Source organism: Bufo bufo, chromosome 11, assembly GCF_905171765.1.
Source record: "Bufo bufo chromosome 11, aBufBuf1.1, whole genome shotgun sequence".
Classification (NCBI taxonomy): Eukaryota; Metazoa; Chordata; class Amphibia; order Anura; family Bufonidae; genus Bufo; species Bufo bufo.
Window position 1 is genome coordinate 92,344,729 of NC_053399.1, and position 72,089 is coordinate 92,416,817.

The 72,089-nt window shown below is 44.6% G+C and overlaps 2 protein-coding genes across 2 annotated transcripts in view; one reads left to right on the forward strand and one right to left on the reverse strand.

Annotated features, from left to right (window-relative positions):
- Window positions 1–44,733: 44,733 nt before the first annotated feature.
- LOC120982114 (fibrinogen-like protein 1) lies at window positions 44,734–52,969 on the forward strand. Its single transcript, XM_040412063.1, has 7 exons — window positions 44,734–44,740; window positions 48,023–48,093; window positions 49,518–49,542; window positions 51,192–51,283; window positions 51,387–51,507; window positions 52,330–52,515; window positions 52,625–52,969. The coding sequence occupies exons 2-7, from the start codon at window positions 48,028–48,030 to the stop codon at window positions 52,924–52,926; spliced, it is 792 nt and encodes a 263-aa protein (XP_040267997.1). The 5' UTR covers window positions 44,734–44,740; window positions 48,023–48,027; the 3' UTR covers window positions 52,927–52,969.
- Window positions 52,970–61,672: 8,703 nt separating this feature from the next.
- LOC120982115 (DNA damage-regulated autophagy modulator protein 1-like) overlaps window positions 61,673–72,089 on the reverse strand; it is an 11,529-nt gene continuing 1,112 nt past the window's right edge. The window contains exons 2-7 of the mRNA XM_040412064.1: window positions 71,731–71,798; window positions 71,519–71,661; window positions 70,921–71,092; window positions 68,029–68,087; window positions 67,492–67,578; window positions 61,673–61,883 (exon numbers count right to left, since the gene is read on the reverse strand). Coding sequence (XP_040267998.1) covers window positions 61,785–61,883; window positions 67,492–67,578; window positions 68,029–68,087; window positions 70,921–71,092; window positions 71,519–71,661; window positions 71,731–71,798 — 628 coding nt within the window. The 3' untranslated portion in view covers window positions 61,673–61,784. The remainder of the gene's footprint in view (window positions 61,884–67,491; window positions 67,579–68,028; window positions 68,088–70,920; window positions 71,093–71,518; window positions 71,662–71,730; window positions 71,799–72,089) is intronic.

Here is a 72,089-nt window from a genome sequence, read left to right on the forward strand (position 1 = left end):
GTCTCAAGGCCAATTTAAAGGGTCGAACATTGACTTATAGGATAGCTGCCTTACATCTGGTGGCAAAGGAAGAGCTTGTTAACAGCTCATTTGCATCCCTTTCTTCCCAGAATTCCAGATGAGCATGTACGGCCTATAAGTCTCCTGAAGCAGATTAAGGAGCTCTCTCCCCAAGGAGACATAATAATTCTGGAAGAAATAATAGAAATTACAGCTGGAGCTGTCCATGTCTTACCTGCACAAATACTTAACTATCTTTTTTTTTCCTGTGCATGAGCCAGTTTTTTTCCCCAACAACTTGCTACAAAGCTTATATTGGTGCTTATTCCCCCCACCCTAAAAAAATGTTTTACATTTTGCTAGAAAATTGCGCAATTCAAGGAATTTCAGTGTGTTCATACCAGTGTGCTGCTGTTTTGAAGTGTACACATAAGAATATTTTCCAGCATCATATATTGTTTGGCTGAAGACTGTGTCCAAGTGCACCTTTTATTACCCAAAAAATGTATTTAGCACAGACTAATGTGCCTAACCTGTTGTATTATATGAGGTCTTTTATGACCTTATAGGGAACATAATTATTTTTAAAAAATATGGAAATGATAAAGATTGTAGGGCCCCTGAGAATTCCTCCTCCTCCTACTCATAAATTCAGTGTACCCTAATCATGTACTTTTGGATTCCAGTGAAAGATAGAGGTCGGAGATAAACTTTTGGTTAGATTTCCACTGTAGGTTCTAAAGGTGGCCATACACATTATTCTTAAGTTGATCAAAACAGTTTTAACTAAAATGATTGTTCATTGGGTCAAGTTTAACAACGAATAAGTGTTTTAGCCGACCGATGACCGACCATCATCGTCTGGAAACAAGTCGTCTGTGTTTGAAATTTTTGTTCAATAGAACGATTGTTCGGGGGATGAAAGATCTCAGTTTTATTGAATGTGTGTGGCCTGTTTGACCAACTGTTAATGACCAAAATATGGATTTTATCTCAAGACACGGAGGCTCATATTGCTTAACCCTTTCTTTACTACACACAACAGCAGCAAAGATTTCAACAACAAAATCAACCAATGGGCACACAGCCCTCCCCCTTAGTCACAGTATAAAGGGAGCACCCCTCAAGTCCTTCCTCCTCTTTCTTTGCTGCTGCACAAGTTAAGTATTCCACCCTCCTGCTTGCAGGGGTTGGTGGTCTTTGTATTTATACAGATATTGTTCCCCCTTTTTTCGCCTTGTGTTAAGGTTATAGGTTTTTATTTCCCCCTTTGCTATTCGACCTTTATGCGGTCTTATCTTTAGTTTTTACCGAACTTTAGTTTGTATCTTATGCCATATCTTCCCCCTGGTTGCTCCGATTTACCCTCCATTAGTATGTTCGGGGGTGGGCGATATTGTTTATTTGTTCCGCGCTGCGCTTACCCTCTGGGTCCCGTTTTCACTGCTGTCCCGTACGGCCGAGATCTCGCGATTTTTCGCGGGATCTCGGGCCTCTTCACTTCCTGGTTTCTGCCGCTGGTTCCTGCCGCTTCTGCTGTTGCGCCCGAGATCTCGCGAGATTTCAGGCGCCATCTCAGTAACTCCGCACCGTTGTGCTCATTCGGTGGCGGTCTTCTCCAGCGGCAGCATCATCGGAACGGCGGCTCCTATACTGTAGGGTGACTAACCGTGCATAGTAATTTGCTACCTTAGGGACAGTTTATTTCTTGGGGTCTCTAGCTGTCGCCTCAGGCTCTACCTGCCCTATTAATCACCACTATGTCCTCCCAGGAGGCTCCACCTTCAGTCCTGGGGACCCCTTCTCCTGGGGACTCCCCCTTCCCCCCTCCGAATATGGGGATTATACCAGCTACAGGAGGGTCTATTCCTGTATCTACTGACACTCAGGCCCTGACCCTTCAGAGATCTATCTCTGAGGCCATTATTTCAGCCATGGGTTCAATGTCCTCAGTTTTGACGCACTCTATTTCCCAGGTGCTCATAGCTAATACTTCATCATCTGTGGCTCCTAACCCCACTCCTATACCAGCCCCTAATGCCTCCAGAAATGATATAAATGATGGCCTTGTCCCATCCAATGACGGCGCGCTTCGGCCGCGCAAAAGAGCCTGTCCGCGCCAGGCAGAAAAAGCACGGCATTGGAAATCTGCCCGGTCCCAACCCGAGCTAGATTCTGATTCTAATGGAGAATCTGAGGAGGAGGCTTTGATGGAATCTTATAATGATTCTGAGGATTTAGACGATGATGCGTCACCTGTCCAGGGGACATCTGTCTCCTTTTCATCGTTGCCCCGGCGACCATTGGAGGTCGACCCGGCGGACCCGGGCCAATCCGTTTCCCTTATGGATCCGGCAGGGGACTCGGTTTTTGACCCGGACTCCCTACATCACCCCAGGTCGGCAGAATGGCTTCCGGCACCCCACGTTGCCAATTATCTGGAGTCCATGGTCCGTAAGCCCCTTAGCAAAGAGGCACGAAACAAACTCCGGGTGGAATGCCCTCGCCCGGCGATACCTAATAAGGTATGCGAGACGCCGGTCGTAGACCCAAAGATGGTCCAATTCCTGTCCAAAACAGGATTTAGCCCAAAAAGAGGCCTAGACTCGGCCCTTAAAGCTTGTCAGGACAAGCTATTAGATATTATGGGGCCCCTGACAAAAATCTTTGATTTGTAGGAATCCGCCAAGGCTGAAGGCCAAATGGTCGACCCGGAGGAACTCCGCGGTTGGGCCCAAAGAGCCATTTGCATGGCAGGTAATGCAAACACCTCCCTGAGTATCGAACGGCGCAAAGCCATTCTGTTAAAAATCTAGCCTAAACTGACTAATATGGCTCTGTCAGAATCAGGTAAGGATGCCCAAGGCTTCCTCTTTGGGGATCCCTTCATTAAAGAACTGGGGAAGTTTGTAGGGACCTTTACCGCTTTGGATAAAGCCCAAACGTCAATGCGTAGGGTATTCCGTGGTAGGGTTTCCACTAGGGCCGGCAGTACCAGGGGCCGTCTGTCCGGCCGTTCCTCTTTCCAGACCCGAGGTTCGGGTCGAGGCTCCTTCTCGTCCTACCGCCCACCTACCCACGATCAGAGACACCAACCGTCTTTCTTCCCTTCCTGTGGTGCTTCCGGACGTGGAAGACCATACATAGGAAACCCAAGCTTCAGACGCCCATTTGGTAAGTCTACCTCCTCTTCTCCCTTTTTCGGAAAGTTATGTAGGGGGCAGACTCCAACATTTTATTCATGCTTGGACGTTCATTACCAACAACCCTTGGGTATTGTCCACAGTTCGGGGTTTCCACATAGAGCTAGTCGCTCCTCCCGTGTTTCCATCTCCGTTTCTCCCGACGTTCCGCTCTCAGGAATTTCAGAGCCTCATAGACGTGGAATTACGGGCTTTGTATCTCAAGGGAGCAGTAGAACCGGCCCCTCTCAGTCACGACGGGGTGATCAGCAGTATTTTCCTGGTGGAGAAGAAGGGAGGCCAATTCCGTCCCGTCATCATTCTCAAGGCTCTCAATGCATTCGTCAAGTACAGGCATTTCAAGATGGAGGGTATCCATCTCCTAAGGGACATGCTGCTACCCGGGGACTGGATGGCCAAGCTAGACCTCAAGGATGCATACTTGACGGTTCCGATAGCACCTCCCTCCAGGGATCTTCTGCGTTTCCACTGGCAGGGGACGCTATGGCGCTTCACGTGCCTTCCCTTCGGTCTCTCGTCCGCCCCCTGGTGTTTTACCAAACTGATGCGTCCGGTGGTGGCATGGCTCCGCTATCGGGGGGTGAGACTCATAATCTATCTGGACGATATTCTGATTATGGCTGCGGACCGTGTCTCTCTACTGTCCTACCTTCAGATTTTGATTCAGCTGCTTTCCGCTCTAGGCTTCATTATCAACCACGAGAAGTCTTGTCTAATTCCTTCTCAGTCCATGGAGTTTCTCGGATTCCAGTTGGACTCTCTGTCATTGACTCTCAGTCTTCCCCCTATGAAGGTGCGTTCGATCCGCAAGGAGTTACGTCGCACTCTATCCCTGCCACAGATTTCCCTGCGCCATTTGGCCAGAGTGATAGGTCTCTTGTCATCTTCCATTCAGGCTATCTTTCCGGCTCCCCTACATTATCGGGCCCTTCAGCGCCTCAAAATCGCACATCTACATGCCGGTGCTTCTTATGCGGATCTGATCTCCTTGGATCCAGAAACAAGGGACGAGTTGGAATGGTGGATTGCCAACCTCTCTGCCTGGAATGGCAGGGCTCTGTTTGGCCCACGCCCGGATGTAGTGATAGAGTCGGACGCCAGTCTTCACGGTTGGGGCGCCCATTGCGAGGGTGTTTCCACGGGGGGTCCTTGGTCCACAGCAGAGTCCCACTTACACATCAACGCTCTGGAGCTTCTGGCGGGTTCCTTTGCGATTCGCAGTTTCACCAGTGGGAGGGCCAAGGCATGTATTCGCCTTCGGATGGACAATGTCTCGGCCGTCCGTTACATCAACTCCATGGGAGGTACCCGTTCGACGATGTTGACACACCTGGCCAAGGATTTCTGGGATTATTGCCTCTCCAACGGCGTATCGGTGGTGGCGGAATACCTTCCAGGATTACACAACACGTTGGCCGATTGGAACTCACGCTACATCTCAGACGCCAGCGACTGGAAGTTAGATGTGGAGATCTTTTCTACCATCGAATCTCGTTGGGGCCCGTTTTCGATCGACCTTTTCGCATCACGCTGGAACGCCCAACTTCCCAGGTACTTCAGTTGGAGACCGGACCCGGCCGCGGAGGCGGTGGATGCGTTTCTTCAGCAATGGTCGGAGGACTTGATGTATGCATTCCCACCGTTTTCGTTGATTCCTCGGATTTTGGCCAAGATACGCCTGCAAGCTTCGGAACTGGTTCTGATACTTCCCTTTTGGAGCACTCAATCGTGGTTCCCTCAGCTTTTGGAACTTCTGGTGGAGATTCCCCTGTTACTTCCTCTCCGAACATCGCTGCTTCTGGACCCGCTGAATCAACCTCATCCACTGGTGCTGGAGGAGTCCCTACGTCTTCTGGCCTGCAGAGTGTCGGGTTGTCCTGGCAGACCGAGGGACTTTCGGAGACGGCTATCTTCCTGTTGGAGAGTGCGTGGGCCCCGGGAACCAGAAGAGCCTATAGGACAGCTTGGCGAGCTTGGGCTGGTTGGTGCCTCCTTCGGAACCTGGATCCCACTACGGCCGCTGTAGGCCATGTGGTTCAGTTTCTCAGTTCCCTTTACGAAGAAGGTAAAGCATATCGCACGATAGATGTGTTTCGATCGGCCATTTCCTCCGGACATAGGGGATTTGACGGTTATTCCGCTGGTCGTCATCCTCTAGTGTGCCGATTGCTTAAGGGCTCTCGTTTTGCACGGCCCCCCAGACCTCGGTTTTCTAGTTCTTGGGACGTTTCATCCGTTCTATCTTTCCTTTCGGCCTGGCACGCCAATGAGGAATTGTCCCTTCGCCAGTTGTCGGCCAAATTGGTTACTCTATTTTGCCTGATTTCTTGTAAAAGGGTTTCTGATGTCCGGGCATTAGATCATGACGCCCGGTCTTTCACTCCGGAGGGTGTAACTTTTAATATTTCCCGGCGTACCAAAACTAATATCACGTCAGTGTCTTATCCCACTTTTCCTTCTTCAGTGGCGCTCTGTCCGGTCGCATGTCTGAGGGAATACGAGTCCAGAACTCGGTCCGTAAGATCCTCTTCTGCTTCTCAGCTGTTTATTTCTTTCCGTAGGCCTTTTGCCCCGGTGGCCGCGGTTACTCTGTCGCGTTGGGTGAAGTGGATTTTGTCTCTCTCTGGTATTGACACTTCCATTTTTAAGGCGCATTCTGTTCGTGGCGCTTCTGCGACTTCTTTGACTCTGTCTGGTGCGCGCCTGGAGGACGTCATGAAATTGGCTGACTGGTCGCGTGTCTCCACGTTTAGGGAATTTTACTTTAGACCGGATCCGCATGTTTTCGCTTCTATTGTGAATCGACTTTAAACTAGCAATATGAGCCTCCGTGTCTTGAGATAAAATTTAATGATTTTCCTAAAATATGACGTAAAGTCATGATTTTATGAAAGTCACGGAGGCGAGTATTGCCCCGCCCATGTGTTTATCCCTCCCAGGGGTTATGTGATATGTTTTTGGTGTTATTAATTTATTTGTTTGTCATGATTGTTATTTATGCTTATCGTGAATATTGTTAACTTATTAATGTTTTCTTGTCATGTCTGGCACTACCTGACGTTAATAGAACTTACGCTTTGCGTTTCTTGCTATTATCTGTTTTGTTTCTTTTAAGGTTGACCTCATCGAGTCAGTGAAGAGTTGAGAAGGTTTTCTGCAGTTTCTGTTTGACGCCATTCCTTCAAGGCGTTTGTTCAAGATGTGTTGGACCGGTCGTTGGAGTTTTTCCTGGTTCCGGTTGTTCCAGTTTATTCCGTTGGTGGAGTTGTAAAGACAAAGAAAGAGGAGGAAGGACTTGAGGGGTGCTCCCTTTATACTGTGTCTAAGGGGGAGGGCTGTGTGCCCATTGGTTGATTTTGTTGTTGAAATCTTTGCTGCTGTTGTGTGTAGTAAAGAAAGGGTTAAGCAATACTCGCCTCCGTGTCTTTCATAAAATCATGACTTTACATCATATTTTAGGAAAATCATTCAAATAAACAGCACATGGCCGTGTCTGCGAAATGACTGTTTATAAGATGATCATTTGTTCAGTGCTGTTCGACCATCAACCATGGGTATGGTCAGCTTTAGAGACCTGCTGTGAGCAGCCTACCCCAAGCATCCGTATCACTGACCGCAATAACTGTGCATATTTCCTGCTTCAATTCTATTTCCTTCACGAGGTAGATGTCTGAATAGATAAAGTCTGTCCTCCTCTACATCAATACAGCAAGTCTTCCTAGTATGACCTTCTACTGACCTAAACTCTAGAAGATGGCTTTTCTACTCCATGGACGATGCTCCTTAGCCCCTCTGATTATCTTTCTCTGTAAGTACTGATATTTATTTTTTCTTGCAAAACTCTTTTTATTGTTTTTTTTTTTTTTTTTAAACAAAACAAATTTTCCATGTTGGAATAAGTAAGTACATAAAGAGTAAGGAGTAACATTCTTTCTTATTATCAAGTATACATTATATATGTCTAAGCATATAGTATATGTAACATTATTTCTTGCATATTTTCAAGCATTAGAAGTGTAGTTTCTCATATTTGGTATATCTTACCACTGTTTATTATCTTTTATTAGCATGGTATTGTGTATTAGCTATTCTCACTAGTTGTTATAATATATTCGCATCTATACTTGTCATCATATGTAGTTTTCTATATATTGTAAATTTTGAGTATTGTCTCAACATAGGAATAAGAGAGAGTAAAAGAAAAGTAAATTAACAACAAAACATAACAATGCAGGTTATTCCTCTAGATTTGAGAGCGGTAATAAGTGCTATCTAACCATTTATCCCATCTGTAATGGAAGGTAGGGGTCTTGTCTTGGACTCTGGCAATTGTTTTCTCAAAAGAGCATGTAGTGATATTTATTTTTGGTTCACGCGTTTCAGTCATCAGGTTGAACCATTTCTACTCAATTATACTCCTATGTGTAAGGTTTGCAGTGGGCCCTTTATGGCTTTCATTTATGAAACCTTCTTTGCTATAATTTTTTTTATTGAGCTTATTTAGTTAAGGTTTTCCACCCCCAAAAATGACCAAATATTAAATAATGTAAGACTGATCAGAAACATTCAGTCTAACTCCAAAAAAAATGGCAACTGGTAAGGGAATGGATCCAGCTGTATCTTTAAGGAAACTCTAGCTGCCATGGGGCGACTGGATCTCATTTACTTGTAACACTGTGTAAGACAAAGTACTGGAGTGTGTGTATATCTCACCCAGAATGCTCAGGTGAATGAGGTCAAAGAATCCAGGAAAGCTGGGTGGTTTTAGCAAAGTGTAGTTTGCTAAGGCACATTTTATGGACCTGGATTTTTATGGAATGGTGGGTAGATTGTTAAAGGGACTTGCCATTCCCTCCCACTCCAGTACATTTTCCTCTAGCCTGAAGTAATCCCGGGTGTAGAGGCTGGGCTCATTACTGTAGGGAGAAATACAGGACTGCAATGCTTATTCAGTGTCGGAGCCTGGAAGCTGCATGACTTGTTAGCTGTGCACAGCCTGATCCCCCTGCGTTAGATTAGAAGTATTTAGGTGAGGTAACCTAATGTATAGTTAGCGCCCAGATGTGCAAGAAAATGTACTTTATTTCCCATACATATGGATACTTAAAAGTGACTAATGACCTTGGATGTCCTATGTTGACCCCCGAAAACTTTGAATTTGTCATTCCCGACTCGACCCCAATTTTTTATTATTATTATTATTATTATTATGATGATTAGGAATATTAGCATTATTGTATTTCCAGTATTATTGTATCTTTGTTTATTGTATTATCACTATGATTTTCCTCATTTCCTCTATTAAGTGAGGTTATATCATTAAGGAGCTCCTATCAGCAGGATCAACAGAAGTAACCTAGCCCTCTGCCTAGTAGGGTTGATCGTTTTGATTAAAATGACACCTGTCTTGGAAAAATTGGTTGTGGTGTATTCTTTATGCAAATAAGGGCTTCTGTTCACCAAGGGGCGTGGCCAGTACCGGAAAACTGAGGAGCTAATGTGCACCAAGGGGCTAAAGCGCGCCTCTTCGTGTACTAAAGCCCTAATTTGCAAAAATAATAATGTTAATTTTTTTTCTCAGGAACACTGCTACCGATATTTATAAAACAAGTATCATTGTAACCAGCAGGACCAACCCCATCAGGCAATATACCTCTCTTAATAGGGTTGATCGTGCTGATCTGTGCTCTTCAAGTCCATTTTTACATAAACGGATACAGAAATTAAAGGGAACCTGTCAAATGGAACAGTGTTTGAGGTCCATGCAGTATGTTACAGAGCAGGAGGAGCTGAGCAGATTAAAATACAGTTTTATGGGAAAAGCTTGTGTAAAACTTGTAATTTATCCATTTATATTCCGGCTCATTCTGGGCTTTGAAGTAGAGGAGGCGGTCCTATCAGTGATTGACAGCTATCTGTGTATACACAGTCATAGAGGGAAGGCTGTCAGCCACTGATAGGACCTCCTCCTCATAGAGGGAAGGCTGTCAGTCACTGATAGGACCTCCTCCTCATAGAGGGAAGGCTGTCAGTCACTGATAGGACCTCCTCCTCATAGAGGGAAGGCTGTCAGTCCCTGATAGGACCTCCTCCTCATAGAGGGAAGGCTGTCAGTCACTGATAGGACCTCCTCCTCATAGAGGGAAGGCTGTCAGTCACTGATAAAACCTCCTCCTCATAGAGGGAAGGCTGTCAGTCACTGATAGAACCTCCTCCTTATAGAGGGAAGGCTGTCAGTCACTGATAGGACCTTCTCCTCATAGAGGGAAGGCAGTCAGTCACTGATAGGACCGTCTTCTTATAGAGGGAAGGCTGTCACTCATGGATAGGACCTCCTCATAGAGGGAAGGCTGTCAGTCACTGATAGGACCTTCTCCTCATACAGGGAATGCTGTCAGTCACTGATAGAACCTTCTCCTCATAGAGGGAAGGCTGTCAGTCACTGATAGGACCTCCTTATAGAGGGAAGGCTGTCAGTCACTGATAGGACCTTCTCCTCATAGAGGGAAGGATGTCAGTCACTGATAGGACCTTCTCCTCATAGAGGGAAGGCTGTCAGTCACTGATAGGACCTCCTCCTCATAGAGGGAAGGCTGTCAGTCACTGATAGGACCTCCTCCTCATAGAGGGAAGGCTGTCAGTCACTGATAGGACCTCCTCCTCATAGAGGGAAGGCTGTCAGTCACTGATAGGACCTCCTCCTCATAGAGGGAAGGCTGTCAGTCACTGATAGGACCTCCTCCTCATAGAGGGAAGGCTGTCAGTCACTGATAGGACCTCCTCCTCATAGAGGGAAGGCTGTCAGTCCCTGATAGGACCTCCTCCTCATAGAGGGAAGGCTGTCAGTCACTGATAGGACCTCCTCCTCATAGAGGGAAGGCTGTCAGTCACTGATAAAACCTCCTCCTCATAGAGGGAAGGCTGTCAGTCACTGATAGAACCTCCTCCTTATAGAGGGAAGGCTGTCAGTCACTGATAGGACCTTCTCCTCATAGAGGGAAGGCTGTCACTCATGGATAGGACCTCCTCATAGAGGGAAGGCTGTCAGTCACTGATAGGACCTTCTCCTCATACAGGGAATGCTGTCAGTCACTGATAGAACCTTCTCCTCATAGAGGGAAGGCTGTCAGTCACTGATATGACCTCCTTATAGAAGGAAGGCTGTTAGTCACCGATTGGACCTTCTCCTCATAGAGGGAAGGATGTCAGTCACTGATAGGACCTCCTCCTCATAGAGGGAAGGCTGTCAGTCACTGATAGGACCTCCTCCTCATAGAGGGAAGGCTGTCAGTCACTGATAGGACCTCCTCCTCATAGAGGGAAGGCTGTCAGTCACTGATAGGACCTCCTCCTCATAGAGGGAAGGCTGTCAGTCACTGATAGGACCTCCTCCTCATAGAGGGAAGGCTGTCAGTCACTGATAGGACCTTCTCCTCATAGAGGGAAGGCTGTCAGTCACTGATAGGACCTTCTCCTCATAGAGGGAAGGCTGTCAGTCACTGATAGGACCTTCCCCTCATAGAGGGAAGGCTGTCAGTCACTGATAGGACCTTCTCCTCATAGAGCAAAGGCAGTCAGTCACTGATAGGACCGTCTTCTTATAGAGGGAAGGCTGTCAGTCACTGATAGGACCTCCTCCTCAAAGAGGGAATGCTGTCAGTCCCTGATAGAACCTCCTCCTTATAGAGGGAAGGCTGTCACTCATGGATAGGACCTCCTCCTCATAGAGGGAAGGCTGTCAGTCACTGATAGGACCTTATCCTCATAGAGGGAAGGCTGTCAGTCACTGATAGGACCTTATCCTCATAGAGGGAAAGCTGTCAGTCACTGATAGGACCTTATCCTCATAGAGGGAAGGCTGTCAGTCACTGATAGGACCTTCTCCTCATAGAGGGAAGGCAGTCAGTCACTGATAGGACCGTCTTCTTATAGAGGGAAGGCTGTCAGTCACTGATAGGACCTCCTCCTCAAAGAGGGAATGCTGTCAGTCCCTGATAGAACCTCCTCCTTATAGAGGGAAGGCTGTCACTCATGGATAGGACCTCCTCCTCATAGAGGGAAGGCTGTCAGTCACTGATAGGACCTTATCCTCATAGAGGGAAGGCTGTCAGTCACTGATAGGACCTTCTCCTCATAGAGGGAAGGCTGTCAGTCACTGATAGGACCTCCTCCTCATAGAGGGAAGGCTGCCAGTCACTGATAGGACTTCCTCCTCATAGAGGGAAGGCTGTCAGTCACTGATAGGACCTCCTCCTCATAGAGGGAAGGCTGTCAGTCACTGATAGGACCTCCTCCTCATAGAGGGAAGTCTGTCAGTCCCCGATAGGACCTCCTCCTCATGGAGGGAAGGCTGTCAGTCCCTGATAGGACCTCCTCCTCATAGAGGGAAGGCTGTCAGTCACTGATAGGACCTCCTCCTCATAGAGGGAAGGCTGCCAGTCACTGATAGGACCTCCTCCTCATAGAGGGAAGGCTGTCAGTCACTGATAGAACCTCCTCCTTATAGAGGGAAGGCTGTCACTCATGGATAGGACCTCCTCATAGAGGGAAGGCTGTCAGTCACTGATAGGACCTTCTCCTCATACAGGGAATGCTGTCAGTCACTGATAGAACCTTCTCCTCATAGAGGGAAGGCTGTCACTCATGGATAGGACCTCCTCCTCATAGAGGGAAGGCTGTCAGTCACTGATAGGACCACCTCCTCATAGAGGGAAGGCTGTCAGTCACTGATAGGACCTTCTCCTCATAGAGGGAAGGCTGTCACTCATGGATAGGACCTCCTCATAGAGGGAAGGCTGTCAGTCACTGATAGGACCTCCTCCTCATAGAGGGAATGCTGTCAGTCCCTGATAGAACCTCCTCCTCATAGAAGGAAGGCTGTCAGTCACTGATAGGACCACCTCCTCATAGAGGGAAGGCTGTCAGTCACTGATAGGACCTTATCCTCATAGAGGGAAGGCTGTCAGTCACTGATAGGACCTTATCAGTGATTGACAGCCATCTGTGTATACACAGTCATAGAGGGAAGGCTGTCAGTCACTGATAGGACCTCCTCCTCATAGAGGGAAGGCTGTCAGTCACTGATAGGACCTCCTCCTCATAGAGGGAAGGCTGTCAGTCACTGATAGGACCTCCTCCTCATAGAGGGAAGGCTGTCAGTCACTGATAGGACCTCCTCCTCATAGAGGGAAGGCTGTCAGTCACTGATAGGACCTCCTCCTCATAGAGGGAAGGCTGTCAGTCACTGATAGGACCTTCTCCTCATAGAGGGAAGGCTGTCAGTCACTGATAGGACCTTCTCCTCATAGAGGGAAGGCAGTCAGTCACTGATAGGACCGTCTTCTTATAGAGGGAATGCTGTCAGTCCCTGATAGAACCTCCTCCTTATAGAGGGAAGGCTGTCACTCATGGATAGGACCTCCTCCTCATAGAGGGAAGGCTGTCAGTCACTGATAGGACCTCCTCCTCATAGAGGAAAAGGCTGTCAGTCACCGATAGGACCTCCTCCTCATAGAGGGAAGGCTGGCAGTCACTGATAGGACCTTCTCCTCATAGAGGGAAGGCTGTCAGTCACTGATAGGACCTCCTCCTGGACTGCAAAGCCCAGAATAAGCAGAAATGTTCATGTAATTCTTTAAAGGGGTTGTCCAGGATGAGAAAAACAAGGTTGGTTTATTCCAAAAACAGCGCCACCCCTGTCCATGGGTTGTACCTTGCAGCTCAGCTCCACTGAAGTGAATGGGGCTGAGCTGTAATACCACACACAACCTGTGGACAGGAGTGGTGCTGTTTTTGGGAAAACCATTATTTTTAAGTCCTGGACAACAATGATTTTCCATAAAATACATTGTAATGTAGAGATTGTAATCTGTAATTCTAAATGTTATCTCTATTCCTTTAACCTATTATCATGTTCTACATTACAGCTGTCATTGTAGGACTGTCAGGTAAGAGCCCCTGTGGGCACCAGATGGGGCGGGGTACCACTTTCTGGACATATATGTAGGTCCTATTGGGAGGATTCGGATCTACCACATATTTATGGCTTATCCTGTGGGTATGGCATTAAATCCTCCTCACCACCGGCTAATCATAAGTGGTTAACCAAATCTATATAAAAATGTATGTAGTTGGACAGATGACTGGATTATTGTCTAGTTTGAGGAGGGAACTGGACAACCCTCCGGAACAACCTGCAATAACAAAGTGATCATTACTCACCCTGCACCACTGAGGCCAGTGATCAGCTGCAGCAGTCACGTGTTTGTCGCGGTGAAATCACCAGATAAGTAGAACCCGGCCAGGAGAACAAGAGCTGAGGCGCTGGGTTCTTTAGGTAGGTACTTAAATCCACTGTGGCTTAAGAAAGGCACTTACCCACTCACTTGCACTCTTTCAGCCCTGAGGATCATGTTCCGTCCATTGTCACATGGGTCCCAGCAGCCATTCTCTGACCACGGTGGTCATGTGCCGCCTGAGAACATGTCACTGCTGAGGACAGTGAATGGCTGCAGAGGTGCACATGAAGACGGATGGGAGATCACGATTCAGGTGCACAGGGGACCGGACTCGGTGTTGGCTGCAGTGTCGGTGACTAGTTTTTAGCCTGGGTAAATTTGAGCACTTAATTAGAACTGCAGTGGAACTCTTTAATAATTCCTATGGAAAATGTACCTGTGTAATGTAATGTGATGTGTTGTAGGAGCTGCTGTCAGACCTGTGTAATGTGATGTATTCTAGGAGCTGCTGTCAGACCTGTGTAATGTGATGTATTGTAGGAGCTGCTGTCAGACCTGTGTAATGTGATGTGTTGTAGGAGCTGCTGTCAGACCTCTGTAATGTGATGTATTGTAGGAGCTGCTGTCAGACCTGTGTAATGTGATGTGTTGTAGGAGCTGCTGTCAGACCTGTGTAATGTGATGTATTCTAGGAGCTGCTGTCAGACCTGTGTAATGTGATGTATTCTAGGAGCTGCTGTCAGACCTGTGTAATGTGATGTATTCTAGGAGCTGCTGTCAGACCTGTGTAATGTGATGTGTTGTAGGAGCTGCTGTCAGACCTGTGTAATGTGATGTGTTGTAGGAGCTGCTGTCAGACCTGTGTAATGTGATGTGTTGTAGGAGCTTCTGTCAGACCTCTGTAATGTGATGTGTTGTAGGAGCTGCTGTCAGTCCTGTGTAATGTGATGTGTTGTAGGAGCTGCTGTCAGACCTGTGTAATGTGATGTGTTGTAGGAGCTGCTGTTAGACCTGTGTAATGTGATGTGTTGTAGGAGCTGCTGTCAGACCTGTGTAATGTGATGTATTCTAGGAGCTGCTGTCAGACCTGTGTAATGTGATGTATTCTAGGAGCTGCTGTCAGACCTGTGTAATGTGATGTGTTGTAGGAGCTGCTGTCAGACCTGTGTAATGTGATGTGTTGTAGGAGCTGCTGTCAGACCTGTGTAATGTGATGTGTTGTAGGAGCTGCTGTCAGACCTGTGTAATGTGATGTGTTGTAGGAGCTGCTGTCAGACCTGTGTAATGTGATGTATTCTAGGAGCTGCTGTCAGACCTGTGTAATGTGATGTATTCTAGGAGCTGCTGTCAGACCTGTGTAATGTGATGTGTTGTAGGAGCTGCTGTCAGACCTGTGTAATGTGATGTGTTGTAGGAGCTGCTGTCAGACCTGTGTAATGTGATGTGTTGTAGGAGCTTCTGTCAGACCTCTGTAATGTGATGTGTTGTAGGAGCTGCTGTCAGTCCTGTGTAATGTGATGTGTTGTAGGAGCTGCTGTCAGACCTGTGTAATGTGATGTGTTGTAGGAGCTGCTGTTAGACCTGTGTAATGTGATGTATTCTAGGAGCTGCTGTCAGACCTGTGTAATGTGATGTGTTGTAGGAGCTGCTGTCAGACCTGTGTAATGTGATGTATTCTAGGAGCTGCTGTCAGACCTGTGTAATGTGATGTATTCTAGGAGCTGCTGTCAGACCTGTGTAATGTGATGTGTTGTAGGAGCTGCTGTCAGACCTGTGTAATGTGATGTATTCTAGGAGCTGCTGTCAGACCTGTGTAATGTGATGTGTTGTAGGAGCTGCTGTCAGACCTGTGTAATGTGATGTATTCTAGGAGCTGCTGTCAGACCTGTGTAATGTGATGTATTGTAGGAGCTGCTGTCAGACCTGTGTAATGTGATGTATTGTAGGAGCTGCTGTCAGACCTGTGTAATGTGATGTATTGTAGGAGCTGCTGTCAGACCTGTGTAATGTGATGTGTTGTAGGAGCTGCTGTCAGACCTGTGTAATGTGATGTGTTGTAGGAGCTGCTGTCAGACCTGTGTAATGTGATGTATTCTAGGAGCTGCTGTCAGACCTGTGTAATGTGATGTATTCTAGGAGCTGCTGTCAGACCTGTGTAATGTGATGTATTTTAGGAGCTGCTGTCAGACCTGTGGTGACCTTCACTCCACCCTGGAACAAGATCTTACCTGGAGACGCTGTAAGAATGACCTGTGATGTGGACGCCACCGAGCAGGGAGACGTCACATACACCTGGTACAGGAACAATAAATGGACGAATACAGGAAAGAGTTTAATCATTTTACCCACCCAGTCCAGACATGGAGGGCGTTACCAGTGCGGAACCAGTGAGGATAATATCAGCGAGGCCGTTACACTCAATGTTACAAAGGGTGAGTCAATGTGACGCTATATGTAGGGTTACTTATAGAAATTAATGCTGCAGTAATACAGTTTTCATGCGATCTTCAGACTATAGAGAGTAGAGAGCTTTGATTTTTGTACTTTAGGTCCCGTCGTCCTGCAGGCGCCGCCGTACATATATGAAGGAGATGACCTCCCGCTGAGATGTTACAGTGGCTCCAGGCACACAGCGGGGCCAACAGTGTTTTATAGGAACAATACAATGATAAATCCATCCACCACTGACCCAGAAATCCTGGTCAGAGACCCCAGAGATGAGACCGCTGTATACAGGTGTGAAAAACAAGACTATACTACACACAGCGATGAGACTGTCCTCTCTGATCGAGGTAAGGAGCCGTATCACAACCTGGACACTTCTTAACTTTGAGTTTCTGCATTTTACTACTGATCTATTTTCTATATTACGGTAATTATAATAATAGTCATTTCTAATTTAAAGGTGACAGCCATGTTTAACTATTAAAGGGTTGTGTCCAGGATTTTGATACTGATGGCCCATCCTCCGACCCCCCCATACCTCCGCTCATCAGCTGTTACCATACACTGCTCTGTCCATCGTGTAGTGGACCGGACCAATGACGTCAATAGGAGCAGCGCTATCCGCTACACAATGGACATAGCAGTTTAGTCAAGACTCCAGAGCTGCAATCAATGAGCTGATTATGGGGGTGCGGGGTGTCGGACCCCACCAATCTGAATCTGATGGCCAATCCTGAGGATAGGATATGGATATCAAAATTGCGGACAAACCCTTTAAAGTGTAACTGTTATGTATATGTACAGTACAGACCAAAAGTTTGGACACACCTTCTCATTCAAAGAGTTTTCTTTATTTTCATGACTATGAAGGCATCAAAACTATGAATTAACACATGTGGAATTATATACATAACAAACAAGTGTGAAACAACTGAAAATATGTCATATTCTAGGTTCTTCAAAGTAGCCACCTTTTCCTTTGATTACTGCTTTGCACACTCTTGGCATTCTCTTGATGAGCTTCAAGAGGTAGTCCCCTGAAATGGTCTTCACTTCACAGGTGTCCCCTGTCAGGTTTCATAAGTGGGATTTCTTGCCTTATAAATGGGGTTGGGACCATCAGTGGCGTTGAGGAGAAGTCAGGTGGATACACAGCTGATAGTCCTACTGAATAGACTGTTAGAATTTGTATTATGGCAAGAAAAAAGCAGCTAAGTAAAACGAGTGGCCATCATTACTTTAACCACTTCCCATCTGGGCCCTTTGCCCCCTTCCTGACCAGGCCAAATTTTGCAAAACTGACATATCTCACTTTATGTGGTAATAACTTTGGAACGCCTTTATTTATCCAAGTCATTCAGAGATTGTTTTCTCGTGACACATTGTACTTCATGATAGTCATAAATTTGAGTCAAAATATTTCACCTTTATTTATGAAAAAATCCCAAATTTACCCAAAAATTTGAAAAATTCGCAATTTTCTAAATTTCAATTTCTCTGCTTTTAAAACAGAAAGTGATACCTCATAAAATATTTATTAATTAACATTCCCCATATGTCTACTTTATGTTGGCATCATTTTGGAAATGTCATTTTATTTTTTTAGGACGTTAGAAGGCTTAGAAGTTTAGAAGCAATTCTTCAAATTTTTAAGAAAATTGCCAAAACCCACTTTTTAAGGACCAGTTCAGGTATGAAGTCACTTTGTGGGGCCTACATAGTGGATACCCCCATAAATGACCCCATTGTAGAAACTACACCCCTCAAGGTATTCAAAACCGATTTTACAAACTTTGTTAACCCTTTAGGCGTTCCACAAGAATTAAAGGAAAATGGAGATCAAATTTTTAAATTTCACTTTTTTGGCAGATTTTCCATTTTAATCAATTTTTTTCTTTAACACATCGATGGTTAACAGCCAAGCAAAACTGAATATTTATTACCCAGATTCTGCGGTTTACAGAAACACCCCACATGTGGTCATAAACTGCTGTATGGGCACACGGCAGGGCGCAGAAGAAAAGGAACTCCACACGGTTTTTAGATGCCATGTCCCCTGATGCACCCTTACAGTAGAAACTCCCAAGAAGTGACCCCATTTTGGAAACTAGGGGATAAGGTGCCAGTTTTATTGGTACTATTTTTGGGTACATATGATTTTTTGATCATTCATTATAACACTTTATGGGGCAAGGTGACCAAGAAAATTGGTTGTTTTAGCACAGTTTCTATTTATTTATTTTTACAGCGTTCACCTGAGGGGTTCAGTCAAGTGACATTTTTATAGAGCAGATTGTTACGGACGTGGCGATACCTAATATGTGTACTTTTTCTCATTTATTAAAGTTTTACACAATAATAGCATTTTTGAAACAAAAAAATTATGTTTTAATGTGTCCATGTTCTGAGAGCTATAGTTTTTTTATTTTTTGAGAGATTTTCTTATGTAGGGGCTCATTTTTTGCGGGATGAGGTGACGTTTTTTTGGTACTATTTTGTGGGACATACGCGTTTTTGATCACTTGGTGTTGCACCTTTTGTGATGCAAGGTGACAAAAATTGCTTGTTTTGACAGTTTTTTTTTTTTTTTTTTTTTTTACGGTGTTCACCCGAGGGGTTAGGTCATGTGATATTTTTATAGAGCTGGTTTTTACGGACGCGGCAATACCTAATATGTCTATTTTATTTTATTTTTTCTATTTTCAAATATTTTTTTTTATTCTTTACTTGGGAACTTTTTTTTTTTACATGTGAAACTTTATTTTATTTTTTCAACCCTTTATTTTTTTTATTTTATTTTACACTTTTCGTCCCCCATAAGGTCATACAAGACCTCTGGGGGACATTTACTTCACTTTTTCTTTTTTTTTTTCACAGTTGATTTCTCCTGTAACTGGGGCTGACATAGTAGCCCCAGTTACAGGACAAATACACCCCTAGAGAGGCTGTGCAGCAGCAATCCAGCGCTGTACAGCCTCAGAGCAGGGCTGATCGAGGTCTCTGAGAGACCTGTGCAGCTGCTGTTTCTGAACGGACGTTCTAAAACGTGCGTTCAGCAATAGAGGTCCACCCATAGGACGTTTATATCCTATGGGCGGACGGGAAGTGGTTAAGAAATGAAGGTCAGTCAGTCAGCCGAAAAATTGGGAAAACTTTGAAAGTAAGGGCTATTTGACCATGAAGGAGAGTGATGGGGTGCTGCGCCAGATGACCTGGCCTCCACAGTCACCAGACCTGAACCCAATCGAGATGGTTTGGGGTGAGCTGGACCGCAGAGTGAAGGCAAAAGGGCCAACAAGTGCTAAGCATCTCTGGGAACTCCTTCAAGACTGTTGGAAGACCATTTCAGGGGACTACCTCTTGAAGCTCATCAAGAGAATGCCAAGAGTGTGCAAAGCAGTAATCAAAGCAAAAGGTGGCTACTTTGAAGAATCTAGAATATGACATATTTTCAGTTGTTTCACACTTGTTTGTTATGTATATAATTCCACATGTGTTAATTCATAGTTTTGATGCCTTCATAGTCATGAAAATAAAGAAAACTCTTTGAATGAGAAGGTGTGTCCAAACCTTTGGTCTGTACTGTATGTATATTTTTATGTATTTTTTGCTAATGGTTAGGGATAAGGAACATTTTTCTAATATATTTTATTTAGGGAAAACTTTTATTTATGCTATAAATTTGGTCTGAAATGTCCCTTAGCAGCCATTTTTTCAGAGCCGTTACTAAGGGACATCGCAGTGCAGTGCTGTATTAGGGAGACGTCTGCCCACACTGCTCCCTCATATAGTGGGGCTAATAAAGTGGTAACAAGTGTACAGAGATATATTATATATAAATACATCAACGTCGTTCCTGCTCACTGATCAGCGTGGCCAGTGCTGTCAGTGTCCCCCCCCCCCCCCCCTAACTGCTCCCAGGAGCGATGCCTGCGAGCGGTAAGTGCTCAATACAGGGAATGCAGGGAGGCGGAGGGAAGCTCCTCTACAAAACACTTACCTCTTCCCAGGTGCATTATATGACAGGGGCGCAGTATACTACAGGGGGACTACAGGGGCGCAGTATACTACAGGGGGACTACAGGGGCGCATTATACTATAGAGGGACTACAGGGGCGCAGTGTACTACAGGGGCACAGTATACTACAGGGGCCAAAACTTTTGGCCACAACTGTACAATGTAAGACGCTGTGCTTGGCGAGCTGCGAGAAGGCCATGGCGCTCACCAGAGTCCTGCGGTCTCTTCAAACAGCTGATTGGAGACGTGTCGGACCCCCGCCGACCTCCTATCCCTGAGGATAGGTCATTAGTATAAAACACAGAATATAGAATTGTAGAATTATTCTCATCTTGCCACTCTGCTACTTCACCCACCAGGATATATCTGTGGTGACAAATGTCTGAGCGATCTTCAGTCTTCTATAGAGAACATCAGCAGACACAAATCATACATTGTTATCTGTATTATATTCTCTACTTTCCATGAGCTGTGAACGATGGGATGTTTTGTAGGAGCTGCTGCCTCATTCGTGGTGACCTTCCATCCAAACTGGAGAAAGATCTTTACAGGAGAGTCTATAACAATGTACTGTGATGGAGAGCACTCTGGGACATATTCCTGGTATAAAGATGGGAGATTATTGGAGAAAATTGATTGGAACTTTCTTCCAATCTGGTCTGCACAAAGACATGACAGTGGGAGATACCAGTGTGGAACCGGATCTGATCTCAGTCCTGCGGTCAACTTGGACGTCAGCGATGGTGAGTTGGTTAAATACCAATATAATGGGCACATTTATTATTCTGCTGGCATCTCAAATCTGGATTATATGGTGATTGGCACATTGTGTTATACAGCTATTCTACATTGTCAGGATCAGAAATCACTCCGATTCTGGTAATTTAACCCCTCAGATGCCACCGGTTACCACCGGATAGTTCTATTGTTTGTGTAGGCACCTAAATCCTAGCAGATCATGCCATCTAAACACGCTCTGCTTCTGGCAAACAAAGAGTCTGTATGGGGACAAACAATGGCATTAGCAATCGCTCCTCCCCAAACTGTGGAGGAGATCGCTGCATGGAACATTAACATCTTTCCATGCAGTATATCTGTATTCAGGATTATACCCCCTGACGAGCAGAGCAGAGAGGAGGATGAGGAGCTCGTTACCTCAGTGTTGTGATTAGGACATAGGACAGGTTCTGTGTCTACTAATAGGACGGCGGCCATTTTATTTCCCCTGATTAATGCTCCCTAGATAAGCCATGAAAGGTGTTTGGGATTATATTTATAGTAAAGTAACATTTAAGTATTTTCATTTTCTTAATTCCTGGAGAACCCCTATAACTATAAAAACAAAACAAAAAATATAGTCCAAAAATTTCTTTTTTACACCAGAAAACTTGGTTTACGGTCGGTGTGAATGACCGTCCCTCCCCACCTTGTGGATACATCCAGAGTGCGAATATCTTCTTACAACCATTTGTATTTCAGGCCCGGTCATCCTGCAGGCTCCTCTCTTTGTACAGGATGAAGGTGACATAACTCTAAGATGTCACAGCCGTCCTGAGTATTCTGTAGAATGGACGAAATTCTATAAAGATGAAAAATTACTACAGGATTCGGGAGATGAAACGATAAACCTCAGACAAGGAGATGTGGCTGGAAGATACCGATGTGAGAGAAGACTGAGCGGGTATCCTGTGTCTTACACCGATTCTGTGTCTGTTCCCATCAGAGGTAAATGCTGGAGGACATAAATGGGCCGGGACAAGGTATTTTGGTGCCCTGATGTGGCAAATGGCAACCACCCTGCCCCCAACAACAAAAATGTCCATGTATCTCATCCTAATAATACACACCTCAGCTGCTGCAGAACCTCATAATACACACCTCAGCTGCTGCAGATCCTCATAATACACCTAGCTGCTGCAGAACCTCATAATACACCTAGCTGCTGCAGAACCTCATAATACACCTCATCTACTGCAGAACCTCATAATACACTCCACAGCTGCTGCAGATCCTCATAATACACCCCTCAGCTGCTGCAGAACCTCATAATACACACCTCAGCTGCTGCAGAACCTCATAATACACCCCTCAGCTGCTGCAGAACCTCATAATACACACCTCAGCTGCTGCAGAACCTCATAATACACACCTCAGCTGCTGCAGAACCTCATAATACAGACCTCAGCTGCTGCAGAACCTCATAATACATGCCTCAGCTGCTGCAGAACCTCATAATACACTCCTCAACTGCTTCAGAACCTCATAATACACACCTCAGCTGCTGCAGAACCTCATAATACACCTAGCTGCTGCAGAAACTCATAATACACATTTCTGCTGCTTCAGAACCTCATAATACACTCCACAGCTGCTGCAGATCCTCATAACACACCTCAGCTGCTGCAGAACTTCATAATACACTCCTCAGCTGCTGCAGAACCTCATAATACACACCTCAGCTGCTTCAGAACCTCATAATACACACCTCGGCTGCTGCAGAACCTCATAATACACCTCAGCTGCTGCAGAACCTCATAATACACACCTCAGCTGCTGCAGAACCTCATAACACACCTCAGCTGCTGCAGATCCTCATAACACAACTCAGCTGCTGCAGAACCTCATAATACACACCTCAGCTGCTGCAGAACCTCATAACACACCTCAGCTGCTGCAGATCCTCATAACACAACTCAGCTGCTGCAGAACCTCATAATACACTCCACAGCTGCTGCAGATCCTTATACACACCTCAGCTGCTGCAGAACTTCATAATACACTCCTCAGCTGCTTCAGATCCTCATAATACACCTAGCTGCTGCAGAACCTCATAATACACGCCTCAGCTGCTGCAGAACCTCATAATACACCCCTCAGCTGCTGCAGATCTTCATAATACACCTCAGCTGCTGCAGAACCTCATAATACACCTCAGCTGCTGCAGAACCTCATAATACACCTTAGCTGCTGCAGAACCTCATAATACACCTAGCTGCTTCAGATCCTCATAATACACCTAGCTGCTGCAGAACCGCATAATACACGCCTCAGCTTCTGCAGAACCTCATAATACACCTCAGCTGCTGCAGATCCTCATATTCATGACAACGGAGCGAGGCGCAGATGTAGCGCAGTAAGAATTGACTGAAGGGGAAGTGGGAAGACCGGGATAGGGTTAAGTTAGTTGGGGGGGGGGGAGTGTTGTATGGGAGGATTTGGGGGGCGGTGCGGCAGTTTCGCGGGCCGTTTATATTCTGGGGTAGAGGTGGGGGCGGCACCAGTGGCCGTTATTGTTCCTGGCGAGTTGCAGGGGTGGTGGAGTTCAGGCTAGTGCAGTGGTATGGCGTCGCTGGAAGAATTGTTGGTGGCGGTGCGGGCAGCGGCAGAACAGCATGGTTCTGACTGGCTGGTGAATAGTTTGCAGGCCGCTGTGGGGGCGCCTAGTGTGCCTCCGGCAGCTTCGGTAGGGAGAGTGAGGGCCAGGAGATCCGTGCCGCTCGAACGTTTGAGCCCGGAGGCGACCCCTCGGGTGAGGCGTCGTCTTCGGAGCCCCCCTGGGGACCCTCCGCTGGCATCGGCTGGGGTGGCAAGTGTTTCTGCCAGCCGGCACAGTGGGAGGAATCCGGCGCCGCGTCGCGCGCTTGCAGGTGAGGTTAGGAGTAGTGTCCGGTTGCAATCTCCTTCTCGGCTGGGGGGGAGGGCGCACAGTGGTGCGGTGAGTCGGGGCTTGGAGTGAGTTGGAGGCCGGGGCGGTAGGGAGCAGGTGACCGGCGGTAGTGGTGATGGGAGTGGTCGGGTGGATGCGGCCTCACTTACCTCTGGTGGGGGCCTGGCTGCGGGCAGATCCTCCAGGATGCGGTGGGCGGCGTCGCGGTCAGAGCAGGCAACCGGCAGTAGTGGTGACGAAGGAGGACGGGTGGATGCGGCCTCACTTTCCTCCAGTGGGGCCTGGCTGCGGGCGGATCCTCCGGGATGCAGCGGGCGGCGTTGCGGTCTGTCTCCAGGCCGGCAGCAGACTTCTGGGTCGCAGCATCGGCGTGTTTTGTCTGGGATGTCGCCACCTACTGGTCAATCCTCGGTGCCAGGCAGAGGTCTGCGGAGTAATACGTTGGCTGGGGGCCTGGACTTGGCTCTGCCCCCATTTCAGCTGCAGGACGATTTAACTATGAGGGGTCAGGTTGCGGCTCACGGTGGTATGGCCGTGGAGCTGGGGATGGTCGAACCTGAGTCTGGAGGCGAACGTGGAACGCGGCCACCTGGAGGTGGGCCTGCATGCAGGGATTTGTTGGCGTTTCAGCCACGTCAAATGGAATTTGGCGAGGGTTTCGTGGCGGATCAGTTGTTGGAAGAAGAAGTCAGCCAGGAGGCGTTGGAGATTGAGGGTCGGATGGATGATGCAGTCGGCGCATGTCCTTCAACGTCCAGGTCATAGGCGGGGTCTTCGCTGAGAGGAGCAACGGTGCGGTCGGCGGCTGCTGGGAGGATGCCCCAGGGACAGCCAGATGAGAGGACGTCGGGTCAGGATCCTGTTGGGGGGATACAGTCGGGGGAGGAAGGGTTAGCGCGGGAATTGTTGACGGGTATGTGGACTCTGTTGTCGCGTTGGAAATCTGGGGCGGTGTCGTCTTCGGCCGCAGTATGGGTTGCTGCGCCTGCAGTTGGGGAAGGGGAGCGTTTGTGTGCGGCTGGTGTTGGGGGCACTCCTGCCGTCGGGGCGGGGTCGGCGGTGGAAGAAGTCGCCGAGAGCGGTGGTAGTAAAGGGACTGCCGGGGAGGAGGTCAGGCTGGCTGATGCTGCAAAAGGGGAGGTCTATCTGTGCTTTGAGGGGCCGTTGGGGGCTCATTTGAAGATTGAGGTCAGGGAAAAGATTTGGAAGGACGAATATGTTGAGATATTCTCGTTGCTTCCATTAGACAAATTCCAATTGGATAGGGTGAAGCCGGATGAGAGTAAAAAAGAGGAGGAAGAGAAGCGGAGGTACAGGCTGATTCCGCGTACTTTTTTAAATTGGCTGCAGGCTTTTGCTATCCTTGCTAGTGTGGTGGGCGAAAAGGCGCCTGAACATTGTTCGGCTCCTTTTTGTTACATGGATGCCATAGGGGAGGCATATTGGACGTACGGGGGGGTGGCGTGGCTCAGGTACGATGAGCAGTTATGCCAGAGGAAAGCGGTCAGGCCTAGTATTCGTTGGGACTATAAGGATATTGGTCTTTGGATGCGATTGATGACGGCTCCGAAAGGTGTTAGCCAGCCCTTTTCGGGGGGTGGCCGGGGGTTCCTCGGCCTCAGATGCAACCGGGGGGGAACAGAAGGGGATGTTGCTGGCAGTTCAACGAAGGATACTGCAAGTATCTTTCCGATTGTCGTTTCAAACATGAGTGCTCCAGTTGCGGCGGCGCCCATAGCTTGGCGCGGTGTTTCAAGCGCGGTAGAGGGAGGGGATTCGAGGTTACACAGAAGAGGGGTGACCCCGGTGAGGGTGGACGTGATGGAACCGTTTCTAAAGAAATACCCAAATAGGGAGGCGGCAGCTTTATTGCTGGCTTGTTTTCGGGATGGTTTTAGGATTTCGTGTTCTGCAGTGGAATCGGGGGTTGCTGTGCGTAATTTGTCCTCGGCATTGCAGCGGCCGAGGTGGAATCTGATAAGATTGCGAAAGAGGTGGCAGCTGGGAGGGTAGTGGGCCCCTTTTGTCGAGTGTCCTTTGCAGGACTTATGGTTATCGCCTTTGGGGTTGGTCCCGAAGAAGGAACCTAACAGGTTTCGGCTCATTCATAATTTGTCTTACCCGGCTGGGTGCTCTGTGAACGACGATATAGACGATGAGTTATGTTCTGTGTCATATACGTCGTTTGATGAGGCGATTCGGTGGGTGCGTCGACGGATATTGAGATTGCGTTCCGCCTGTTACCGATTCATCCGGATAGTTTTCGTTTGATTGGTTTTAAATGGGAGGGGCAGTTTTTTGTGGATTGTTGTTTACCTATGGGATGTGCTATTTCGTGTTCGTTGTTTGAAACGTTTAGTTCATTTTTGGAATGGGTAGTGAGGCAGGAGGCGGGATGGAGTTCGGTGTTGCATTACCTCGATGATTTTCAGATTTTAGGGCCGGCAGGGTCGAGGGTGTGTTCGGTTTTGTTGCGCACTATGGAGCAGGTGGCTGCGAGTTTTGGGGTACCGTTGGCGCGGGAAAAAATGGTAGGGCCATCTACGACGGTAAAGTTTTTGGGGATTGTGATTGATAGCGTAGCTATGGAGTGTAAGTTGCCTATAGATAAGGTGGTTGACTTGTGTAGTGAAGTGGGTTTATTGCGTAAGGCGAAGAAAGTGCAGCTCAGACGGGTGCAGTCCGTTTTGGGTAAATTGAACTTTGCCTGTAGGATTTTGCCTATGGGTCGGGTTTTTTGTAGGCCCTTGTCCATGGCCACCGCGGGGGTGAGGGCCCCTTTTCATTTTGTGCGGCTGTCTGCCGAGGTGCGTGCAGATTTGGAAGTGTGCGAGCGTTTTTGAGGGAATTTAACGGATGTTCGGTATGGATGGAGGCGCCCATTTATAATGTGGATTTGGAATTGTTTACGCGTCAGGTTCGTGTGGTTACGGTGCCTTTTGTCAGGGGCAATGGAGCGCGGGTGTTTGGAAATGGAGGGTTTCTGGATTGCTTGGGAACTTGGCTTTGCTGGAGTTGTTCCCTATTGTTTTGGCTACCGAGTTGTGGGGGGATTTGTTGAGGAATACACGGGTGCGTTTTTGTTGCGACAATTTGGGGGTGGTGCAGGCGGTGAATAGTCAGTTGGCTAATTCGCCCCCCAGTGGTGCGGTTGCTTCGACACTTGGTTCTGAACGGTTTGAAGTTGAATGCTTGTTTTGTGGCGGTGCATGTACCTGGGGTTGATTAATTCCATTGCTGATGCTCTTTCTCGTTTCCAGTGGGATCGTTTTCTCAGATTGGTCCGGGCGCGGACGTGACGGGTCTGCTGTGTCCTCAGTGGCTCTGGAGCGTGGCCTTGGGGTCTCGTTAGATCTGATTCAGTGGTCCGTGAGTAGCAGTATGTGGTCAGCTTATTCTTCTGTGTGGTCTCAGTGGGAACGTCTAATGGAGCAGGTGGGGGGGTGCGAAGGGGTTGAGGATTTTCATTCGTTGCTGGTTTATTTTATGGGTATGTCTTTAAGTGCAGGTTTGTCCTTCTCTGTTGCGGCAAAAAAGGTTGCGGCAGTAGCCTTTTCGTTAAGGCTGCGTGGTTTGGCTGATGTGTCTAGAAGTTTTTTGGTGCGGCAGGCTTTGAAGGGGGATCGTCGCAGTGTGGTGAAGAAGGATACTCGACGTACGGTTTCTTTTCAGGTTCTGCAGTCGTTGTGGGACCGGGCGGGGATTGTGTGCAAGTCGTGGTATGAGGTGTGTTTGTTTCAAGCGGCTTTTTCATTGTCTTTCTTTGGGGCCTTTCGGGTTTCTGAGCTTGTGGCTAACAGTCGAGTGCGTGGTGGTGGTTTTCTGCGGGGTGATGTATGTGTTTGCGAAGATGGATTGCGATGGATTTTGCGTAGGTCAAACTCATAATACACAACTCTGCTGCTTCAGAACCTCATAATACACCTCAGCTGCTGCAGAACCTCATAATACACTTTAGCTGCTGCAGAACCTCATAATACACCTAGCTACTTCAGATCCTCATAATACACCTATCTGCTGCAGAACCTCATAATACACGCCTCAGCTGCTTCAGAACCTCATAATACACCTAGCTGCTGCAGATCCTCATAATACACCTCAGTTGCTGCAGAACCTCATAATACACGCCTTAGCTGCTGCAGAACCTCATAATACACCTAGCTGCTGCAGATCCTCATAATACACCTCAGCTGCTGCCGAACCTCATAATACACTCCTCAGCTGCTGCAGAACCTCATAATACACAACTCAGCTGCTGCAGAACCTCATAATACACACCTCAGCTGCTGCAGAACCTCATAATACACGCCTCAGCTGCTGCAGAACCTCATAATACACCTAGCTGCTGCAGATCCTCATAATACACCTCAGCTGCTGCCGAACCTCATAATACACGCCTCAGCTGCTGCAGAACCTCATAATACACAACTCAGCTGCTGCAGAACCTCATAATACACCTAGCTGCTGCAGATCCTCATAATACACACCTCAGCTGCTGCCGAACCTCATAATACACCCCTCAGCTGCTGCAGATCCTCATAATACACAACTCAGCTGCTGCAGATCCTCATATTACACCTCATCTACTGCAGAACTTCATAATACACACCTCAGCTGCTTCAGAACCTCATAATACACGCCTCAGCTGCTGCAGAACCTCATAAAACACTCCTCAGCTGCTGCAGAACCTCATAATACACACCTCCAGCTGCTGCTGAACCTCATAATACACATCTCAGCTGCTGCAGAACCTCATAATACACACCTCAGCTGCTGCAGAACCTCATAATACACACCTCCAGCTGCTGCTGAACCTCATAATACACATCTCAGCTGCTGCAGAACCTCATAATACACACCTCAGCTGCTGCAGAACCTCATAATACACGCCTCAGCTGCTGCAGAACCTCATAATACACCTAGCTGCTGCAGATCCTCATAATACACCTCAGCTGCTGCCGAACCTCATAATACACAACTCAGCTGCTGCAGAACTTTATAATACACTCCTCAGCTGCTGCAGAACCTCATAATACTCTCCTCAGCTGCTGCAGAACATGATAATAAACACTGCAAGCCTGTTTAATAAAGATAAAGTCATCCGCTGTTGACGGGCATCTCTTCGTTAGGGTACACACAACTAAGTTATGATCAGATTGATCAGGATACGGCCTAAAGGAGTGTTTATGAGCTGTCAGGAGGGAGCGAGCGATTAGGGAGATCAGAGGAGCTGAGAACAAGGAGGAGCAGCGAAGACAAGCTGCTGAACATTTTTACTAAAGATCTTTAGTAGAATCTAGTAATAATTATAAATGTCCCAAAGGTTTCCAGATCCTGTAATAAACTAAAAGAAATTTAAAAAAAGTTATAGCCATTTGACCAAAATATATAAAGATACTTCAATACCAGAGGACAGGACGGCGGCGATCAGAGAACCACATTCACATATCTGTCTATTAGACCCTTCTTATCTGCAGATGTATGAAGAAGTCCGTTATAACCGTGAACATGGATGTGACACTTGGTTCCTTATTCCCACAGAGCTGTTCTCCCGTCCAGAGATCAGACTGACCCCATCCAATATTACAGAAGGTGATGACATGACCCTGACGTGTGACACCAGGCTTAGCCCATACAGACAGCGCACAGAACTACAGTTTGCTTTCTACAGAGATGGGCGCGAAGTCCAGGGATTTACCACATCTGATAAATATGAAGTTCTGTCCGCTCAGCTGGAAGATTCTGGCAATTATTCCTGTACAGGGAGAACATCAGACGGCAGAGTGTTGAAACCAAGTCAAGAGCTAGATGTCCACCTGGGAGGTGAGTGTTAGGCCTCTTGCACGCGGCCGTTGTGTGCCCGAGGCCGTATTGCGGACCCCATACGGAAAGTTTGCAGTACACGGGCACCGGCCCGAGTGCACTCCGCATCACGATGATGCGGAACGGAAGTACACGGATCGGAACACCACGGTTCTATTATTTGGTGGTGCGGATGGATCACGGACCCATTCAAGTTGAATGGGTCTCGATCCGTCCCGGCCGCCGCAAATTGCGGTCCCCAATGCACAGAACGGACCCACAACGTGTGCAAGAGGCCTTAGGCTGAGTTCACATCGGTGTTAGAAATGCCCTTTTCTGATCCATCATAGGAGCAAACAAATAGAATTCATGTTGTGGTGGATCCATCACGTGATGGACACCAATGGAGCCTGATGGATCTCATTGACTTTTATAACTGGGTCAGTCACGACGTGCTTCACCTGTGGTGGAGTCTGAGATAGAAGCTACGATTGGATTTCATGTATCGGAGACCACTTTGCCCATACATATGACACCTGTGGCTGTATTTGTGTGGAGCAGAGGACCACCAAGGACACGGGCAGGAGGTAGGTAGGTGGTGCCGTTCTGTATTGTACTCATACTAGCAGGATTATTCCCCTTCCTATTGGCAGCGGTCGTGTCCAAACACCTCATTCATAGGCAGAGAAAAGGAAAGGACCATTCACACATTCTAATTCATCTTTCAGGTGGAAGAAAGGAAAAGAGGGATTTCATGCTGATGAATATTATCCGGCTGATAATGTCAGGACTGATTGTTGTTATAGGAGCTATTATTGTAAGTCATCACCTAAAGAGCCAAGCAGCCGATCCCCAGAAGAAAGGACAAGGACGGGGTTAATTACAGAGTGTCATCAGACACCCCCTTTAATTTGCTAGAATTATGTCAGTGTCATTAACCTGTACCCCAAGTGTCAGTGTAATTATCCTGTACCCCAAGTGTCAGTGTCATTATCCTGTACCCCAAGTGTCAGTGTCATTATCCTGTACCCCCAGTGTCAGTGTCATTATCCTGTACCCCCAGTGTCAGTGTCATTATCCTGTACCCCAAGTGTCAGCGTCATTATCCTGTACCCCAAGTGTCAGTGTCATTATCCTGTACCCCAAGTGTCAGTGTAATTATCCTGTACCCCAAGTGTCAGTGTCATTATCCTGTACCCCAAGTGTCAGTGTCATTATCCTGTACCCCAAGTGTCAGTGTCATTATCCTGTACCCCAAGTGTCAGTGTCATTATCCTGTACCCCAAGTGTCAGTGTCATTGTCCTGTACCCCAAGTGTCAGTGTCATTATCCTGTACCCCAAGTGTCAGTGTGTCATTATCCTGTACCCCAAGTGTCAGTGTCATTATCCTGTACCCTGAGTGTCAGCGTCATTATCCTGTACCCCGAGTGTCTGTGTCATTATCCTGTACCCCAAGTGTCAGTGTCATTATCCTGTACCCCGAGTGTCTGTGTCATTATCCTGTACCCCGAGTGTCTGTGTCATTATCCTGTACCCCAAGTGTCACTGTCATTATCCTGTACCCCAAGTGTCAGCGTCATTATCCTGTACCCCAAGTGTCACTGTCATTATCCTGTACCCCAAGTGTCACTGTCATTATCCTGTACCCCAAGTGTCACTGTCATTATCCTGTACCCCAAGTGTCAGCGTCATTATCCTGTACCCCAAGTGTCAGCGTCATTGTCCTGTACCCTAAGTGTCAGTGTCATTATCCTGTACCCCGAGTGTCAGTGTCATTATCCTGTACCCCGAGTGTCAGTGTCATTATCCTGTACCCCAAGTGTCAGTGTCATTATCCTGTACCCCAAGTGTCAGTGTCATTATCCTGTACCCCAAGTGTCAGTGTCATTATCCTGTACCCCAAGTGTCAGTGTCATTATCCTGTACCCCAAGTGTCAGTGTCATTATCCTGTACCCCAAGTGTCAGTGTCATTATCCTGTACCCCAAGTGTCAGTGTCATTATCCTGTACCCCAGGTGTCAGTGTCATTTTCCTGATACTGTGGTAATTGCATGTAGTTAAAAATTTGGTATATCTACTAAGTTAATCAATAAAATGTATGTGTATAGCGCCATCTGCTGTTTCATTTCCTTATTTATCTCTCAACCATTCTGAGGTGGTCGCACATGCTCTGTTCCATCCTTCATCTGTCACCGGCCATATTTAAAGCTGAAAGCTGTTGAAAACTGTGACATTTGCAGGAAGTGAGAAAGGACACGTCCCTGAGCTGTGACAGGGAGAGAGCTGCCACGGAAAGGACACGCACCCCGATTTGGATCAAGTCACAATCACAGGAGAGTAATAAAAAATAAAAAGGTGGCGCTGCCAGCTGATGCAAAGTAAAACTTGCCTACAGGAGACAACGCGTTTCGATATGGGCACCACATCTTCATCAGGCCAAACATAAAATACAGATAACAGAGAAAATTAAATCTAGATAATGACGGCACCTAAACGCCATGTATCCCTCCTGTATGAGAAGCTGCAGGAAAAGTAACTCTGAAAGAAATAATGGTAATCCTAATAATGATGAATGGTAAGAATCCCATTAAAACGAGGGCCTGCAATCGCCTGCAATCTCAACCACCAGAAAAGAGCAGTGGGAAGAGCAGTGATGTCCGGAAAACTGCAATTATGCTCCCTATCGTTATGTTTAAAGGGGTTTTCCAGCTTCTATCAAACCAACTTTCACTCTGTAATACAGTGTATTGTAATTGACAAGAATGAGCGCGATCTCTCCATACGGAACACCGCCACATCGTGTGCTGCGGCCCTGTACTTCTCTCTCTTCTATGTTCTGTAGTGTGAACAGAGAGGATCGGCACCCGACTTCCCGCCGTGTCCGCGCGAGGAAGAGGAAACTCCAAATCGCGATGCAGAAAATCTCACTTTTTCAATTCATCTGCTTTTTATTAATTTCATAAATCCATACATAAAGGACGCGTTTCGGCCGGTCCAGCCTTCGTCAGCAAACATTCATAAACTGATTCGCATCCTTCAGTTATAGCCGCCCCCAACACGTGCAATGACGTCAGACGGCAAACTGAAGGCGGTAATCTGATATGTGATAGACTGGCAACATGGCAAACAAACATATATACCAATAACAAAAATATATAACGATATAACGATACCGCTGGTTCACAGAGAATCATCGCCGATTCGCCGTCTGGAAAAGGAAACTATTATTTGGTTAGCGTAACCATAAATGTCATCTCATCCATCAATCTAAATGAACAACCTCATAATCCCTATGAAGTGCCCCAGGTATGGATCTAATCTGCTTCTCTACACAATTACTGCTTTCTAATGTCTCCACCCCTCCTGCGTCTTGTAACCCGTTCCAATACTATCCAATAATCTGAACTGGGAGATAGAATGAAAATGCGCTGGAATGGGTAGCACTAGATTCCCAGTCCGTATCGTGGACTTGTGTTTGCATCGTCTCCCCAATATAGACCAGGCCACACGGACATTTAATCAGATAGATTACGTGGGTGGATTCACAAGTAAAGAAGCCATTCATTTTAAAAGGTTTTCCCGTATATGGGTGATAGAAGGATTCCCCCTTAATAATGTGCGAACATTGCGCACAATGCAGACAAGGGTAGGTGCCGTTTTCCTGACTCTTCTACACACTTTGTCGCACATTCATTTTCATGGAGCCAATATCGGCTTGTACTAGGTGGTGACGATAATTTTCCGTGCGTCTATCACAAATCAAAGGTGGATTCTTGAATTCTACAATCTGTGGATATGATTTTCCCAGTAGCGACCAATGTTTCCGAACAATGTAATCAAACCTCTTATTAAAACGGTGAAACTTATGTACAAAGGCCGCCCGAGGGCTCTTTTCAATTTTTTTTTCACGTACCGGTGCAAGGACAGCCTCCTCCAGAACTTTTTTAGGGTAGCCTCTATCCTCAAATCTATCCATTATCTCTCCTATCCTCCTTTCCCGGACATCTAAATCGGACACAATCCGTTTTACCCAATGTATCTTGGATTTCGGGATAGCCTTCTTCAAGGGCAAGGGATGGGCACTTGTAAAAAGTGTAACACACTATTTTTATCTGTTTCTTTTCTATAAAGATCATCCGTTATCACCACTGTACCTAAAAAACGTACTTGAGTCTGATCGTAAGTCATGGTGAATTTTAAGCCAGTTAGTACATTGTTTATACGTTGATAGAAGGCCATGAGGGTCTCAACACGCAAACAATATCATCAATGAATCCTTTCCTTAACAAAACATTTTTCTGATAATTCAAATCCATTTATACGTATGTTTCTTCAAATGATGACATAAATGCGTTTGCGCAGGGCGGGGCCACATTCGAGCCCATGGCGGTCCCCCGTCTCCAAATAGAAAGTAATTCCTAAACATTACAAGATGTAACAATTATAACACAAATTCTTGCTGTACTTCAGTGTATTTACTTGATTGCAACAAAAGTGATATCGCCTCCATACCACCATCATGGTCATTGGAGGTATAGAGGCTAACCACGTCAATCGTGACCAACCAGCTATGTCGAGGTATTCTTCCTAGTCCTCTTATTGTCTCCAAAAATTGTGATGTATCCAATAAAACGATGCAGTCCTTTGTATCAAAGGTGTTTAATATTTTCTCCAATGTAATCGCCAATGGGGATAAGATTGAATTAACTGACGCCACAATGGGGCGTACCGGGGGGGTCCACAAGTGTCTTATGCACCTTAGAAAGTGTATGAAACATCGGGGTCACCGGTGAATGATTAATCAAAAATGCGCTCAGTTTATTATCAATTATCCCCAGGGTTTTATAATGGTTTACGACATTACATTATTTCTCACTTTATGTCAAATACAGGATCATTATCCAATATCATATAGGTATTAGTGTCCGACAATTGACGCATTGCCTCTTTGAGATAATTACGGTACATTTGTCCATAATCACCGGTGATCCTCCCTTATCTGCCGGTTTTACTATAAGGCTCTTATCTTGCATCAAGATTTTAATAGCCTGTTTTTCTTGTGGGGTGACATTAGATGACATATAAGTTTCCACTGCGCATTTTTTTTGGAGGTATAACCTGCTTTTAACCCTTAGCCCCAGATCTGACAACCTGAATTTATCAGGTAGGACATCCTGACTTTCAATAAAAGGTATAGAGGGTATAGCCGAAAAATGACTCAAGTCTTATTCTTCTGAAAAACTGCTGCAAGTCTATGTCCATTTGAAAACTGTCAAATTGTGAAATGGGGCTAAAAGACGAGCCTCTTTCTTAATCTTTGGTCTGAAGAGGGGTAAGAATCTTGGGTGACAAGTTAATAATGAAGGAGGGGGACGTAGCTGTGAACGTGTCTGTATATTCTGTGTTTGTCCGGTCGCCATGGGGCCGCTGATGTTTGCGGCCCGCCCTGTGTTTCCTCCTGGTGGTCGTCGGCCATTCCCCCTCCTGAAAAAAGGACGCGCTTCTTGCGATCCCCCCCCGAATCGCTCCCTGAGCTTCTAGCATAGTCTTTTCTCCTCTGTGGTCTTTTGTAGCCTGTTCCAAAGTGCCCCGAGGGTTCTTGCCATTTATATACTTTATTCAGCAGATAGTCTTCGTTATCCCGCAGAAATTTTGACCGTTTCTTTTCTTCTGCTTATTTTTTATATCCAGCGATATAATTATCCACGGTTTCCTTAAGTTTAGTAAATTCCTCTGTATTCAAGAAATCACGTAATTGTTCCTTGATATTTATTATAGCTCTCGGAGTCAGTAATATCAAATCAAGCGAGCATTTTTTAATGATCCTTTCAAAATCACCACAATAAACCACATCTTCCGGAAAAAAGGTTGGGCGTGGATAGACCCTTAAACCTCTTGGGATCCGATTCAATTTATAATATTCGGCCAAAGTTGCCGCGTGTAATTCACATGAGGTCAATCTTCTTAGTTCCCGTTTCCAGTGTCTCTTTTTATACTCACTAGTCGGTATCGTTAGAAATTCATTTGGTGACGTCACCTGTGAAAGTATCCTTGATGCATCCGCTTCAGTAAAGCTCAAGGTAGTGACATATGAACTGTCGATGCACATATCAAATTGAATAGATCAATCAGAGAGGATCGGCACCCGACTTCCCGTTGTGTCCGCACGAGGAAGAGGAAACTCCAAATCGTGATGCAGAAAATCTCAGCAGACCCGCAGCTTCTTCACTTCATATGCTTTACAAGTGCCCACGCCTTGCCCTTGAAGGAGGCTATCCCGAAATCCCAGATACAGCGGGTAAAATGGATTGTGTCCGGGAAAGGAGGATAGGAGAGATGATGGATAGATTTGAGGATAGAGGCTACCCTAAAAAAGTTCTGGAGGAGGCTGTCCTTGCACCGGTACGTGATAAAATGATTGAAAAGAGCCCTCGGGCAGCCTTTGTACATAAGCTTCACCCTTTTAATAAGAGGTTTGATTACATTGTTCGGAAACATTGGTCGCTACTGGGATAATCATATCCACAGATTGTAGAATTCAAGAATCCACCTTTGATTTCTAATAGACGACAAATAATTATCGTGACCACCTAGTACAAGCCGATATTGGCTCCATGAAAATTAATGTGTGTCGAAGAGTCAGAAAAACGGCACCTACCCTTGTCTGCATTGTGCGCAATGTTCGCACATTATTAAGGGGGAATCCTTCTATCACCCATATACGGGAAAACCTTTTAAAATGAATGGCTTCTTTACTTGTGAATCCACCCACGTAATCTATTTGATTAAATGTCCGTGTGGCCTGGTCTATATTGGGGAGACGATGCAAACACAAGTCCACGATACGGACTGGGAATCTAGTGCTACCCATTCCAGCTCATTTTCATAGAGCTCATCATTCTATCTCCCAGTTCAGATTCCAGGTATTGGAACGGGTCACAAGACGCAGGAGGGGTGGAGACATTAGAAAGCAGTAATTGCGTAGAGAAGCATATCGGATCCATACCTGGGGCACTTCATAGGGATTATGAGGTTGTTCATTTAGATTGATGGATGAGATGACATTTATGGTTATGCTAACCAAATAATCGTTTCCTTTTCCAGACGGCGAATCTGCGATGATTCTCTGCGAACCAGCGGTATCGTTATATCGTTATATATTTTTGTTATTGGTATATATGTTTGTTTGCCATGTTGCCAGTCTATCACATATCAGATTACCGCCTTCAGTTTGCCGTCTGACGTCATTGCACGTGTTGGGGGCGGCTATAACTGAAGGATGTGAAACAGTTTATGAATGTTTGCTGACGAAGGCTGGACCAGCCGAAACCCGTCTTTTTATGTATGGATTTATGAAATTAATAAAAAGCATATGAATTGAAAAAGCTGCGGGTCCGCTGTAGTGTGAACAGTCACCCAAGTAGCATTGACGGGGAGAAGGCGAGGCTCTATGGGCCTCTGCATCCTCAGTAGGTGATGCTGCAAACATCTGGAGCTTGTGCAGACACTGGCTGTTCCCTTCACTACAGTGTCTGCTAGTGAAGTGCATGTGTCGGGAGCTGCTTTATCTGCCCAGAGTAGAGTAATATCTACAAATGCCCATATGAGTATAACAGTGGCCCTGGCTCTACGGATTATCACAAAAAAGAAAAAAGAGCGAGACAAAAAATAAAAATGGACAATGATCTTGAAGGTATAACCATAGGTTATCGGAAAGTCAAACATGCACTTTTTGCGGATGACTTATTGGTCTTTTTAGAACGCCCACATAGGGATTTAAAACACCTGTTCCAACTCCTGACTGAGTTTGGCAATGAATCAGGTTTCAAGGTTAACACAAATAAATGTGAAATTCTAGAATAAAAAATAGAATAAAAAATAGAATAAAAAAATAGAATAAAAAATATGTGAAAAATTTGAAATTCTGTTTCTGAGAAGGGGGGTTACGGGGTCACCAGGGCAAGCTCTGGAACTACCCATCCAAATTGCTTCCAAATCCATAAAATACTTAGGTATCCACATAGGAAGAAACACTGAATCCTTATATATATGCTAAACTACCCTCCTTTTGTTTAAGAAAATTTTGACAGATATAGAGAGGTGGATACAATTTCCACTATCATTAGGGGGTAGAAGCCAATTGCTAAAAAGGATGAGCGTATCAAAGCTTCTCTATCCCATGCAAACCATCCCTGTTCTCCTCAAACACTCTGACATTAGAGACAGCATTTAGGTCCTTTCTGTGGGGAGGAAAAAAAGTCAGGATATCGTTGGCCAAGCTTCAATTACCCAAGAATTTGGGGGGGGCTAAACTTTCCAGACTTGAGATGCTATAATTTGGCCAGCCTTATGAGGCATTGCTCGGATTGGATCTTTAAAACGGAATACTATTCAAATAGCACCTTGGAGTCGCACTTGGTACACCCATGGAGTTTATCTGCTTTGCTACACACCAAATATAGTGCAATCCCCCTTCCTGTGAGGCATAGTCTACTGGTTAAAGACACTGTCGCCACTTGGAAGGCGACGTGTAAAATCTTTGATCTTCCTTTCACACTTTCAAAGTATACAGATATTTGGGGACACACGGAATTCCCATCAGGTATAGACACTAAGCACTTTACACATTGGAAAAACATGAAGATTGAAACTTTGAGGGACATGTGGAACACACAGGACAAAAGATATTACTCTTTCACAGAGATCACGGCAAAATACCATATGGGGACGGCTCAACTTTTACTGGCATATTTTCAGGTACAGGGGTTTCTTAAACAGAGTGTGTTAAACCTTTCCAAAGAGATGAATAACAATGACTTTGATTCCCTAATAGGCCACGGTGGGAGGAAAAAAATTCTCTTGTCAGAGCTCTATCTGGGAATTAGAGACAAAAAACATGCGCATTCCGCAGAACAGTTATTTTTCCAATGGAGGAAAGATTTCCCATCCATAGATATTAGGCAAACGATTCTACAAGGGTGGAAAAAAATAAGACAAGTAACTCCTAACGAGACGTGGATGGAAACTTATTTTAGGATGATACACAAAGCTAATTTATGGGTTCCAATTTACTACACACAGATTAAACGAGTGTCCTAAGTGTCACCTAAAGGGGTCTGATTTATACCACGGCATATGGTCTTGTCTGGAAACGGAGAAATATTTGAGGATGATCAGAAGCGGAGCGATTAAAAGGAAAACACATCAATACATTCTTTCGCAGGTGGGAAGATTTTATTAGAATTGTTTTTGCAGACAATGAAATGAGGGAAGTGATGACGCCATTTATACACTCAGAATCGTACCTAAAGAGAGAGATGGCAAACCAGCTAGGATTGCTACAGGTTGACTAATGGACGTTCGAGAACGAGCAGACGGGATAGGCACCGGAGGGAGGGACGTTTTTCTGTTCAAGGGGGTAACCTGTTTGATTGTTAATCTCTTTATAGTCCTTAACAAATTGTACAAAATAACGTGTACTAAATTGTACGTGAAATCATTGTACTACATCGCTATTTGTACAAACCTAAATGTATAAACTCCAACTGAGATGGCAGCGCGCATGGACGCAGCAGCCTGGAGCTCTCAATTTAAATGCCAATTTCTTATTTTTTACATAGTTATTACCTTAATTTTAAGCACAGTGAGCAACTGTATTCAGTTTGCTACAGCACACACATAGCGTATAGTGTGCAAGAGCTACTGGACATCAGAATGAAAGGTCCAGTGGAGGCTGTACTGGGACGTCAGTTGAGGGAAGGCCGACATGATAGGGTTTGGATGGAGGGGGCCGTCAGTGTGAGGGTTAAGAGTTTTGAAATTATGGGGGGTGGAGAGTAAGAAGGGGTGGGCTTGCAGAGTAGGCTATAAGAGGGGGAGGCAATTGGCGCCATTTTAGAGCGATAAGCTAAAAGGACAAACTCCCACCCTCCCTCCCTTATGGAACAGGGGTCAGTTGGTGTGTGGGTTGGGAAGGGGGGTGTGGTTAGGTTATGATTTGAGTGGGGGTTGGGTTTGTGTTTCTTGTGTCTGTGTGTCTTTGTTGTCGCGGCAGTCGGGGGCGGTGGGAGGTCCTCGAAGTTGGTGGTACGGATACTTCGGGAGAATGGGAGGGCCTCAATGGTGGGGCTGGACTCCCATGGTTGGACAGTTGGCTTGAGTAAAAGGCGTCCGTCAGTTGGTCTCCCGAGCTGGTGTTTTACGTCTGGAGGCAAGATGGATGGGCCAGTTTGGGGAGTCGTGATAACGAGTTTTTGGGGCTTCAAGGACCTCCCTCGTCAGGGAATAAACAATTGTAGTTATGTTTATTTATGTTATGTATTTATTAATAAACGGCTGTTGTGGCCATTTAAATCCAAATTGGTCTAAAGGGGTGTGAAGGAGGCCCACGAGAGATAGACAATACCCTACTCATGTTCCACCCCCTAATATCCCGGATGAGATTCTAAGGACATCGGTGCCCGACTGGATGATTATACCGTCGAAGCGACGGCACAGGAGGAGACGGGAAAGGAAGCAGAAGCGGGGCAAGAGGGGCGGCATCAATACTCGATTAAAGAACCCCCCAAACAAGCAAGCACTACCCAGCTACTACTTGCGCCTCATTTTTCACCGAAACCTGGCTAAATACTATCATCCCGGACGAGGCTATTGAACTTGCGGAGCGGACTGTCTACCGAATGGATAGAACCGCTGAGTCCGGTAAGAATAAGATAAGATAAGATGCCTTTATTGTCACTGTACAATACAATGAAATGTTGTTTGGAGCAATCCTAGATGCCATGGACAGAGGAACAAGAACTGACATTTAAACTAAAGTATTGCACTAGAAAAAAAAAAAAAACATTGCACTAGAAGGCATTACTATTCACTGCTCTTGCTATATATATATATATATATATATATATATATATATATATGCTGTGAACTAAGTAGGAAGTGCTTATGAGTATATATACACACTGATTCAGACACCACTGCAGACAAGAGGTCATCATGGGGTCATGAATGCACAGTCACTTTCAGTCTGTGGTAGTTTCTATTCTTGGAAGGGGCAATAGTCTCTGAGCATTTAGGAGACTGATTGTTTTGGGGTAAAAGCTGTTCTTCAGCCTAGTGGTGCGGGCGTGTAGGGCTCTAAGACGGGCAATGAAAAGGCCGTGGCCAGGTTGAGTTGGATCCCCGCAGATAATTTTTGCCCTGTTGCTGCAGCGAGCAGTGAAGATGTCCTCCAGTGATGGTAGCTGAGGACCAGTGATTCTGCCAGCCAATCTGATGATGCGCTTGAGGGTCTTCTTGTCCTCAGAAGAGCAGCCGGAGGACCACACTGTAATGCAGTATGTGATAACTGATTCTATGGTGCACCTGTAAAAATTGACTAGCAGCTGTTTTGGGAGTCGTGCTTTCTTCTGACTCCTCAGAAAATGAAGCCTCTGAAGGCCTTTTTTGGTAATTTCTGTTGTGTTTTTTATCCATGACAGGTCCTGACTAATATGAACTCCCAAGAATCTGAAACGTTGAACTATCTCCACGTTTCCACCATTAATGCTAATGGGATGGTGTCCATTTCGTTTCTTCTTCCTAAAATCCAGAAGAAACGAAATGGAGGTGGAGTGTGTATTTATGTCCATAAGGCTCGGTGCACCTCCACAGTCATTGCTGAACAATATTGCTCTGCTGATTTAGAACTTATGACACTTAAATGCAGACCCTTCTACTGACCGAGGGAATTAACAATCGTGTATCTCACCGTAGTTTATATTCCTCCACAAGCTAATGTTAGGCTGGCACTGTCCAAATTGCATGATATTACGAACAGTCTGCAAAATATCCATCCAGATGGAGTGTTCATCTTAGAGGGTGATTTTAACCAAGCCAATCCCAAAACTGTGCTCCCCAAATTTTACCAGTTTGTTAAATTCCCAACTAGGGGGTGAAATACATTGGACCGTGTTTATTGCAACATAGCAAATGCTTATACAGCATCACATTTCTTTGTTTTTAGCTCCAGCATACAAACCTCTTATCACCAGGATTAAGCCCACTTTGCATACAATCAGAGTTTGGCCTGAAGAAGCCACAATGAGACCACAGGACTGTTTTGAGGACACAGATTGGGATTTGTTTAAACAGGCAGCTACAAAGGACAATCACCCAGACTTAAACATATAGGCCTCCTCTGTCCTATCCTATATTACATTTTGCATGGACAATGTCACTGATACCAAAATCATTCAGACTTTCCCAAATAGGAAACCATGGATAAACAGAAATGTCCAAAACCTTTTGAAGGCACGTGACATTGCTTTCCGAAAATGGAGACCCAGAGGAGTACAAAACAGCCAGGTCCAATCTGAAGAGGGGCATTAAGGAGGCGAAGCACTGCTACAAAACAAAAATACAACATCATTTTACAAGCTCTGATTCCCGACGCACGTGGCCGGTATCAAGTCCATCACGAATTAAAAGAGCAATACCTGTTCTATCAACACCGGAAATTCTTTCTCTCTTGATGACCTAAATCATTTTTTTGCACGATTTGACAAAGACAATGGGCTGCCTATCATCAAATTAGCCCAGCAAGAGGCTCCATCATGTCTCCTGATGCTGAGAGCACATGAGGTAGAATGGGCCTTAAACCACATTAATCCCCACAAAGCAGCTGGCCCTGATGAAGTTCCTGGAAAAGTCCTAAAAAACTGTGCTAAACAGCTGAAAACAGTGTTTACTAGAGCAGACCATTGTCCCCACTTGCCTGAAGGCCTCCACAATTGTCCCAATTCCAGAACAGGCCGGGGTGAAGACCTTAAGTGATTATCGCCTGGTGGCTCTCACTTCTATTGCTATGAAGTGCTTTGAACAACTTCTGCACCTCCAAAATCTGCACCTCCATGGACCAATACCAGTTTGCTTACAGAGCACATAGGTCAACTGAGGATGCTGTCTCACTAAGGCTAGCGTTTTACAGCGCGTTCCTACGCGCTGTAAAACGCTCAACAGGCAAAAACCAACGTTTCCCTATGGGCATGGTTCTCACCTGAGCATTTTACAGCGCGTACGAACGCGCTGTAAAACGCCCTACGCCCCAAGAAGTACAGGAGCTTCTTGGGGGCGTATTGTCGCGCGTTCCCACCCATAGACTTCAGCAGGAACGCGCCTAAATGGGCGTTTGCTTGTTTTCGCCTTTAAAAAACGCCCGATAAAAACACCTGTGAATACGCCCAGGTGTGAACCCAGCCTTACCCTTCACACTGCGCTGTCACACTAGAGCAGAGAGACAGCTATGTGCGGATGCTGTTCATTGATTACAGCTTGGCCTTTAACACCATCCCTCCCAACAAGTTGGCAACGAAACTGAACGACTTGGGTCTCAGCTCAGACCTGTGCAACTGGATACTGGATTTTCTTACAAAAAGACCACAAGTCATACGCATGGGCAAGCCCTTCTCTTCATCCTTAACATCCTATGCAGTGCAAAACCCAACCAAACCTGTTTGGTTGAACATCCTTCCCGGTATGATGTCCATTCTTCACTAGTGATGTCCATTCTTCACCATTGCTTCCCAAGCATTTGCACTTTCATTATAAAACAAGATGGCCTATACTGATACCCAGATCCTGTCCTCACATGTATGTGACCCGGGCGCTCCTAATGATTACAGCAGGGGTGAGAAGGATCAGGCAAAGTGAATATTTTCGCCCCATCCTTTGGTTCTCCCAGAGATGAGCTCATGATTAACCAGATTTACCAACGGATGGAACAAGCACTGAAAAGAAGATCCAATCGGAGATAAAGGATCCTGGATGCAGAATTAATTGCTTCGATTTTCACCCACGGCCTTATACTTACATATTTTTGGTGGATTTTCCTCATTCAGTTTTAAGTTGTCCAATGTCAGGTTTATCTGGTTGGGCTTTACTTGGCTGCAGCAGTGACGTCAAATCGACAGCACTTGACCAATGTAGCCAATCACTGACCACTTCGGTTTCACTGCTGAGGCCAGTGCTTGGCTGCAGTGATCACCTGTCGTCACTGTTGCAGCCAGATAAAAAGGGCACAGGTGGGATCTGTCAGGTAAGTACTTACTTACGTACCAGTTCTTTATTACAGATTGATCCCAAGAGTTGTAACCAGACAACCCCTTTCAATCCTATTGTGGATTACCTGCGGAGCAGCAGCAAAACCCTTAATTCCTAATCTTAAAAAAAGCATTTTTTAAAGGGGTTGCCCAGGATTTACATATTGATGGACTATCTTCAGGATGGGACAGCAATATGAGATTGGCAAGGGACTGACTCCTGGGACCTCAGACGATCAGTTGTACAAAGAGGCCGCTGTGCTCCATTAGCGTTTAGGCCTACTCCTAGGCCACGTGATGTCACTCACATGGCCTAGGCCAGGCATCCTCAAACTGCGGCCTTCCAGCTGTTGCAAAACTACAACTCCCAGCATGCCCGAACAGCCTACAGGTATCAGCCTACAGCAGGGCATTGTGGGAGTTGTAGTTTTACAACAGCAGGTTGAGCATGCCTAGCCTAGGCACACCTCAGCCTCATTCAAGTGAATGGATCTTAGCTGACATACCAAGGATAGGTCATCCATATGTATATCCTGGAGAACCCCTTCGAGGCGTCACCACAGGAGGCCAGGTCCTACAAAGACTGGCATGGCAGCTGGCACAATTTGGTGAGATTTGTTCAAGTATCTTCTGCTTCACTGCTAATGTAAAACACTGCGGATGTAAAAAATCTGCAGCATTCATGCAATGTGTCCTAAAGCGGAAAAATGGCGTGAAACATCACCAGTACAACAGAGCGCAAAGTCGGTATGGAGTCATGTACTACTTTCATACAAGCGTCATCCAATTCTGATGAGAACCCTCACATCCTCATCATGTCTGGGGGGGGGGGGGCACTGTTTGTCCAGTCTCATTAGGACATAATGTGCACTCTTTACATTTGAGATTTTTTGTATATTTTTGCATTGATTTTTATACTTATTGATTTTATATTTCTTTATCCAATGACTATAATAGCCCCATAATATTATTTTTATCCACTTTTGTATTCTACGTAACTAAGTCATTCATACAAAACCGCCTGGTAATTTATGTGGGCACTCTTTTTTTATTTTTTTTATTTTTTTTCACCCTTTTTTTGTCTTCTTTTTGTTAAATATGATTTACATTCTATGGCAATAGTCATTCAGTTGTAGATGTCTATGCAGTGCTTCTGGCCAAGGCCTATTGTTTGGTAACAGGTATATCCAACAGGCGTGACCGGCTAATCCTAGTCACCTCCTACTGACCACAGCGAATATAATGGAGGGACCCGGAAGACTCCTCACTGGGCACTGAAACAGCAGAAGTGAGTATGGGGGACGGTGTTTTACCTGCCTTATTTCACAAAAATATTCTTAGATGAATTTACTTCATATTGAGTGTGTTTTATTTGGGGGTTTTAATGTTATTTTTTCATTGTACAGTGTATTTGGGGTTTTAATTTCTATTATTTTTTTTATTGTATAGTGTATAATCTAGTGGTTTTTTGGGGGGTTTAATTTTAATATTATTTTTTATTGGTATGCTGTATTTGGGGTTTTAATTTTAATGTTATTTTTTCATAGTGTATTTGGGGTTTTAATTTTAATGTTATTTTTTCATTGTACAGTGTATTTGGGGTTTTCTATGATTTTTTTTATTGTATAGTCTATAATCTAGTGGGTTTTATTTTGAGGTTTTACTGTTAATGTTATTTTTTAATTGTATGCTGTATTTGGGGTTTTAATTTTAATGTAATTTTTTAATTGTATGCTGTATTTGGGGTTTTAATTTTAATGTTATTTTTTCATAGTGTATTTGGGGTTTTAATTTCTATTATTTTTTTATTGTATAGTGTATAGTCTAGTGGGTTTTATTTTGAGGTTTTAATGTTAGTTATTTTTTAATTGTATAGTGTATTTGGGGTTTTAATTTCTATTATTTTTGTATTGTATAGTCTATAATCTAGTGGGTTTTATTTTGAGGTTTTACTGTTAATGTTATTTTTTAATTGTATGCTGTATTTGGGGTTTTCATTTCTATTATATTTTATTGTCTGGTGTACATTGAGTGGCTTTGGGGTTTTTAGTTTTTAATATAATATTGTAAGGTGTATAATGAGTGGGTTTTATTTGGAGGTTTTAATAGTTATTCATGTTATCTTATTACTGTATAGTATTACTGTTGGCCAGTGGCGTACATAGAGAAGTAAGGACCCCACAGCAAGGATCAAACCAGGCCCCACACAGGACAGAAGGGTTTCTGCCTAAACCCCTTTCAATGACCCTCGGGCCATTTTTCCACTGCCTCATTTGTAAAAGTTGTTCCTTTAGAGCAGCGGTGGGGAACCATTTTGCTGCCAAGGGCCATTTGGATATTTGTAACATCATTCGGGGGCCATACAAAATTCTCAATAAAATTTTTTTACTGCTGTATTTGGTCAAACATATAATTGACTTAGGGATAAGTTACAGAAATTGCACTTCAATTAAAATAATCTAGAGGGCTGTATTTTTGCAGCACAAAATAGCGCCTGCACTATATATATACAGTATATTACATACCATACAGGCGCCATATTGACCACACATAGCAGTCTAATTTTTAAGTTCAGAATGTTACTTATTTGACATTAATGGCAGGAAGCTAAACCCAGGGGGTCCAGAGAGGGGTTCACCCAGCTTTCACTCTCCCTGCCTCTTTCTTCGCAACTGTCCCTGCCTTTGTCCCTTTCTCAGCAAAATATCTGCCCCCACCTCCATCAGCCTGAAATCAGCCTCCTATCAGACCCCCCAGGCCTACATCAGCCTCAGATCAGACTCCCATCAGACCTCTAAGCCTCAGATTAGACCCCAATCAGACCCTTCCTAGCTTCAGATCAGACTCCCATCAGACCCCCAGCCTCAGACCAGACCCGGATCAGACGCCCAGCCTCAGATCAGCCCCCATCAGACCCCCCAGGGTCAGATCAGCCCCTATAAGACCCACCAGCCTCAGATCAGACCTTCATAATACCCTCCCTAGCCTCAGATCAGCCCCCATCAGACCCTCCCCAGCCTCAGATCAGCCCCCATCAGACCCTCCCCAGCCTCAGATCAGCCCCCATCAGCCCCCCTAGTCTCAGATCAGACCCCTATCAAACCCCAGCCTCAGATCAGACACCCCCAGCCTCAGATCAGACCCTCCCAAGCCTCAGATCAGACCCCCATCAGACCCTCCCCACCCTCCTTTAGCCTCAGATCAGCCCCAATCAGACATCAGATCAGATACTGTATTTAAGATAAACAAATGAACTTACCTCTCCAGCTCCGTACGGCGCTGCCTCTTGGCAGATTCACTTACCCTCCCTGTTCTTCTTCCTGCCGCACTATATTGTCACCTCACACCGCACAGCGTCAGGTCATAGTGCACGTCTACGTGCACTGCGTCCTGACGCTGGATGTGTCAGGACACAGTGTGGGGCTGAAAGAAGACCAGGGAAGGTGAGGACAGCCAGTGCAGTGCTGTTCTCACCTTCCTGTGCCTCCCGTATGCTAATGACCGCTTCCATAATGGAAGGGGTCATAAGCATTTTCACATTATGTTCTGGCAGGGGGCCGGGGGCCACATGAAATGATACCGTGGGCCGCATACGGCCCTCGGGCCGGAGGTTCCCCACCCCTGCTTTAGAGGGTAGAGTCCTGACCAAGTTTTACCTCCAGTAGAAGAGGAGATGAACCCAACTACGACTGGGCCCCATAGCAGTCACCTGGTCTGCCGCTATGGTCGTTACTCCCCCTGATTACATGTAATTTAATGTTAATTGTAGTGTTAAATCATGACATTGTGTATTGAGTGAATTCTATTTTGTCTTTTTTGTTGTTGTACAGTATATAATGAATGGGTTTATTTTGAGGTTTTCTTTTTTATTCATGTTATTTTATATGGTGTAGAATCGGTATGTTTTATTTTGTGGTTTTTCATTTTAAAGGTTTTTTATTGCATGGTGAATAATTATATTTTATATCAGGGTTTTTATGTTATTTTAATTTTGTATTGAGTTTTTATGTGTGGGTTTTATTTGGGGGCTTAATTGTTATTCATTTTTCCATTATATTATTTTTATTGTATAGTGTATGATGAGTGGATTCCACTTTGGAGTTTGGACTAATTTCAGTACTTAAAGGGTACCGGTAACCTCTCTTAACTACTTGTATTCCCCGTGTAATAACAATTCTGTTGTGCCATTCCTTTATTATTCCTGATTGCAATAAAGGTCCAGATGGGTGTTACCAGTCATAGTCTGCCACGATACGTTGTCAGAGTGCAGGGACACACCCTTAACTGGTAACACCCATTTAGACCTTCATTTCAATCTGCTAGTAATTAATTAATAACAGAATAATAAGGGGACAGTACAAGGTAAGAATAGATGCCCCAGAATTATTGTTATTACATGGGGAATGCAAGTACTTAATAAAACAGACAAGTCAGGAGAGGTGACCGCTCCTCTTTCATTTTTAAGGTTTTTTTTTTTTAGTTGATTTTATGTAGATTTTTGTACAGTGTACTACGGTTCATAGGTTTGCTTTTTTGTTCTGACAATTTATATTTTTACTGTTTCCCTCAGGAAAAATGAACTTAGTCTATATTATAATCTTTGGCTTCATCCTGATTTTGCCTGAGAAAACATTATTACAGGTAACTGTATTTGTAATATTAATTTTATTTAAAGGGGTTAACCGCTTTTCTATCATTTTATGTCTCCTAAAATGCGCCCGACTGTGTTGGTATAATGGTGTTTGTTCAATTATCAACCTGCTTTTATCTAATGTGTATGACCAACTTAAAGGGCTTCTCCGGGACATTGACTAAATTCTAGCTTTCAGATAACCTGTGGAAGGTCATTGATCGCCTGACTCTGGCTGCGGGCTTTTCCGAAGATGTCTTGACATTATTCAGCTGAACAGGAAGACACAGGAGCAGATCCAGTTGTCATGTCAGAGAAAGAGTCCACAGCCAGAGTTATGGTCACATAAGGACCAGGTTACGGAATTAGTGGATCGACAGAACGGTAAGTGGTGATGAAATGATCTTTCACAGGTTGTCTGAGAGCTAGCATTTAGTCAACGTCCCAGAGAAACCCTTTAAAGCGGATTTATCCAGGACTGAAATATTGATGACCTACTCTCAGGGTAGCTAATCAATATCAGATTGGTGCAGCACCCAGTCGATCAGATGTTTGATCCGGCCGTGAACTCTGTGGTCCCTCATGTTTTCATAAAAAAATTCAATTTTAGTATATGTTACAATGCATAAAGCAATCTTTAGTTGTTTTGAACCCTACAATAAGAGGATCTTCTCAAGATGGCTCCTCTGCCAGTTCTCTGAAGCCAAAACTGCCTTCCCTCACTTCACATACACACTTGCTGTAGCCAGCAGCTTCCTGACAGCCAATCAGATTGGATTACTGAGAGACACGCCTCCTCACTCTGAAGCCTAATGCAGGCATGCAGTGTGAAGGACCGCCCCTCTGTCTTCTGTTTATACTAAAGGGAAGACAGACAAGCCCTAGCAACTGTCTTTTAAGGGACCAGTGAAAAGGGACAGGGGGCATGTTGTTATAAGGTAATTACAAATATTTTGACTCATGCCTAGCTGAAATAAACTAGCAAATAAAATAAAAATATGACAGTTATACTTTAAATGTATGCTAAACACAGTGCCGTTCTTTGTGTTGTGGCTGTGCTTGGTACTGCAGCTCAATCCCATTCACTTAAATGAGATGGAGCTTTAAAAAGGCCGTGTTACCAATGGGCATGACATCACAGGCTTAGGAAGATCTGATCAGCTGGGGTGCCGAGAGCCGATGACCTATCCTGAGACTAACTCATCAATATTTCAGTCCTTACAACCCCTTGAAGAGGAATACTGAGTTGTAGTGTTACTTTAGCTCTTACTGTATGTTAGGTTTCCTTAACAAATGGGTAAAAACTTTACACATGCATTTATTGAATACAAACCAAAAATCTGCTTTCTTGCATTAGTTTTATACCTGTATTGATGTATTAATTATCTTGTTTCCAGAAACATTCGGTTGATTAAATTTTCTTTTACCTAAACAGGTGAATGGGGCAGTGGAAAAGCCAGGTACGTTGTAATATTATAAAAAAAAATTGCTTGATTATATTCAAGAATTAAGTATATAGACATCCGCATAAACATTACAATAAAAATTTTACTTACTGGGATATTGGGAAAAACTGAAATACGACATCCTTCAGTTGTCGTCAATGGGAGTAGTACTGTTGTAGTTGAAGAAGCTGTGAAATACCAGCGCCGACTTTTACACCCGACCAGCTGATTAGCGGGAGTAGATGGTGTCAGACCCCCGCCAATCATCTAGTATAGGCCATCGCTTGGTAAAGACTGGACAACCCCTTTTAAAGGAGTTGTCTGGTTTCAGAAGACAAGAAAACTGGACAACCTTCGGGATCAGCCTGCACTAAAGAACTGGTAAATACTTACCTGTCCGATCCAGTGTTGTCACTCCGGTTCTCCCAGCAGGACTGTATTTACCCGGTGATATTGTGTCTACAACATGTGACCCCTGCAGCCACTCATTGGCCTCAGTGTTGCAGTGAAGGGGTCAGTGATTGGCTGCAGCGGTCACATGTTGTCGGTGACATCACTGCTGCAGCCCAGTGTATATAGCCTCGCCGGGAGTACCAGGATCTGGTATTTAAGTATTAACCATTTCTTTACTGCAGGCTGTTCCCGAGGGTTGTCCAGTTTCCTCCTGAAATCAGACAACTCCTTTACTACAAAGCAGAAGTGAAGCATTCCAAGACATTTTGAAAAAAATATATTTGGGAGAGAGTAGATACAATTTACTTAGAAAGTGCACCTTAAAGGGGTTCTCCAGGAATTAAAATGAAAATACTTAAATATAATTTATTAATAAATACATTCACAGATATCTTTCATTACTTAGAAAGGCTTGTTTTGTCTAGGGAGCAATCATTAGGAGAAATAAAATGGCCGCCGTCCTATTAGCACGCACAAAACCTGTCCTAATCGCACAGGAGGACAAGTTTACTTCACCACAATGAGCCATAGTGCTGCCTCATCCTCCTCTCTGCTCTGCTTGTCAGGAATCATGATCCTGAATACGGGTGAATCTCTGTGAGGATGGAGATGATGAGGAGACATGAGAGGAGGGCGAGGTGTGGTAATGAGCAGCAGCTCTTGTATACAGTCTGTCCTGTCCGTCCTCTCTGTCCTTCATGTCTCCTCATGAACTAAATTCCCCAGAGATTCAGCTAAAGTTCTTATCTGTATTCAGGATCATAATCCCTGACAAGTAGAGAGGAGGATGAGGAGCTCTTTACCTCAGTGTTGTAAAGTAACAGGTTTTGTGTGAACTAATGGGACAGCGGCCATTTTGTTTCCCCTGATGATTGCTCTCCAGATAAAATGAGCCATTATAACTAATGAAAGGTATTTGAGAATGTATTTATAATAAAGTAATATTAAATTATTTTCATTTTCTTAATTCCCGGAGAACCCCTTTAAAGGGGTTAACCGCTAAGCACTCATTTCCAGCCTGTCGAGAGGGACCAGGCGGAGGACTGTGAAGCCGGGGATCAGCGAGTATAGTATGACGTTTTTTTATCATTTTACACCACATGGACCGTTTTTTCAAAACTTTTAACATCCGGAAAACCCTAGACTGCATAAATCATCACTAAAATAGATGTCTAGACAATATAATTCTGACTTTGGTTTCTCATTTATAGCACGGGATTGCTCAGATATCTGGCAAAGGAACAAACATTTCCCCAGTGGTGTATACACCGTAAAACCAGTGGGTGCCAAAACTTTTTTTAAGGTATTGCAAAGTACACAACAGTGATTACAAAAATCATTAATATGGGATTAATTTGCTTGGTGTTTTTGCCCTATTTCATTTTTAACATGTTTTCTCTTTGCAGGTGTACTGTAAAATATCCAAGGTTGGGGGCTGGACTTTAATACAAAAACACAATGGAGAGGATGGCCTATCCTTTGAAAAGTCGTGGCTTGAATATGAAAATGGGTTTGGAAATCTCACAGGTAAAAAGACTAACCTGTGTATAATAGAGATAGTCAAGCAATTCTGTGAAAGAAAAAAAAAATAATGACAAAAAAACTATTTCGAAATGGGAAAAAAAACGGTATTTTGACATGTCGCAGTAACTAGTCAGGAGGTTGATTGGTGAGGTTCCAGGAGATTGCTAAAACAAGGGAGCAGAAGCCAAAATTAGATCACTGTGCCCCTGCGGATGATCCTCAGAGATGTGAGTAGAGGGGCATATGAATCTCATATACTTTCTATGAGCACTGCTAGCCCCACCCCTGAGGATCAGCAGATAGCACCCGGACTGTCTCTGTTTGTATGGCTGAATTTAGTGCTGGAACTTTAATGGGCGTCCTATGTACCTACCAAAGCTAGACCAGTGTTAAAGGGCTTGGCCCATCTTGCACAGGATATGCCACCAATGGGACCCACACCTATCTCTAGAATGGGGACCACAAAGCAAGGCAGCACGTGGATATTTTTGGCAAGCGCACCTCTATGGGACTGCCGGAAATCAAGCTGGTCCTTGCTCAGTGTGCCTTCCTTCTAGAGATAGTAGCGGGTCCCAGACATTAGTGGCATATCAAGATGAGCCAACCCCTTTAAAACCAAATATCCTCTACACACAACCGCCACTACAGTTCTTACCTCTGCATTTACGGCGATGACACCGTAGACCCAATGTGACCGCTACATCCAGTCACTGGTCTCAGTGGTCTTGTGCCATATTGAGACCAGCTGTTCCTTATGACTGGCACCAGTGACATGAACCATGTTTTGTAGTTGTGACAAATAATTTTTATTATTGTTTTTTAAAGGGGAGCACTGGCTTGGACTTGAGAAAATGCATTTGCTGACGTACCAGAAAGGCAGGAAATGTAAGCTGCGAATCAGTCTTGGGGACTTTGCTGGTAACAAAGGCTATGCAGAGTACAACCCTTTCCGTATCGGGGATGCAAAAACCTTTTACAGACTCTCAGCAGGGAATTACTCGGGGTCAGCAGGTAAGTGGTAACCTATAAAATCTATACTTCATAGTACTAGTATAAATCTATAGTAACAGCATATACTTGTAGACACAGTCATGACCTATTCCTATTTCCCACCTTCCAGGAGATGCCTTTGCAGGCAATAAGGAAATCGAAGGGGACAACCAGCGCTGTAGCCGTTTCAGCACGGAGGACAATCCCAATGACAACTGCTGGCCAATGTGTATAAATGGGGGGATCATGTTCCTCAGCTGCAGTAGGCAACAACAAGCCGGTTGGTGGTTTAACGCCTGTGGATCGGCAAACCTGAATGGTATATGGCGGGAGCCACCAAATTATCAAAACTGGGCCTCATCGGTGTCTTGGCCCACATGGAGATCTGACCAGTCACTGAAATTTAGTGAAATGTATCTAATACATGAATAGAGGGGTGTCCTACATGTGCATCGTGTGTGTGATATGTAATAAATGTTGTAAATTGAATGCGCGAGGACTGGTCGGTTCTAGACCAATAGGAAATGCTGAACCTAAATCCTAAAGGATACAGTATTAAACACTTAAAAGGGTTGTGTCATGACTAATATAAAAAATTGAGAATCAGACGTCCTATAGAACAAGACAATCTCTTTCTAAGGGTCCATTCACACATCCGTAGGGCCGGCATCCCCATAGAACTGCCTATTCTTGTCCGCAACTGCTACTTTTTTTTTCTTCAGGAGCAGAAGATCGGGGCCGCGCTCGAGGATTGAGGCTCGAGGATTGAGGCTCGAGGATTGAGGCTCGAGGATTGAGGCTCGAGGATTGAGGCTCGAGGATTGAGGCTCGAGGATTGAGGCTCGAGGATTGAGGCTCGAGGATTGAGGCTCGAGGATTGAGGCTCGAGGCTCGAGGATTGTCCGCATCTCTTCCTGCTCCATAGAGAACGAATGGGTCCAGATTCGTTCCGTAACGGATCCGGACCCATTCTACGGACGTGTGAATGGACCCTAACAAAGCTAGGACCAGTCGTGTACCTCACATAGGTCCAGAGATCTCCACAGTCATTGCTCCAACTGCTCTACTAGATTTATCTCAAGCTTGGAAGCTCAGAGGTGGTCCTCTCTCAGGACGCATGTCCTTCCTGCAGCAGCTCTCACAGCTCAGGGAGCGTGTCCCTTCTGCAGCATCTCTCTCCAACAGCAGATATGGCTGGCGACAATTGAAGGATGCAGCTGAGCATGTGTGACCACCTGAGTAAGTAGATGTGCATAAACACCAGGGGGCGCCATTATAATCAAGTCAAGGGAATATATCACAATCTGAGCATTTTGGTAACAGAAAGTATATGACGAAAGTAACTTGTTTTTCCTACATTATAAAAATAAATTATGTGCCGTCTCACCACATGACCACTGCAGCCAATCACCCGCCTCACCGGTCTAGTCCTATACATAAAGACAAAATGGCTAAGGCTTAACTGCAATGGGCATGTGATCAGCCGCACGGTAGTCTACAAATTGACAAAAAAAATAATGCTCCTGATAGAAATGTCAGATTACGATATGCAAATAATTCCAGGTGTGGTCTGATTAGACACAAGAGGGCATAAAAGTGCTTCCACTGCTGCTCTCAGAGGCTTCTTTTGGGTAGCGTACCTCTTGACTGCTAGACATGCCTCTACCATGCACACAAAGACATTTTGCCCAGTTGACAGCCTTTGAGAGGAAGCACATTATTGGACTGATAGAAGCAGGATGGTTATTTCAATGGACTGGCCGCTTTCTAGGCTGTTCTGACCCAGATGTTAGGCAGTGGTTATGTGAGGGCACACATACAGTGAACAGGCTCCAGACAGACCACCAGTACGGAGGATCGTTTGATCCGCTAGCAAGCAGCCCCCACGGCTTCATTGTCCACCATCCGGACACAGGCGCCACCTTCATTACATTCCCCTCCCTCTGCTCACACCGTTTCCAGGCCCTTAGAGGAAAACCTGGTGTCATGGCGCTCATTTCATAGCCTGCCAGTAACAGCCTGCGACCATCACCTTCATTTGCAGTGGTGTTGTGAACGAGAAACAGAGTGGAACGGTATCGTCTTTAGTGACAAATCCAGGTTCTGTTTGGGAAACGGACAGTACCACACATTAGGATGAGATACGCAGATCAGCAGCTGGTATCTCCTATTATAGGATTAGATACAGTGGCTCAGCAGTATCACAATTGTGAAATGAACCGCCACTACTGCTACACAGCCATAAAGTGAACCGCCACTATACAGCCGTAAAATGAACCGCTACTACTGCTATACAGCCATAAAAGGGACCACCACTATACAGCCGTAAAATGAACCGCTACTACTGCTATACAGCCATAAAAGGGACCACCACTATACAGCCGTAAAATGAACCGCCACTACACAGCCATAAAGTGATCCGCCACTGCCGCTACACAGCCATAAAAGGAACTACCACTATACAGCTGTAAAATGAACCGCCACTACTCTACACAGCCATAAAGTGATCCGACACTGCTGCTACACAGCCAAAGCAGCTGGGAAACATGAAATGTGGAATATGATTGGTTGTTATGGGCAACTAAGCCAGTTTTACTTTACACCAGTTTTACTTTACACCAGTTTTACTTTACACCAGTTTTACTTTACACCAGTTTTACTTTACACCAGTTTTACTTTACACCAGTTTTACTTTACACCAGTTTGATCTCCCCCTTAGTTTTTTTTCTCAAAAACCTAACCACATACCCTCTCAAAACCACTGACTATTACAGACCGCCAATAAGACTTGTCATCCTGCTTTCCACAGCCCCTGAAGAGCACGTAGAGTGACGTCGTGGTGGAGAGGTCCCTTCTCCCTCACTTCTACTACTCCGCTTACTACAGCTGGTACTCCCATCTGTCTTGTGCATCTTCGTGCTCAGTTTGGCCAAGTGTGCATGAGTTCTTATTGGGGTCGGGGGAATAAGACCCTGCTCCATCACAGGTTAAGGCTGGTGAGATGATCCTTTCAAAGGGTTCGCTTACTGTTTATTGCCGCCGGTAATGGAGCCCATTACCATTGCCTCCTGTGAGGAAGCCTGCACTATGTGAACCCAGGGCTACCCTGCCTGTAATAGCAACAGTACTTATAGTGTGCTTAGGTCATGTATATGACCAGGGGGTACTAGGCTTAGGAATAATGAGAAACACTGGAACTACATAGACATCTCATCATCTAAAGCGGGAATCAGCAACCTTCGGCACTCTAGATGCTGCTCCCAGCATGCACACTTGCTTTGCTGTTCTTGTAACCACCATTGAAGTGAAAGGAGGATTCTGGGAGTTGTAGTTTTCAGAACAGCTGGAGGTTGTTGATCTCTGACATATAGGCTCTCCTCCCGTTGCTGGTACATGTCATCATTCACCTCCTCGGACTTACTAGTACTGAGCTGAGCGGTGGCTCAGTGGTCAAGCACAGGTGTCTTTCAGTTGTGAGGCTCCCCGGTTCAAATCCACCCAATGCTGTTATCTGATGGGGGTTCTGTGTTCTCCTGAAAGGTGCAGATTGGTGGTAAGAGATGAAGGAAAGTGTTCTTTGTGCAATTCAAATACAATTAAATTGTGGTCTCCCTGGGTGGAGACCAAGGAACAACCAGTATATATAAATTTTAAAAACTAAGTCCAAATGTTGCTTTTTTTAAAAATCTTACCTCTCACATTTCTTTTCCTCTCACAGCTGACCTCCAAACATATTCACTTTCTCCATCTCACTACTTTTCCTCTCACAGCTGACCTCCAAACATATTCACTTTCTCCATCTCACTGCACACCATTTCTCCATCTCACAGCTGACCGCCAAACATATTCACTTTCTCCATCTCACAGCTGATCTCCAAACATATTCACTTTCTCCATCTCACTACACACCATTTCTCCATCTCACTACACACCATTTCTCCATCTCACACCAAATTGCTACCACTCACAACCAATTACCAGACAGCACAAACTCTCCAGACAGCTCTCACCCTTGGTCAGATTTGAACCAAGGACCTCACTGCTCTAAGACACCAGCACCAACCACTGGAGCCACCACACAGCCCAACATAAGAGACCACTCGGAGGTGAGCAATGAACATGGTCCAGCAATGGGAGGAGGTTGAAATGCAAATTATTTTTTCTGACCCATATAACAGCAAGATATTACACTGCCATAGTCAAGTGTAAGAAGAAACCCAGTGAGAACACACAATCTTCAGGCAAGTGTTGGGATTTGAACCAAGTATCACAGTACTAGTAATACACCAGCACTAACCACCAAACCACCATGTTTAACACACTATGAAGAGATAGAAATGTCATTACAAAAACAATGGTGCCTCCTCTCGTTGCAGGTCCAAGCCAACACTCACCTCAGCATGCTGGCTAGTGTTAAGCCAAATGGTGGCTCAGTAGTTAGCACTGGTGTTTTGGGGTAATGTTGCCCTGGGTTTGAATCCAGCCAATTGTTTTATCTACCTAGAGGTTTGTGTATGGTGGTCTCCCTAGGTAGAGACCAATAAACACTTTTTTTTTTTTCAAAATTTATCTCCAAAACTAAGTCCAAAAGTTACCTCACACAATTCTTTTCCTCTCACAACCTCTGACCTCCAAACATATTCACTTTCTCCATCTCACTACACACCATTTCTCCATCTCACACCAAATTACCAGACACCAGAGAGCACAGTCTCCATACAGCTCTCACCCTTGGTCAGATTTGAACCAAGGACCTCACTGCTCTAAGACACCAGCACCAACCACTGGAGCCACCACACAGCCCAACATAAGAGACCACTCGGAGGTAAGCTATGACATGATCCTGCAATGGGCCCTCATTTTGTTATGATATTTCCATCCATTTATTTTTGGTGTTTTCACTGTGTGTTCACTTTCCACGTTGTTTGTCACTAGGACCATTTAGGGTTGCAGCGCCATAAAGGCAAAAGGTCTACCCCTTGAGGTCTGGGGTGGGGGTTATGTGATTCCTCAGCCCCCTGCAAACCGCTTGGATTCTTCCTTCGGGGAGAAGCCAGACCTAGGCTTTGGGCTCTTGGCCAGCAGCTGGGGTGGCAGCTCAAGTGAAAGCCAGAGCCAGACGGGTGCTTCCACGGCTTCAGCTGAAGATGGTCACTAATCATAGACCCTTGTGGGAGCCTTCTGGGCCGGAGGATTGGTTTATGAAGGGGCCCTTCTCTTATAGAGAGGGCCTGTGATAGACAACAACCTAATGCACATTTTTATTGCATGGGGTGTAGAAAGTCAAGTTCCTCAGGCTTATGTCTGCTCACTGGTGCACTCTTATCTTCTGCAATCTGTGGTGGCAGGAAGCTGACCAGTGTGAATTACACCAGCCACGTGTGATGTCACCTCATTTTTATACTTTATTCATTAAACTCAGGAAACATTTAACAGTAGATTCTAGGAAGCTATACAAATCATTTACATTTCTATTGGAGAAGAGGCTTCATCTAACTAAATTCTTCAAAATGGCTGCCACAAAGGTGGTCCATGTCAGTTATAACCAGTAATAATAACTGCTACTATGCGCTGGCCATATATGCAGTATAATGAGTGCTGCCATCTGCTGGACATACCAGTTATAAACTGTGTACAGACTGCTGCCACCTGCTGTCCTGTCCTCCTGGAATTCGCTGCTGCTTTCTTTAAAGAGTTTTGGTCTTGCTGGCTGACATGAGGTGGATCCTCACAGATTGTGGACATCAGGGCCATCTAGGGTTGTCCAAGTACTGTCTCTATAAATGTGGAGGTGCCTTGTAAGGAGAAGCTCCTTGTGCTTCTCAGTCAGTCATATGTATCTTGTCATCTACTTATTGCAGGACAACCATAACATGGGTATTGTGGAGACCTAGGAGGGCTCATGTGATATAAGTATAATATAGATAGACCTTCAACCATTTTGAGAGATTCCCATGGCTGTGGTCGTGCTTCCACACTATTGGTCCCAGCCACCAGAGAAGGTGACTCTTTTTCCTATAGTGTGCAAGCACGACCACCATTAATGGATTGCAGGGTGGTCATAAGCATAGAAACGAGCAGTGTATAATGTGATGGAAAAATGAGTCCAGCCAGCAAGGGAAGCCACATGGACAATCACAATACATTAGGCAGTGTCTTGTATTAACTTCCTCTACATAATAAAGGCCATTTCCCGAAGCGAGACACCCCCTCTAATTAGTACTAGAGGGCAGGGCTCATCACCTACAGAGATGTCGATTTACATCCATTTGAATATTAGACAACTTCAACAAGAAAATGGAAAATCAAAATGTGAAATTAAAATTTAATCTGCAGCAGGTGACGCTGATCATTTTCATTTTAGCACTGAAAATTGAATCTTAAAAGGTTTGTCTCGCCTCGAACATTGGTGTCAGATAGGTGAAGCTCTGAAAGAGAATGAGAGTGCATGGCGCATGGGCACCCTCTCTCCATTCATTTCCATGGGAGTAGTGTTCTGGCAGTGCCTTTGTTAAGGATAGGCCATGAGTAGAAAAATCCCAGAAAATGGACATGTTGTGGGCGCTGTGGTTGGCACTTTTATGGGGTGCGGTTATGACCTTGTGATGGGGGCACGGACTGGGAATATGGGGATGGACTCCTGCCCATGTACTACACATTATTATGGGGGAGATTGAGGAACAGAGCTGAAGGTCAGAGATAAGTCTGCCTTACGTCATGGCCGCCGATGCTCAGGCCAGTACTGTACACAAAACTGGCGTCCATTAGTTAATAAATTTGGTGCGTTGCACAATTCCTCTTAGCACAATAATCTCATTTCCATAAGTGTCACACCAAATACACACCTTTTTGGCGCAATTTGCTTGGTAAATCTCTCCTTATTGGACGAGGCTTCAACCTGGTCAGTGACATTAGTAGTGGAGAAATGATGGCATGTCCATGGTGCCTTCACGTGTTCAGCTTATCACCTCAGCCGTGTTAGCCCCCCCATATCAAAGTGTTTGAACAAAACATATACAGTTGGTTAGATCTTTGTTAGATCAGGTTAGATCAATTGTTGTTTGCGTTAGATCTCACACAGAAGTAGAGATATTAACAGTTATTTGCAGGGGGGCTAACCCGTCATCAAAAAATTGACCAAAAAAATAGCTATTTTGGAAGATATTTGTTAGATCCGGTCTGATCAACTAGTTGTTTTGTTAGATCTCACATAATTACAGACTTATTAAGTGATTAATGAGGGGGGGCTAGCCCCCCCACATGCAATTTTCTGGTAAAATTTAAGGCAGACTAATAGGCCTTCGTTAGATCCGGTAAGATCAAGTGGTTTCAACGTTAGATCTCATATAATTACAGAGATTTTTCACATAAAAACACAGATATTAGGAAGTATTAAATAGGGGGGCTAGCCCCCCCTGACGTAATACCAAATATCCATAATATCTCTGTAATTATATGAGATCTAACGTTGAAACCACTTGATCTTACCGGATCTAATGCAGATCTATTAGTCTGAATCAAATTTTACCACTAAATTGCATGTGGGGGGGGCTAGCCCCCCTATTTAATACTACCTAATATATGTGTTTTTATGTGAAATATCTCTGTAATTAAATGAGATCTAACGTTGAAACCACTTGATCTTACCGGATCTAACAAAGGCCTATTAGTCTGCATCAAATTTTACCTGAAAATTGCATGTGGGGGGGCTAGCCCCCCCCTCATTAATCACTTAATAAGTCTGTAATTATGTGAGATCTAACAAAACAACTAGTTGATCATACCGGATCTAACAAATATCTTCCAAAATAGCTAATTTTTTGGTCAATTTTTTGATAAGGGGGGGCTGATGGCGGGTTAGCCCCCCCTGCAAATAACTGTTAATATCTCTACTTCTGTGCGAGGTCTAACGCAAACAACAATTGATCTAACCTGATCTAACAAAGATCTAACCAACTGTATATGTTTTGTTCAAAAATTTTGATATGGGGGGGCTAACACGGCTGAGGTTCAGGTTAGTAGTGGGTTACATATCTATTTTTATACAGGTTCTCCGCATTTTTCCTGTCAGACTCCATTTTGTTCAGCCCTCCGTCATGTACCACAGGAGAGAAGGATGTGCAGGCCGTGCCTGTGGTGATGCTGCCATCTGCTGGTCATACACAACCAGTGCAATCAGCTGCTTGTCCTCCCAGCCTCCAGGACCACTGCTGAATGATGGGTTGGGGGAGGCAGACAATGGGGTCTCCTCAAAAACACATCTCTTCATTCTGGTTTATACATCAATGTTAAGTGCATCTATCGGTAGATAGCAGCTCCCTATACAGTCGACAGCTACACTTGACTTTCAGTTATGGCATACATACAGATGCAGGAGGTCCACCTGCCGACCCTCCATTCATGATCCACCAGATGTATGAGGTGGGATCATGACAAATCCCTCTTGAAAGGGAAAGACTGGAGCACACAGTTTAGGACACCTCTCTAATAGGCTAGAAGGGGGCAGACAAACCAGGGCATATGCCAGGGGTGTGCCAACAAGCCACTAGGGCTAAGGTATTTAGATACAGAGCGAGGGCAGTGAACTTAAAGGGGTTGTGTCACTTCAGAAAATAGCATTTATCATGTAGAGAAGGTTAATACAAGGCACTTACTAATGTATTGTGACTGTCCATATTGCCTCTTTTGCTGGCTGGATTCATTTTCCTATTACACTGCTGGTTTCCACAGCTATGACCACCCTGAGTCCAGCAGCGGCGGTTGCGCTTGCACACTATAGGAAAAAGCAACGGTCTATGTGTGCTCCCACAGTCCGGCCCACCGGAAACACCGGTGTCTTTTCCTATAGTGTGCAAGCATGACCACTGCTGATGGACTGCAGGGTGGTCGTAACCATGGAAACGAGCAGTGTATAGTGTGATGGAAAAATGAAGGAAGGAATATGGATAATCAAAATACATTAGTAAGTGCCTTGTATTAACTTTCTCTACATGATAAATGCCCTTTGCTGAAGTCACACAACCCCTTTAACATTTGCTTCAAGGGAAAGAAAGCCTCACTACAAATCTGCCCTCTTTAAAGTGAAGAAGCCCTAAAAGAAGGAGAGCTCTACATGGACACCCACTGAGCCACATGGCCTCATTACTGTTCAAGATTTACCTTAGTAAATGAAATTAAATCATATTATTTAACTTTATTTTGAATGATTTCCAAGTTCAAAGTTTTCTTGTGGGACACAGTCTAAGAGAACCACAGCACTGCATTCCTCGTCATGAAGGCAATATTCTCAATTATACATCTTGAAAGATGAAGATGTTTGTTTCACTGTGAATCTTCTTCCTTAGTGATAGAAAATTGCTTTTCTCACACTTCCATTTCATACACAGGTGCTGCAGTGAGAAGGAAAAGGACACATATTATACAAATACTATACATTATAAATTATATGGATCACAAGAATCTACTACTACTATAACACTGCCTCCTATGTACAAGAATATAACTACTATAATACTGCCTCCTATGTACAAGAATATAACTACTATAATACTGCCTCCTATGTAAAAGAATATAAATACTATAACACTGCCTCCTATGTACAAGAATATAACTACTCTAATACTGCTCCTATGTACAAGAATATAACTACTATAATACTGCCTCCTATATACAAGAATATAACTACTATAATACTGCTCCTATGTACAAGACTATAACTACTATAATACTGCCTCCTATGTACAAGAATAATACTACTATAATACTGCTCCTATGTACAAGAATATAACTACTATAATACTGCTCCTATGTACGAGAGTATAACTACTATAATACTGCCTCCTATGTACAAGAATATAACTACTATAATACTGCTCCTATGTACAAGAATATAACTACTATAATACTGCTCCTATGTACAAGAATATAACTACTATAATACTGCCTCCTATGTACAATAATATAACTACTATAATACTGCTCCTATGTACAATAATATAACTACTATAATACTGCTCCTATGTACAAGAATCTACTACTACTATAATACTGCTCCTATATACAAGAATATAACTACTATAATACTGCTCCTATGTACAAGAATATAACTACTATAATACTGCTCCTATGTACAAGAATATAACTACTATAATACTGCTCCTATGTACAAGAATATAACTACTATAATACTGCCTCCTATGTACAAGAATATAACTACTATAATACTGCCTCCTATGTACAAGAATATAACTACTATAATACTGCCTCCTATGTACAAGAATATAACTACTATAACACTGCCTCCTATGTACAAGAATATAACTACTATAATACTGCTCCTATATACAAGAATATAACTACTATAATACTGCTCCTATGTACAAGAATATAACTACTATAATACTGCTCCTATGTACAAGAATATAACTACTATATTACTGCTCCTATGTACAAGAATATAACTACTATAATACTGCTCCTATGTACAAGAATATAACTACTATAATACTGCCTCCTATGTACAAGAATATAGCTACTATAATACTGCAACTATGTACAAGAATATAACTACTATAATACTGCTCCTATGTACAAGAATATAACTACTATAATTCTGCCTCCTATGTACAAGAATATAACTACTATAATACTGCCTCCTATGTACAAGAATATAACTACTATAATACTGCCTCCTATGTACAAGAATATAACTACTATAATACTGCTCCTATGTACAAGAATATAACTACTATAATACTGCCTCCTATGTACAAGAATATAACTACTATAATACTGCTCCTATGTACAAGAATATAACTACTATAATACTGCCTCCTATGTACAAGAATATAACTACTATAATACTGCTCCTATGTACAAGAATATAACTACTATAATACTGCTCCTATGTACAAGAATATAACTACTATAATACTGCTCCTATGTACAAGAATATAACTACTATAATACTGCTCCTATGTACAGAAGTATAACTACTATAATACTGCCTCCTATGTACAAGAATATAACTACTATAATACTGCTCCTATGTACAAGAATATTACTACTATAATACTGCCTCCTATGTACAAGAATATAACTACTATAATACTGCTCCTATGTACAAGAATATAACTACTATAATACTGCTCCTATGTACAAGAATATAACTACTATAATACTGCTCCTATGTACAAGAATATAACTACTATAATACTGCTCCTATGTACAAGATTATAACCACTATAATACTGCCTCCTATGTACAAGAATATAACTGCTATAATACTGCTCCTATGTACAAGAATATAACTACTATAATACTGCCCCCTATGTACAAGAATATAACTACTATAATACTGCCCCCTATGTACAAGAATATAACTACTATAATACTGCTCCTATGTACAAGAATATAACTACTATAATACTGCTCCTATGTACAAGAATATATCTACTATAATACTGCTCCTATGTACAATAATATAACTACTATAATACTGCTCCTATGTACAAGAATATAACTACTATAATACTGCCTCCTATGTACAAGAATATAACTACTATAATACTGCCTCCCATGTACAAGAATATAACTACTATAATACTGTCTCCTATGTACAAGAATATAACTACTATAATACTGCTCCTATGTACAGAAGTATAACTACTATAATACTGCCTCCTATGTACAAGAATATAACTACTATAATACTGCCTCCTATGTACAAGAATATAACTACTATAATACTGCTCCTATATACAAGAATATAACTACTATAATACTGCTCCTATGTACAAGAATATAACTACTATAATACTGCTCCTATGTACAAGAATATAACTACTATAATACTGCTCCTATGTACAAGAATATAACTACTATAATACTGCTCCTATGTACAAGATTATAACCACTATAATACTGCCTCCTATGTACAAGAATATAACTACTATAATACTGCTCCTATGTACAAGAATATAACTACTAGAATACTGCTCCTATGTACAAGAATATAACTACTATAATACTGCCTCCTATGTACAGGAATATAACTACTATAATACTGCTCCTATGTACAAGAATATAACTACTATAATACTGCTCCTATGTACAAGAATATAACTACTATAATACTGCCTCCTATGTACAAGAATATAACTACTATAATACTACCTCCTATGTACAAGAATATAACTACTATAATACTGCCTCCTATGTACAGGAATATAACTACTATAATACTGCTCCTATGTACAAGAATATAACTACTATAATACTGCTCCTATGTACAGGAATATAACTACTATAATACTGCCCTCTATTTATATAATATAGCTGCTATAATACATATAAGCCTTGTATACAATGACAAACTTTATGCAAATCAATAGCACAATAAAGTGGTTCTCTGGTAATAATGATATTATACTAAGTTCAGGCCGCCTTCCCCACTCACTTAAAGGGAACCTGTCATCCACTTTGTGCTGTCCATACTAACGGCAGAATAAAGTAGAGACAGGTGAGTTGATTTCAGCGCTCTGTCATTTGAAAGTTAAAAGTAAATGGTTGCCGAGAACCAACATCACAATCATTGCAGACTGGGCCTGGAAAAGAGTCCCGGACACCTGAGAAGAGTCCTGGTTATTCATGAGTTCCTGTTCTCCTGTCCCCCTGCTGATGACTGACAGTCTTCTACCTAGTTTTCTCTCTTCCTCTCTAGGAGAGAACTGTCAATCATCAGCAGATGGACGGGGAGAGCAGGAGATTATAATAACCATGACTCTTCTCAGGTAGATTTGACTCTTTTCCAGGCCCAGTCTGCAATGATTATGATGCTGGTTCTCGGCAACCACTGACTTTTAGCTCATGAGTGACACACCGCTGAGATCAGCATTTCTGTCACTATTCTATGCTGCCCTCAGTGAGGTCATCATAAAGTTGATGACAGGTTCCCTTTAAGGATTCATGCTTGTCTGCTCATTAAAGGGGTTCTCCAGCAATAATGACATATTACCATGCTGTGACATGCCCCACTACGTGGACTGGGACACGGAGACACTGGAGTCGGCACAGAGGACTGGAGCGGTGGGGAGCAGGTAAGTATGAATGCTTAGCTTAGTAAAATGTTATTACTGGAGAACCCCTTTAAGTTCCTATACCTCACAGGAGATGCAATTTCATGAGTCTGTAATCGTAAAATTTTTACGCAAATAAAGAAAACTACTGTTACGGATCACCTGGCACCCCTAGACTGAGTACCTCCGTTGACGGATGCTCCTAGCCTTTTCCTGAGGTTTTCAAGCACTCTGGCAGACACCACAATCACCGAACCGAAGAAGCATATAAATCCTCTTCAAGCATATGAATGCTGTAGGCAGTTGAATAGGAAACCATACGAATAGGTTTACACTCCTAGCAGTCAAACTGGGACAGCATGCAATAAATCCTCCCCCAAGAATGAGACGACACTTCACCTTGAGGGTTAAAACAGGAACTGAGTCTAGGGGTGCCAGGTGATCCGTTACACTGGTTGGCAGCAGCGGGATTTTCCTTTTTTCTCCTTAAACTAAGAATCCAAAGGAAGCGGGTGTACAGCGAATGGAAAGCTGGTACACACAGCTCAAGCGCAGCACATTAAAGGAACTATTGGAAGTTCGTGGGAAAAGTGCAGGCGTCAAGGCTAAGCGGGTCATTATAGCCGAATTGATGGAGCTAGACCGAGGCACATTGGCTGAGGCAGTAACGATCGGTCAGGAGACCGAAATACCGGCCGTTCGGGAGATGGATATACCGACGGTTCGGGAAACTGAATCTCACATGAACCGGGAGATGCGAGAGAGACTGGCATGGTTTGGACCAAACCCAACGCCGGAGATCATCATGCAGGTGATGAAAATAATAGCAGAAGAAAATACGCAGAAAGCACAGCTGGAGCTACAGTTAAAACTGGCAGAGACACAGCAAGCAGCCGTAAGTCCCCCGAGCGGGACCAGCAGCACTGGGGACTCCAGAAAGGTTCCCTTCAGTGCATTTAAAGCATTTGATGAAAAGGACTGTGAAATTGATGGGTACCTGGCAGACTTTGAGAGCCAGTGTATCCTACATCGAGTACCAGCAGAAGACTGGATTTCCATACTCGCAGGGAAGCTATCTGGCAAAGCAGCAGATGCCTTCCGAGCGGTACCCTGGGAGGACGTTCACAGCTATGCCCGGGTTAAGGAAGCCCTCCTCGCCCGGTATGCAATAACTCCAGAGGCATACCGGCGAAAATTCAGGGATTTACGGAAGCTGGAAAAGGACTCTTACGCAGAATGGGCCTGTCGCCTGCAACAATCAGCTACCCATTGGATCACCAGCTGCCAAGCTACAACCCTGGATGACGTCCTGCAGTTGGTACTACTGGAGCAGTTCTACGACCACATCCAAGCAGAGGTGAAAGAGTGGGTAAGAGACCGCAAGCCCCTTTCCCTACCAGAGGCTGCCAAATTGGCAGACGAGTATGCAGATACTTGGAGAACTACAGCACCTACTCCAAGAACCCAATCTTCATGTCCAACAGTACCCACAGCTTCAGCAGCCCCCAGGTACCAACAGCCCAGCAGGCCGGTGACAGCTACACCTCGCTATTCCCGACCACCCAACAACAACATCACTTGTCATCGGTGTCGCCAAGTGGGGCATATTCGGAACAACTGTCCATTGGAGCCCCCCAGAACCAGCTGGACCCGACCCGGTTTCCCTCAACCCCAGGCGGTCGTTCACTGCGTGGATTACCAAGTACCATCTGTGTGGGATGCCAAAGAATTAAGCCGGGAAGAACCCCTGGGTAACTTGTATGAAGCCCTTAGTGTTCAATCCACCATCACTGACAACCGCAAACATCATTGTCAGCTGGTGATGATTAATGGGAAAACTGCCCGCGGACTACGAGACAGTGGCGCTACCATAACCCTGGTACAACTACATAAAATAAAAGGTAATGTCAAATATACTAACCTGGAAATCCGTATAGTACGTGAGATAGTGCAGCATAAATGTGAGCACAGACAGCCACTCCGATATTACCGCAGACGTATAACAGATCTACATAAGAGAAGGAGAAGACGTTACTGGGCATTTGTCGGCACGCCATTCTCTGCCCAGTATAAAACTGAAATGTAGCGTCAGGAGAGTCGCATGCTATACGTTCAGTCTTCCATCGTTTACGTCAACGTATGAACTTCCTCTCATACCGCTGTTTAGCTTTGCCTCATTATACCCAGACTGCCCAAGAATAATTTTCTTTTTTACTTGCAATACCACTTTTGGCCACATGCTGTGCTATTAAGAGGGTCTATGAGCAAACAAGAGCCTACAGCACCTTTATAAAGACAAATTCTCTTATTGCACCACCTAGTGGTAGAAATATTTACTGCACTAATTTACATTTTGTGGCACATACTGTATAAGATGAAAATTTGTGAAAGGCACTGTAATGTATGACAATTTGGGACATGCAGCATCTGCACTCTAGTTCTGTCATTGAATCCTTACCTCCTCACAGTGACGCTCGTTACACAGCTCGTATATAAGGGTTATCTTAAAGAGAAGAACTGAAGGGATAAGTGAAGGAAAATTAGGCGGCAGCTATATCATCATCATCATCATATGCCAGCAGGGCTGACGATTAACATCGCCACCATTATTGCTCACACAGGGCTGGTCAGCACTGGAAATATGGGATTGCAACCCCTACGGGAGCAGTGATAGTCATCATATCGGTTGCCACCCAGCTTTCTCAGAACAGATAACATAAATCCAAAATTAAAGGGGTGGTCCAGTTTAAAAAACTTATTTTCAGATACCCTTTAAGAGAATTCTCATTTAAAGGGGTTTTCTGGGACCTAGCCATTGATTATCTATCCTCGGGCTAGGTCATCAATATCACATTAGCTGCGTCAAGCAGCCGTTTCAAATGATAAAGTGGATGGTGCTGAAAGCTCTAGTGGCCGTTCCGGGGTATTACAGCCCAGAAGCTGAGCTGCAGTACACCGGCACTAGAAACCAATCCAATGTCTCTTCTGTCCTGTATTACACAGACAACCCATTGATGTACAGTACAGACCAAAAGTTTGGACACACCTTCTCATTCAAAGAGTTTTCTTTATTTTCATGGCTATGAAAATTGTAGATTCACACTGAAGGCATCAAAAACTATGAATTAACACATGTGGAATTATATACATAACAAACAAGTGTGAAACAACTGAAAATATGTCATATTCTAGGTTCTTCAAAGTAGCCACCTTTTGCTTTGATTACTGCTTTGCACACTCTTGGCATTCTCTTGATGAGCTTCAAGAGGTAGTCCCCTGAAATGGTTTTCACTTCACAGGTGTGCCCTGTCAGGTTTAATAAGTGGGATTTCTTGCCTTATAAATGGGGTTGGGACCATCAGTGGCGTTGAGGAGAAGTCAGGTGGATACACAGCTGATAATCCTACTGAATAGACTGTTAGAATTTGTATTATGGCAAGAAAAAAGCAGCTAAGTAAAGAAAAACGAGTGGCCATCATTACTTTAAGAAATGAAGATCAGTCAGTCAGCCGAAAAATTGGGAAAACTTTGAAAGTAAGGGCTATTTGACCATGAAGGAGAGTGATGGGGTGCTGCGCCAGATGACCTGGCCTCCACAGTCACCGGACCTGTACCCAATCGAGATGGTTTGGGGTGAGCTGGACCGCAGAGTGAAGGCAAAAGGGCCAACAAGTGCTAAGCATCTCTGGGAACTCCTTCAAGACTGTTGGAAGACCATTTCAGGGGACTAACTCTTGAAGCTCATCAAGAGAATGCCAAGAGTGTGCAAAGCAGTAATCAAAGCAAAAGGTGGCTACTTTGAAGAACCTAGAATATGACATATTTTCAGTTGTTTCACACTTGTTTGTTATGTATATAATTCCACATGTGTTAATTCATAGTTTTGATGCCTTCAAAGTCATGAAAATAAAGAAAACTCTTTGAATGAGAAGGTGTGTCCAAACGTTTGGTATGTACTGCATGTGGACAAAGTGTGATACCTAGATTCCCCTGTGGGGGTGCTGCAGGTGGTGCTGAACACTTATTGTCAGGTCTTCCCACAGCTGATTGCTGAGGACCACTTTGTGACCCCCTAACAAGCAGTGATTCAAGCACCACACCTCCTAACCGTCCCGGATCCAGCCAAATAGTTTCAGATTTAAGCGGCTGTCCCTCGGGATGGCTGAGATATGTCCAGCTATCAGCATCATAAAGATCCTGTCAGCTCCCTGCTCCACCATTAACCCAGCTGCTGCTCTCCCTAGTAAGCATGATGCAGTGATGTCATTCTGCTGTGTAGGGGTCACTAACAGGGCATAACTACTGTTTGCGGTCATAGGCATAGGTACTGTGTATTGGGGCACTAAGGTGGTATTATGCTCTGTATGGGGGCAATAAGGTGGCATGATTAATGTGTGTGGGGGCACTAAGTTGGCATAACTACTGTATGTGGGGGCACAGAGGGGGCATAACTACTGTGTGTGTGGGCACTAAGGGGGTATTATGCTCTGTATGGGGGCAATAAGGTGGCATAACTACTGTGTGTAGGGGCACTAACGGGGTATTATGCTCTGTATTGTGGCAATAAGGTGGCATAACTACTGTGTGTGGGGGCACAGAGGGGGCATAACTGCTGTGTGTGGGCACTAAGGGGGTATTATGCTCTGCATGGGGGCAATAAGGTGGCATAACTACTGTGTGTAGGGCCACTAAGGGGGCATAACTACTGTATGTGGGGGCACAGAGGGGGCATAACTACTGTGTGTGTGGGCACTAAGGGGGTATTATGCTCTGTATGGGGGCAATAAGGTGGCATAACTACTGTGTGTAGGGCCACTAAGGGGGCATAACTACTGTATGTGGGGGCACAGAGGGGGCATAACTACTGTGTGTGTGGGCACTAAGGGGGTATTATGCTCTGTATGGGGGCAATAAGGTGGCATAACTACTGTGTGTAGGGCCACTAAGGGGGCATAACTACTGTATGTGGGGGCACAGAGGGGGCATAACTACTGTGTGTGTGGGCACTAAGGGGGTATTATGCTCTGTATGGGGGCAATAAGGTGGCATAACTACTGTGTGTAGGGCATAACTACTGTGTGTGGGGCCACTAAGGGGGCATGACTACTGTATGTGGGGGCACAGAGGTGACATGACTACTGTATGTGGGGGCACAGAGGTGACATGACTACTGTGTGTGGGGGCACTGGGCAGAGGTAGAAGTGTGGCTTAGCATAAAAATATTTGTCGCAACACACTGCACATGGCTGATGTTGGGCTTTGTGAGGTATGCAAGCACTTTGATTAGAATCGTATTCGCCATGTTGCTTTTTTATTCGCTTTAGGCAGAGGCGCACTTTACAAAGGATACATATAATAAGAGCTGCAGCCATCATGATAGATACGGTCATTCTGATATCGCATAAGTGCAGAGTGCTTAGCGACATCCGATACAAGTACTTGGATTGGCACAAGTTGTAGACGGCGCCTAGTCCTAGGGATACAATCGCTCCGGTCCTGTGGATCACGGGAAAAGGATCTACCTGCAATGCAATGGGTCATCAATATCAGATCAGTGGGGTTTGACACCCAACAGCCTGGAAGCAGAAGACTCGGTCCATGGTGTAACTGCTGTGGCGGGGTACTACAGCTCAGCATCTATTTTGGGAGTTGAGCTGCAGAACGCCGGTCAAAGAGAAACCACACAGTGAATGAAGCCTTCTGTCCGAAACAGCTGATCAGTCGCAATGCTGGGTGTCAAAACTCCATTGAAGATAGGCCTTCAATATCTAAGTACTGGAAAACTCCTATAAAATGCTTCACTTGCAGCCACCAGTAGAGGGAGCTCTTTGCATACAGATCTATAAAGCCTCCAGTGATTTCAATGTTAGTTGTATACATGTAGATGCAGCCAAAATTTATCATTTATCAAGTCTGGAAATCAGGAAACAATAGATAGGTCCACTAACCTGAAAAACGGCCACAATGGAAGTCCCAGTACACGAGCAGAGTCCCACCATCAGTAGCACCTTCTGGGCAGTGGAACAGTGAAGGTCAAGAGCTGCAGACTGAATGTCAAGGAACCTGTATTCTAAATATATTGTCGCGGCTCCTATCATAGAAGAGAGATGCGTTTAGTGCGTCCTGGTTACAGATTGTCCAATCACCCACATCCACTTACCAAGAATGGCCGACAAAGAGAAGACCGTAGTGAACACAGCCGACTCTGGGAAATAGGAGCCTGTTTCACTGAAAGACAAACATAGAATATAGAGAATTAGGAAAACATCTTAGGCCTTCGGCCATTGATTTCAGTAGATGCCTGCTGATCCCCACTAAACACCACTGGTCAGAGAAGATCCAAATACAGAGGAGGCCATCCACAATCACTAGCTGCCGGCTGACCGCTCATACGTACAACAGCTAATCCTTCTGATCTCACCACACACATGACCATGCCGAGAGCCTACGTTCCTGATCCCTTTTTCTCCTGCTATCTGCCGTTTAAGGGAGAGTCAGGAACCCCTACACGAATTAGGT

What these genes read in the sequence shown, in the direction of transcription:
- LOC120982114 (XM_040412063.1), top strand. Translation starts at nt 48,028, where the DNA reads ATGAACTTAGTCTATATTATAATCTTTGGCTTCATCCTGATTTTGCCT. An exon ending in CTGAGAAAACATTATTACAG is followed by an intron (nt 48,094 to 49,517) that starts GTAACTGTATTT and finishes TTACCTAAACAG; the next exon opens with GTGAATGGGGCAGTGGAAAA. An exon ending in TGGGGCAGTGGAAAAGCCAG is followed by an intron (nt 49,543 to 51,191) that starts GTACGTTGTAAT and finishes TCTCATTTATAG; the next exon opens with CACGGGATTGCTCAGATATC.